This window comes from Netta rufina (genome assembly GCF_964035555.1).
Source record: "Netta rufina genome assembly, chromosome: 3".
NCBI classification, from domain to species: domain Eukaryota; kingdom Metazoa; phylum Chordata; class Aves; order Anseriformes; family Anatidae; genus Netta; species Netta rufina.
This window is the reverse complement of record NC_140125.1, coordinates 106,718,099-106,778,973: the sequence shown is the minus strand read 5'-3', so window position 1 is coordinate 106,778,973 and position 60,875 is coordinate 106,718,099. Positions and strand designations below refer to the sequence as shown.

Sequence of the window (60,875 nt, the reverse complement as noted above, 5' to 3'; positions counted from 1 at the left end):
TGTGAAGGAACCTAAATTTGCTCTTTGGCACAATCATACTCATGTCTCCATTTCAAGACCAGTACTATCATGGCTTCAGCCACCTAATGGCATTTCATCAGTATAAAAATCAATGACCATCTGACTGGCATATCTAGCAAGAAAGATTGCCCAAATATTACACACCTTCTGGCAATGTCTACACTCATCCTTCCTGCACTCAGACTGAGCAAAGTAAACACTGATTCCGTAAAGACAAAAATGATGTCCAAAACTCAGAGAACATTTCCAAAAATCTAAACAAGGACTGTGATCACTGACTTCACATTTAGAGTGTACAAAATACCATGATGCCTCATGCCTTTCTATAACATGTTTTTAGATTGCCACCTAAATTCCTCTGAATCACAGTCTCTATTTTCTCACTCTTTTGAAGCACCTTGGCGAGAAAATATCCCCAGAAAGTGTATTGGGATGGTTTCAGAACCATCTCTTCTCTGTTTTGACTGCACTGGGCCCAGCTTGAAGTCTGTAGTCAGTGCAACAGTTCAGTCAGAGGCCAAAAAACACCATCGTTTTAGGTGCAAAAAGTTACTTGCAGGTCAGTCTCACCGTTTGGTATTCTCAGTTGTGTCAGGTAATTTCATTTTCAGGTTTAATTGTTCAGATTTCACTGTTAAGTCTATTTTCTTGACTCTTCTTTAAGTTAATAAAATCAGACATATATTTATGATTTCAACCCACAATTCCTCTATGGTAAAACTATCCAGTACGGTACCTGTTCAAAAATTAAGGCTCCAATGGGTTTCCTATTTTTTAAGAGTTATACTTTACATAGACTTTACTTCATATAAAAAACCTACCTGGATCAATCAGTAGCAATATACTACAAGACTAACAATAACCTGTTGCTTTGTGCCAACTGTTAGATAAATAAGACTCATAAAACAAAATCTGCACCTAGTTTTTCATTTCCTATTTTGGAAATGTACAAAAAGTTTTCTAAAACTCTTGCTTATAAACTTGTTAGTGGTGATTTTTTGCCACAGAATAAATGCATTCATTGACCTTCTTTCTGATCCAAAATAATTTCTGCCACATGCAATGATAACTTTCTGCATCTTTCCCAGGAATCAAGAATTACTTCCATCAGACATTTGAATTAGAAGAGTCACTTATAGTACTTGGAAATAAGAGGATAAATTGATTGATTCTAATAAGCAATGTCATCAAACAGTCCTGTTTTTCCTAAGAAAGCAGAGCCTCTCAGAAGTCATCTTGTGAGATGGTGGCAATTAGTCTCTTGTCATTATTTTTTTCCTAGTTATATAGAAAACTTGTCTAATTCCTATTAAATATGTCGTCCGGTCAGGAAGAAAAGTGGTCTGTCCTCTTTTGCATTGGCAGTCTGGAATTCATCCCTCAGTCGGAACTGCCACTCATCTTCCAGCTCTAGCCGGACAACAGTCTGGCGAAGAGAATTGCGATCTTGACAAATAACACACAGGGTGGCACCTAGGCAAACAATTAAAAAGAATGTGAGTATCAACTTTGTTCTCAAATCACCCAGCTCCCACCACCCCTTAGCAGAAGGAATGTCCACCACTTTCAAAACAGGAGTTACAGATGTTCTTAAGAGAAAATTAGGACACACTGGATTTCAGAGAGCTACGTTTAGCTCCCTGTTAATCAGGGTCTTCTTGTGTAGCCTGAGATGCCTAGTACTCATCTGGTAAACAGGACAAGCAATACATTCCTTACACCTTGGGGTAAAAACGCATAAAAATGTCAAGTCTAAGCAGGTGGTGATAGATCCTGACAGAAAGCAAGGTAACGCCCTACATCCATTACTGTTCTAGCCCTGCTGATCATCATTACCTCGTTGAGTAAAACCTCAATCAACAAAACACTTAAACCCACAAGACAATCACCATAATGGCTGATTAAGCTTTGTGTGCTTTGCTGACCAGAGATGGTTTAATATCAACTGTTTTGACTGGCATTCTGATACCATTTCTTGCATGACTTCCTGTCTTATGAAAAGAAGTGCTCAATTAAGAGGAACCTCACCTGCACCCAATACTCTGAAAGAGAGGTAGTGAAGTAGGAAGAGATACCCAAGACAAAACCAGCTGAGAATACAGTAAAAAGAAACAAGACAGTCAGGTGGTGTTTAACACTCAGGTAGCTGGCTAGAAGGTCAATTGGACTGCCAGTGGAGACAGAGAAATCCTGGATCAAACACACTATGTGCTACACAGCACAAAAATTGGCTGGTTTTTGCAAATTGAAACTGATAGCTTCTTGTCACTCCCTTGAAGAAATGCAGTACAAAAGCACTTCTTTCATTATACGTTATTCTGACAGCCTTGTCAGAGAAACTAAAGGCTTATTAAAATGTGGGCATTGGTCCAGAATGAGAATAGACACTGGAACTTACGTGGCTTCAGTAACATGTGCAGGTGTAAGCACTGTATGCACCAATTTGCATTTTATTACACATATCTATACAAAATTGTATTAACTACAACAAAGAACATAGCAGTCCATAATTCTGCCTGTTTCAGCAAGGCATTTGCAATAGTGTTCCTACTCCAGTAGCAGTTATAGCCAAGTAAAATAAATCCCCAGAGCATTAGATGTCTACAATAGTAGCAGAACAATCCAAAAGAAGTTAGCAATGTGACCTGCAGTGCAGATAATTTGTCTCCAGTACTGTCCATCATCACAAGCACCACATGGAGAAATTGATTATTGGGAATAAATTGGAAATAGACACTGTAATTTGAAAGGACAGCAAATAAACTTTGATGGAGTCACATCCATCATCTATTTTCTCTTGAAAATTAGAAAATATCACTTGCAAGACACAACAGGAAAATTCTTCATACATAAATCTTAAATACTCAGTTTTCAAGCAAAAGGTAATGAGTTATGAATATACACTAGGCATAATGATAGAGATCCAACATTGCCTCTCCACTTCGAAATCTGCAGAACACAGTTATAGACTGGTACAGGGCCAGCATGACCAAACAGCAAAGATGCTAGAACATATAAAGAGAAATATAAATATATACATAAATATATATGCAAAATTTTATATAAAATGCAAAAACAATAGTACTTTTCACATTTTTACCCAGATTCCTAGAGACCAGGATATAAAATTGTCTGTAATAAAATTACTGCAGCTCACCTTTAAGAAAATGAAACTTCTTCAAAAAGCTAGCTACAACAAAGGAATCACAGAGGTACAGCAAGAGACCACTGAATGTCAAACCAGAGGAACTGATATTCAGAGAGTGAGGCCGAGAACTCACATAGCAAACTGCAATCTAATTGGGAGAGAAGAAAAAAAAAACACACACACATACGTAAATTAGCTTTCTTCAGGCTTCTATATAACACCACTAGCTAAGGTTTCATACCTTGTAGTATTCACACCTGATTCGCATTCAGACTTGCTTTCCAACTCCAAATATTGTGATTGTTACAGTTTTTTTCTAAAAATCCTCCTAGTTATTAAAAAGCTATATAAAAACAGTATTCAGAACTATTCATTAGTCCTAATTATTCATTATTATTATTACCATGAAGTTTAGATATGATAGGGTTTGAAAGCTGTGGTAATGACAGCTCCCCACAACCATAACTCTGTGATCTACCCAGCACAGTTTATCTACATAAGAGCAAATACAGTAATTGTGCAGTCTGACACAAGAAGAAGCCTTTGAAAATGTCTAATTTCATTTACATCACAATGGGATTACTCAAGTCAGTAGAGCTGTGCATATACATATGTGCATATGAGGTTTCTTGTTGTCTAGTTACTTTGTTTCTATAGCTATTCCCCCAATCCACAGGGCACCAGGAATATTTATAGCACCCTTTCAGGGTTTATAAGTTTAAAATTAAGGAATCTTTCACACATGAACTGACTTCCAAAGTGCTATTCTACTTACTTGGGGCAGACCCATATCTAGCATAAATCAGCATGATTCAGTGGAGGAAGGTTGACCCACAACAACTGAGACTCTGGCCCAAGATGTCTATATTTATGCATAAAATAGATGCATGAATTCCTTCAATCCTACTGTATCATATACCAACTCAGGTTAAAACTCCAGAACTTTACTAAACACCACCACCTCACTATTGCACTTCTATCTGACCTACATTTGTGTTTAAATATGACCTTGCTTTTAGATCCAAACCCACTAGGGAGAGTCAACAGCTCTTGAGATCTAATGTCAACTTCTCCCATTCTGGCTGCGTGTCTTGGTATTTGCTTCTTTGCCTCAGCAAATCAGTCATAAGTAATCTAACACATACATACTCTGAAGTGTTTTCTCAGGACTAGGTAGCATTTGTAAAACATTCATTTGGAAGAAATTTGTTATAGGAAGGGTCAAATTGTAACAACACATTTAAAAAACAACAACAACAAAAAGCGCTTTGTATTAATTGAGACTAACACCACTCACAGACTATATGAGTGTTTTGGACAGCTCTGGTATTGCTCTATCTGTATTTTATATGTAATTTCTCCCAGTATCTCTATAGGACAAAAAATTTTATTTTAACAACATGAGGATTCAATATCTGATTGTTTGAATGCTGTTATGAATGAATGCTTCAACATAGGCCATACATTTCTAGAGCTGACTGAAGATTACTTTGTTCCATACCTGTGGTCCTAAGTTAAGGTAACAGTCCACAGATAGCACTGGATGACTGTAATTCTTCAGTGAGAGGGGGAAGAAGCGATGGCTGTGATACTGGAGGTATTTTTCAAGAAGCAACTGAGCAGGTGCTGCCAAGAAGGTATGCTTGCTGTCAGGGGCACAAATGTACTGAGCAGGTGAGATTGAAACTGGAGTGTCAGACACCTATGAGGAAAAACATTTCTGGCACAGATGAATCATGATCAATCAAGTTGCACTTATCTGAATTTTGGTTTGTACAAAACACATCTCTATTCTATATATCTATATATCCTACATAGACCTATATAGATCTCTATATATAGGTCTCTCTATATATAGATAGGATATACAGATCTATATAGATCTATATGTCTATAGATACACTAGATCTAGATATAGATCTATATGTCTACAGATCTATATAGGTCTATATATATGGGTCTATATATATATATATAAATCTTTATAGATCTAGATAGATATGGATCTATATATATATAGACCTATATATATCTATATATCCTATATAGATATATATCCTATAGATATATATCCTATATATCTAAGATTTATATAAGAAACAAAGTCATTCAGGCAAAAATATCTGCTACCAAAAATGTTTCAATGGTTCAAAGAATTATATTTGTATTTATAGAGTCTTTGGGGTTTCTTCTTTGAACCCAAGGTACTCCTAAATATGAAATCATGTGAAGATGAGTAATCAAATAGCTATAGAAAAAAAAGGTATAGTGAATGGTTATCTGAATTGTAGAGATACTTTAGGTAGTTTTGAAAGTTTTAGAGAAAATGATTACAAACTGGTGCATTTATACCAAGAATATTGTGGATTTCAGGAAGAAAGACAAAAAAGACATGTCAGACATACCCCATTACTGGTAACTGGTGATGCACCATAATACCTCAGCTCTCCTGGTTATAGGGTACAAAAGAGAAAACAGAAATTTAACAACAGTGAAGCAGAGGTGCTGGTTCTCACCTTAGATTTAATGTGGAAGGATCTCTGTCCTCCTACTGCAATTTGCTTCTTCATGACACTGAAGTGATTGAACCGACAGATGAGAAGGCCCGCACTGTGGACACGCAAGTTGAAGTCAACATCATCACACGTAAACCTGGGAAGAAGAAAATCATAGCAATTCAGAGCAATGTTTCTCATCATAGACTAACAAACTCATGGTCTTTGATCAGTACGATAGAAAGGACAGCTGTCAAACATACAAACCCTCCACTCAGTAGCTAAGACTCAGGGAAAGAGGCTTCATTTTCCTGATAATAAATGACGCCATTAACAATGGCTGAGCTGAGATTAAGAAAATCTGAATGAGGGAAGAACCACTTACAGAGTAAAAGGACTGGAAAAACAGCAGAAAGTGAAAGGAGAAAGGCAGCAAAATGCCAGGGAAAAGACCTAGGAGTTATTTTATTTGCCTCATCGTACAGTAATGCAGTCATAGAAAAAAGATACACAAATTACTATCCCAAATAAGGTCAAGAAAATTAACTCCTTTGACTTACAAGGACATGGATGATGTACATTTGATCTATTAAATTCAAAGAGGTCTGATTACTTATTTTTTCCTTTAGAATACAAATATGTGTTGGTGGTGGTGGTGGTTTATATAGTCCTCTACAGAAATAATGTCATTCTACATTAGAGACAAATTTATTTTAAGACGATTTCTCTTTTCATAGTCCAACAGAACTGCTGAGACATAGGAATAAAGCACACAGAGGCCAAACATCCTTGAGCTAAATTTGGCCCACTTCAGAAATAAAATGGAACAGAAGGTAAACTTCTAGAGCTGACTACATGCAAATCCTCTGGCCTTTGGGAAATTCAAACTCATTTCTCCATTTCGAATGTAGATATTACACAGGAAACAGGATGATATGCAGAACTGTGGGATTAATATCCAGGGCTTGGATTTATGAGAGCTAAGCCATTACTGCAACAGTGAGCATTAGTGAGAAAAATGATATTTAATTATATGTTTTGAAAACCTTCTCTTTGATCTATGTGGATACTTGTTATCCCTGACTGTCAGTGCCTCTGTGTTTTAAAATATACCTTTTTCCTTGCCAGCTCAGCTCAGCATGTCATGTAATGCTTTGGCCTTAACAGCACCCCCATACAGCATTATGGTGAGCCACTCATGGATTAGAGACACAGACAGGAAATGAGTGGCGTGGTCTCGCATTCCTGACATTTTAGCATTGCTGCCTGTACTCGTGTCATTGTGTTTTATTGCACTGTCGTTCTCTCCATTAGCCCTTCATATTGCTTCATAAGATAATACAGCTAGACAGTGTGGGAGAACAACTCTGTGCCAGAATATGGATGGGAGCAAATTTAAAATGTTCTTTTAAAGTGTCAGACTGGTCATGATAAAAATTTAGGTCATCTGTTTAGCCAGACTAAAGGAAGCAGAAGCGCTTCCCCACAGTTACAAATAAATTTGGACTTCAGAAGACAACTTCCTGAGTCAGTTTTACTGAGAAAAACAGCGGGGTTTGGTTATCCAAGTGTAGGTACTCAGTGCCATTTTAGATGACTTGGGCTATCCCAAATAGCTCACAGAAAAATAAGTGTCTTAGATTTCATGTCATACCTGCCAGCCCCATGTGGACACATCCAGAGATGCCAAAGTCTCACTTTAGACAAGTGACTCCCACCTTTACCAATAGCTACTTCATTCTGTTGTGATAAATGCTTGTCCCTCAGAAACAGGAACAAAAAATATTTCTTTCAGATAAATCAGTGAATTTCTGTGAGATTATATATTTAGTGAATACAATTCTGGCAACTGTGGTGATACTGTGTATTTTAATCTGAAATACTCTATGTGAAATAATAAATGGGAAAAAAAATGGGAAATCAGAGACAGAAGAATATAAGAAAAAACACTAATGTTAATGACGTTCATTTACTCCTTCTGAATTTGTTGATGAGCATGCATGTAGTATGCTCCAGTGTTTAGAACAGAACAGAACAGAATGGAGCAGAACAGAACGGAACAGAATCAAATGGAACAGAATGGAATGGAATGGAATGGAATGGAATGGAACAATTAAGTTGGAATGGGCCTTCAAGGATCATACAGTACAACTGCCTGATCACTTCAGGGCTGACCAAAAGTTAAAGAAAATTATTGAGGGCATTATCCAAATGTCTCTTGAACACTGACAGCCATGGGGCATCAACCATCCTGCAATGAATCTTCTTCCAGTGTTTGACCACCTTCACAGTAAGGAAATTTGTCCTTTTTTGTGCTCTGTGTTGTGCTGCTCAGTATAAAAAGCCCAGCTATACCTCAGTTCCATGTCAGAACAAGACTTGGTTTTGTACCATCCAGACATATGGTGTTTGCCAGAAGGCCATTTGAACTAGACACCTGGGGGACTTGCACTACAGGGCACACTACTGAATGCATTTACTCTGTAACTCAAATATGACTGCTTATTTCATGGAATCACAGAATTTCTAGGTTGGAAGAGACCTCAAGATCATTGAGTCCAACCTCTGACCTAACACTAACAGTCCTCCACTAAACCATATCCCTAAGCTCTACATCTAAACGTCTTTTAAAGACCTCCAGGGATGGTGACTCCACCACTTCCCTGGGCAGCCCGTTCCAATGTCTAACAACCCTTTCAGTAAAGTTCTTCCTAACATCCAACCTAAAACCTATATTTGAAACTATAGAGATTAATGTCTTTTACGAACTGATGGTAATTTGGAAAGAATTTGAACCTTCAATAAGAAAATCTCCTTGCTTCCCATTAACAACTTCCCCCAAAAGCCAACAAGATTATTTGTAAAACTTCTTTTATTTGGTTCGTTATGTCTTTTGAAAGATGCTATTTATTCACTTACCTGTTCTGATTGTACTGTACATTCTGTGTCAGATCAACATTTAGCATAATGAAATCATGCACATGGCAACAGGAGAATGGCTCCTTGAACTCAGTACTGTTTGCTTTACTAGACCATTTTCTCATCCCAATTAAGGCATAGTGAGTGACATTGGGAGTTGCTTCAATACGTTGCAGAATTTGCTTCAAGGAAACATTCCTTTCAGTCCATGTATAGTCACTATAATAATTAGGAAAATGTGTTAAAGTATATAGAGAATGATCAGAATCTTAGTTATGTGAACAACAGTTCTCAACAGTCAAAAGTAGTTATGAGCATCAAGTAGATAACTTCAGTGTTGTCTTACTTTATTGCAATGTTTCACCTCTCACTCCAGGATAGAGTGAAAACTTAAGTTTTCACTTATTTAACTAATTAACTAATACTTATGCACTGGGGACTGATATACTAGGTCTGAAATTTATCTTAAATCTTGCAAAATATTTACTCAGGTTTGTAAACTTTTCAAGTTACCTGGATAAGGTTCCAAATGACCACTCAAGGGTTGCTGACTTTGTGCTATAACTCGAGAGCAAAGCATAAGATCCTCCTAGCCTACCACTCAAGTCCATAAATACCAAAGCTTTCACTGACTTTAGTTCGCTTTCAAGGTTTGCTATAAAACCTGAATAACACTGTTATGGGAGTAGACAGAAATACCTAGTACAAATAATGTTCTAAAGCAATGAAAATAAAAACATTTGTTCGGAAATTTGGGGAAATAATGACAGAGACACACAGACTAGGAAATTAGATGCCCAATTTTCACAGAAATATCTTTTAGCTTCCTTGGAAAAAATCTGACAAAAATGTAAATTTGAATGCATTTGTTTTCCCAGTGTATCAGGGATTGTTTAAAGAACTTGAAATTTGCAGTCCCAGTTATTCTAGTTTGAAACAGTGATACACTATACAGCAAAGGCTGCAAGGCACTTAAATCCTCAGGGGACAGGAATGAAAAGCAGGCACTAAACATTGTGCTATGCAAAGCCAGATATCTAAGGAAAACACTTGTTCCATTAGGCAAATATTATTCTGTACTTGTACAGGGTAAAAGTATATCAAACATGCAATTTCAAAACTGATATGCAGTGAAAGCTTAAAAGAGATCAGCTGAAAAAGCCTGTGTTCCTCTATTTACCTTTTCCTGTCTCCTGAACAATCAACTTCTACTGCATTCCACATAACACAGGAGTCATCTGAAATGACAATGAAAGGCCAAATATCCTGGGGTTTTATCCCCAGCTCCTCCTGCCGATTTCGTTCTAGCTCCAAGTTATGATAAGACAACTCTTTTATCAGGAAGTGTGCAGCACCTGAAACCAAGGGCATAAACCATATGATCAAAAATAGGGACAGAAATTGTTTGCTTTTAGCTTGGAAAACTCTTGAAGAGAACATTTCTGCAGCCCAGGGTATGACTCACTGTGAAGATTTTAACACCCTCACACTCCCTGGAGCCAATCTCCCATGTCACTTGCTGTAAGTGACTTACAGGACCTCACTGGGAAGCACACAAAATGAAGCCTTTACTTCTGTGGTAAAGATTTGTTAATGTCTCAAGGGTTTAGTCACCGATTCTTTTAACACCTTACAGATTTATATATATATAAATATATATATAAATAACAGATATTTGCCTCCACTATCATATCTGAGTAGGAACATCTAGAAATGATTAACTAGCTGAACAACATAGGAACAATTTCCCTTGACTGTCAATTCTGAATGCTTGTCACTACTGCTGTCTATAAATTGTTCAAGCAGTAAATCGAAGTGCTGAATATTTCACAGGTGTTATATTAACAGAATCTACCTAAGAGATGCACATGATCAGCATGCTTACTAATCTTCCCCCATCTCTGTTCTCTCCTACACACATCTGAGACTGTAGTAGAGGGCTTCCAGCCTTATAAATTGACATGATCCACTTCTGTGAGATCCTGTAGTTCCCTCCTCTACCAATAAGCCTGAGCATGACTCAGTTGAATAAACAGAAGCATCTAGCGATATTTGAGGCTCCCCGTGCTACCTGAGATATCCACACAGAACTAGCAGTGACACAGGCTTCTGGAGATAGCACACAATTTACTTCCAAAAATAAAAATAACAAAAATAAAAAAAAAAAAAAAAAGAGGAGGTAACTCCATCTGAATTAACCATCTCTGTTTCCATTTAAAATCAGTAGTGAAAAGTAAATATTTCTATATATGAGTCATCTAGCTTTTCCTAGGTGACTAGGATTAAGTGAATGGCACCCGAGACTGTGACACATTGTCTTCAAAGAAAAACCAGGTCACGAGAGCAGATATGGTAGCTCTGCATATAATATGATCTATATAATGTATATCTCCATTTCACTGGTGAATAACACCACCTCAAGGGCCCAGATCATGTGTTCTCATTTGTTAGAACCTTTGGCTATACTTACCTACTCCTGCACTGTTGAAAATGCTTGGAAGAACAAGCATGATGTGGTTGGGCCAGTACTTCTTATATATGGCCATTTCATATTCCTTGACAACTAAAACGTGCAAATGACTGGCTCCATCCATTGCATGGTATAAATTGAAAAGTCCATGTTCATGACGCCCAGTGGTGGGAGTAAAAGTGGGGCTTTTTATGTAATCTTCATTCTGTAAATAAATAGAAATGTGAATTTCTATATTAAGCCAGATGATGTTTAAACAAGGAGAACCAAATCTGTCAGCAGAGTAAGTCAGATTCAGTGACACTGCATTTTTACATTTTAAACTAGCTTAATAGGGAAATAAGCACAAGTTAGAAAAAAGAAGAAAACTCTTCCTATTAAATTATTTGACCATTGAGAGTGTGGTGAACTGGACGGTATTGTTAAAAACTTGACTTGACAAATGTACATGGACCTTGAGGTTAGATCTGGAGAAGGATTCAGGTCCATATGACTTAAGAAGGTCCGAAACATCTTAGTCCAAAACTGCAATACAAGTCTTATGACTGGCTATCATCCAAACTTGAATGCATTTAAACTCACTAGATACCTTCAAGTTTGATAGTACAGCTCCTTAGAGGCCTGTTTCTACAGACTTACAGGACTATTACAGTCAGGGCAACTGATTTCAGCCTGGTCCCTACTAAGACCATTAAGGATGCAGAATGAATGTGTGCTTCTTCACAGAGACTCTCCAAAGTCCTCACAATTAAGCAGACCAGATTTAAAACTGCCAAAGTACAACATGGTGTGTTTGATGCCCATGGAGTTCTACAACAGAGAAGTTAAAACACATTGAGAAAAATATATATATATTGTAAAGGTTTCATAATCTAGGTTGCAATCTAGATCATAGCACTTTTCAAGCTTGCAGAAAGATTGAAGGCACCATTTTGGAGCAGATGAATAAAGAAGCAAAGAAAGAATAAACAGTTTTGGCAAACTCTTAGAGCAAGCCACTAGCAGAAGCAAGAAAAAATCCACAAGGACCCAATGCACAGTTCAAATTACCTAGCCAAGCACAGGCTTACTGAAGTTTCATTCTTACATCGTACAGTTGTGACTCAGTTGCTGTTTGGGGTCTCCCATTTCAATCTTGAGCTGGGCATAAATGCCCAAACTGGGGGGTCATATTGATTGATTATCATTTATTGGAAGCAGCTTATTTTCTCAAATATAGAAGTGCTACTATTGTTCCACAAATTGTTTCAATAATACAGACAGTGTGGCCTGAACAATTCAGAGCTTCATCATAAGCATAGATATTAGGAGTCTCTGTAAAGGCCAGCATTCAAGATTGCATAGCCTGTCAGATGGATGATCATATAAAGTGTTTTCTGCAAGAGCACCCTGCAATTCTTTGTACAGTTTTAAAGCCATGACAAAGATTCTTTGAAAGCCTTGCTTTTTTATGAAAGCATTTAAGCATTTATGCAGAATAGAATAGATAATCTACTGTCATCTTCTACAACAACAAAAAATGCTTCTTTACAGTAAACTGTTTAATAATTAAAACCATGTCTGAGGCTCATTGCTGAAACCATTCTCACTTTAACATCTTAAACTCATAACCAAAGAACTTTTGCCCCAGATTAAGAAAGTATGTACTGAAGGATCAGCCTTGGCAATGAGCAAAAGAAATAATTTATTAGCTGTTTGACAGCTTTGCTTCATGTCTCCCTTTCTGGCAGAAAATACAAGCTTAGTGTCAGGACATCCTTATTATCTCTTGATAGCAGGACCAGAAGTACAAAGAATCCTATTTTAACAAATTTAAAAATCGGTCATGTTGCTCTCCCATACATGGACATAAAAATAAAAATCCATCTACCTTATCTGTGACTAGTGGTAGCCGCATGCTTTCCAATTGTCTTCCTGGTTGGCTAAAGACAAAATGATGTTCCTTTGACTTTGGAATGATAAAATGCAACTGGATCTCTTCTCCCAGCATGGAATAGGAAAAGGCAAATGCATGTAGAGTGGATTCATAAAGCTGAGAATGGAAAAAAAAATAAGATAATTCAGGTGGTTAGAATCAAACATTTCCTACAAGGTCTTGCTATGTTTAATACACATTCATAATATTACCAAATACATAACAATCACTTAATGTATTGCACTATATTTTACCTAATGATTCACTATATGTTAAACAATTCCCCCTATGATATATTACACTGAGAAAAAAAAAAAAAAAAAAAAAGTTATGTCTCCCTCTTTTGAAACCATTGTTTCAGCTTTGTACGTAGATAGTACCAATGCTACAGGCCACTTTCTGCTTACAGAAATGCTATCTGACCCATAAAAAACAGTATTGACATCACTAATACATTCTTCCTCACAAGCTAATAGGCAGGAAATTGGAGGGTCACACTGAGTAATAACAACGTGCATGCCATTTATAAAACACATACTGCAATACTGCAGTTTCAGAAGTAACATCTTTTGTGGTAACTAAGACCAAAATGTAAGCAAATCCCAGTGAAAAAGTTTACTGGGAGAGCAGTTTTCACTGATATTATACATGTAGACTGCTCATAACAGCACTGAAACAAGTTAGTGTAAATGAGATGAGGAACAGTCCTGTGAAGTACCCATATCTGCAGTCTGGTCAAGGCAAGCAAACCCCAAGAAATAACAAAATCTGTCAATCAGCTCTTTCTTTGTTTTTAATACATAGATACAGTTTGTAAGCTAATTCAAATACAGTGAATGAACACAAAACTGAGTTCAGTCTCTGTATCAGCTTTTGTTCTGAAGAGTAGCATCTGGAAATCTTTACCTGGTACCTGGGATTGAAACCCATATACTGATGGCACTGTTCACAGTGATGATAGGTGTTATACGCTGCATACTTGGATAATCTCATTCTAGTTGTTTGACGGCGTGTATACATATCCTCCTGTCTCCTAATCATTGATCTATCTATTAAAAAAAAGAAACAACATATATGTAACATATATTCAAGTCCAGAATGTATTCCCTTGTGACAGACTGTTTCTGTCACCGTATCTTCTAGGAAAAATGGCATGAGTAAATACACGCAAAACAAAATAGGAAATTATTCTGATGTGTTTTACAAATTAATGCGTACACCAAAGAGCACTACAAAGATGTATCTGCAAGTTCATGATTATGGTAATTCTGTACAAATGTACATAAAGCTGAGGCATAAGCAAATCTAGATTATTAAAATTAATATTGCTGCTGCTGTTATTACTGGTTGAACACTTTGAAAATTAAAAAATAGTAAAAAAGGGTCTTAAGACAGACATCTGCAGTCCTGTGATGGACATCACAGTAATTAAGTGAAATGAACTCAATAAACTTACTGATGTTGCTTTTTAATGTATAACCACGTTAAATAAAAAGTTTTCTCTTGTGGGAGACAGAAGAACGATGAGATTTAATGATAACCTATGATGAGAACACCTACCTATGCAGAGTTGAGACCATGACTACATGAGCTTCATGCAGCCTTTAAATGGGAACCATTTCTGTTGAAAAGGGCTTATGTTATGTCTGTCATCTGGCCAAATACTTCATTCAAATTTTCAGCATCAAATCAGGCTGCTCTTGTCCTATCAATTTTAAAAATCACTAAGTATAGATTTTCCACAGTCTGCTTGGGCAACTTGCTCCAGAGCTTGATCACTCTTATTTTGGAAGTATTTTTCATACTATCTGCTTGTATTTTCACATGTTGCACCTTGTTTCTATTGTCGCTTGTCCTTACACTGTGTATCTATATTAGTTTGTGAATACAAGCTCCCATTATGAAGCAGTAATCAAATAGTCCTGTGAGACTTTTCCAGACTTAACAAACCCCATTCTCTCTGCTTTTCTATGTACATCATGTGCTTCAGGCTTCTATCCATCTTGGTTGCTACCCACTAGACGCACTTCTGTATGGCAAAGCCTTTCTTGTACTGGGAAGCTCAAAGCTTGACACAATACTCCAGATGTGGTCTTACAAATGGAAGGCATAGAGGAATAATCACTTTCTTTGAGTTGCTTGCTAGTTGGTTGGTTTAGTAAACCAATAACTCAATGGAGAACTGGTGACTCATGTTCAAATTGCTGTCTAGAGGATCAGAAGGTTACTTTCCTCAAAGCTGCTTTCTATACAGATAGTCCCATGCCTGTACAGGTACAGAGGGTTATTCCACCCCAAGTGCAGGATTTTGTATTTGCCTTTGTTGAACTGTGTGAGGTTCCTGTGAGCCAATTTCTTCAGCCTGTCATGCTCTCTGAAAGGCTGTGCTGCCTTCCAGCATATTGACTGCTCCCCCAGCTTGGCATCATCCATGAACTTGCTAAGATTGCATTCTGTCCCTTTGACCAGGTTATAAATCGCAATCTCAAACAGCATTTGCCCTACTGAGTCCCTGATTATTACCATGCATAAGTATTTGGCCACAAGGGTGATCACAGGGTGGGAGTCTGGACATGACTTGCAGGAGGGTTTGTTCCATAATTGTTTGGGGGACTGAGGATAGGTTGACTAGGGTGTATTTTCTTCAATCTTCCTTCTAGTTCTGTAGAGGAAAGGCATGGTATTTACCTCTTCCCAGTCATCAGAAAACCCCAACAATTGTCATTACCTTTAAAGATGATAGACAACAGGAGCTGGATGTTAGCCAGCTCCATTGTTGTGCTTGGATGCATGCTACCCAGTCTCATGGGCCTGTGTATGTCCAGCTGGCTTATGTACAGGACCATAGTAAGAGATTTATTTCACCTGACCATAGACATTTTCATTTATTAATTTGCCTGTAAGAGTATTATGGCCCACAGAAAGCAACAGACACATCTAGCCTCTAACTGACCTGACCTACCTTACATGTATACTTTGTCATGAGATAATTTATACTTTAGAAGAGCTTATTTCTCATGAAATATTTTTAAGGGTGTCCAGAGGACTAATTCACACCTCAGTACTCCAGGAATCTAGATGCATTTCACCATTTCCAAAACCTAAACTAAATAAACCTATAAACACTTTTAAGAACACAAATTTAAGTACATAACTAATACATGTCACTGCATTGCTACAAAACAAGACAATGTTACTACATAAAAACATTCCAGTATGCAATTATTTTTGTGGGATCAGAAAGTTTTCAATGAGACGCTACCCATTTAATATTCCATAAACTATTGATAAGTCTCATACTCTGGTGTTTCATCTAACAAACTACAAATCTCTTTCCATTATTACCTAGTCAAGTGCAATTCTGATTTCATTCTGTTCAAAATCAACAGAATTCTCACATTAAAACCAAATTAATACATATGTGTGTGCCATTCTAAATTTTTCAGATTCTAACCTTCACTGTTTATTGTCTGAAGCTTGGAACAAATCAGACTTGCATCTTCATATTTCGGGTCATGGATAGTGTAGTTAAAAGGGATCTTCTTAAATGTCTCCAAATCTGGCCATGTATCTCCAGGTTGATGGTAGCATTGATCAGATTCTTCTTTTAAGTCTATGGTATTAATGAAAAATAAAAATTCATGGAATTACAATTTTAAACATTCTTTATACTGTTATAGAAGATTTTGTTATGCCTACAATTCTTAAATCTTTTTTTTTTTTTTTTAATTTCATCATTCTGATGAAGCAATATTATTATGCATAAAGATGTGTACCTTTGAACAAAAGAACCTCATACCTCAAGAAAATTCTGGCTTTTAAACATTTCTTTTCACTTTAATACCTTGATAATCTTTTTAGAACAGTTGGTGGAATGATAATGAAAACAATGTCAAGGTCCTAGTAAGTCTGATCTACCTGGATCCAGGCATTTGCAGTATTTCCACACCACATTTGTGAACTCAGTTGAGGAAAGATACTTTATTCCCATTAAAGAAAATAAACCTTATTTCAGAAATCACAGTATTAAGTCCAGTGCATAGTTAAAGCTTGCTACACCTTCTAGTGATAAGCCTAGAGCAGTCAAAGAGAATGTGCACTGAAATCAGGCCTTTTTTTGAAACAGGTAAAAAAAGAGCACTAGTCCAATTAAATGCTTTTCTACCCTTTTCAAGAGGATGAAGGATCTGACAAGTAAAATGGACAGTATAACATATTTCAATAAAGTAAATCAATTACAAAGGTGAACAGCATCAAATATGCATGCAAATTACTTCTTGAATTAACATAACAAATGTCTACACTTTCCAGAAGCAAATATTTTTATAACAAGAACTTACTAATGTTGATTTCTTCCTCATCATAAACATCCACTTCTGTCAGTCTGATCAGCATTCTGGACAAAATACTAAGGAACTGCAGATAGGCACCCGTTTTCCCTATCTGTAAATATATAAATCAGAAAATACAAAAGAAAACTTTCATTTTCATCTGGAAATTGCACCTGCAGTGAAACATTTGGTGTTTGCATATCCCTATACTTGTATATTCATAAGCCAAAATGACATGCTTAAATGTCCAACATTTCTGTGCTCTCTCTGCAGGAAATTAGTTTGGAAAATGCATTTTATATCACAGGTCTAATCTAACAAGCTAGAATTTTCTCTCTTTCTTCTATAGTTGCTACATTGGCAGTGAACTTCTAAAAATCCATATAAGCTCAAAAAATCTTTCAAAAATTACTCCTTTATATACAAGATAGCTAAAGAGTTACTTCAACCCTGTCGTACTTGTACAATTCATCAGCACACTGACTGCTGTTGAAGTACATTGATTATTCTGAATAACAGTGTCATACCTCTGTTGGAGAACTTGTGCAGGCCACATCCACTCCTGGAGGACCTGGCATATGTAATAATGTGTTTTTTCACCTCTTGAGCTGAAAAGATATTATTTTCCTTCCCTTGTTTTCAAATTATCATTTAAAAACCTGTTTTAAAGTTACTTTAAGACTGTAGCTTTAACCTTTCTTTTTTACCAACACAAAATATGTATTTTATCTTACACCCAACTGTATCACTGTCCCTTTATAGCTTTTTTTAGCTAAAAGGTGCAAGCCACAGCCAGATATTTACTCAATTAATTGCTGTCTTCTATACAAAGTTTTTGACGATAACATCAAGAAAATAATGCCATGTCTAAGCAGACAGCTTTGCAAACCATTACATTTTAACAGAGAGCAGAACATACAGGGTTTCAATGAGCAAAAAGAGACCAGCAAACTCCTGCCATTCTCACAGGAGAATACAGAGTGAGGTTAACATGTAGACCACTATGGCACATTCTCCTGCTGGAACTGTCTGATTTTGGACTACATCTACATTACTACTGAATTGAAAGTCCAGCTTTCACTGCCATTACTTCTAGGACACGTCAGAAGCATATGGCGTTGAATTATTAAAAATAGTATTGTATTTAATATTTTCCATGATTTTTTTTTATTTTTTAATTTTTAATTTAAGGCTTTGCAGATGAAGCAAGAGCAAGTAAGCATTTATTTTGTCAAAGTTCACTGTCTATTGCCCTTAATAAATCAGATTGCACATGAAACATTTTTTTGCCAACGGTGGAAAAGGGTCCCCTGTTCCCTGCTGAGGGTTAAATAAGTCTTTCAGGTGCACTTGGTAGACCTTGCAAGAGCACACAACCCCATGTTATCCAGGGGTAACACATTAAAAAACACGACTGAATAGCGGAAATTAGGGCGTGGGCTATACTCGGCCCACAGACCAGATGTTTCTAACTCCCAGTCTAGGTTTTCATGCAAAATCCCTTAAGACTGATGAGATTCTTTCTACTGACCTTGGAATAAGGCTCTAGGGTTCACTGGGATGGATATTTATTGATAAAGCAGACAAAGAACATTTTATCTTCCCACATCTGAGGAAAACTTGATCATAATTTGTTCTGTTAGAAAACGATTTCTACGTTTTTTCTCACATCAGAGTTTACCTTTATGTGCCATTATGAACATACTCTTTTTAAGTGCCTCCCACCATCCTTTCATTAAACACTGGGTGGCCTGACAGATTAAGAGCTCCTTAATTTTGAACAAATGAGAGACGAATTGTCAAAAGTACACAGCCGTAATTCCTAATTTTTTTGAAGTATATATTTAGAATTGTCAACAGATCAACAGGCTGAAAACCTTACTTCTCCCCTTCAGTAACTGTTTAAAACTTACTCTGTACATGTATTTTTCCTTTCCCTCATGAAACAGGTTTTCACCAATGGTTTTCAACAATGTATCTGGGGTCAGCAGGCTACCTCTAAGTGGTATTTGGATGAAAGGTGTCAATTGACTCAAATTTACAAAGCTGTAGGGTCACAAATTGGAAATGTTGAAAACCACAGAACTAAAATAGTACTCCCAAACCAGGAAACTAAAACGTGTGCACTTTTGATATTCTGTGCATCACATCTCATTATCTGTCACATAAAAACTGACTAAGACAATACTGTGAGCTTTATGGACTGTTAGATATTTGCAGCACTGTATGAAAAATACTGGTGGGAACAAGCAAATATCTCTCATTTTCAGGATCTTTTTTTGTTAGCAGAAAGCTTAGGCTGAACACATGACAACATTCATATTTTGACTCCACTCAGTTGCACATTTACCTGCATTTTTCTGCTGAAGAAATGAATTGCTGTAATACAGAACACTTTTCCCAGTTCATTTAGAGAACAAGAAAAAATAAAAATGAATTTTTACTGACAATCAATGTTTACTCCAGAAGGGAAGAGCCGTGAACATTTGAATTCATAGCATACCCAGATGGGTAAATGTAACTTTAAATTTAATAATATTGTTTTCTTTATGCACCATCTCTAGACAAAACAGAAATGCAAAAAGTGTCTTTGCTTGTTTGAAAATACAGAGTAGCTGTCAACAAACAGAGCTTCCAGATCTCTCTGAAGAGTTCTCATCTCATCTGTCACTCTTTTGGGGATGGGGCATCTGCAAAGAGATCCTGCAGGCAGGATAAGGCACTTGGGGGCCAGACATACTCAAGCAATGGAACTATTACTCTTTTGTTTCTGGCTATGTGAATTTGGAAGACAAAAGTATGATGAAGTAGACTCCAAAGAAGAAAATCACAGAAGATTAATAAACAAAAATCTCAAATCTTGAGAAAACTTATGATAGGATTGTGGGTCCTGCAAAGATTTTGTATCTTGGTTTCTATTTGTATCCTAAACAGAAGGTGTGATTTGGCCTATGAGAAACTAAGAGCATGTTTACTCTGCAGTTCTTCATTCACAAAGAGTTTTGTGAATGAAGAGCAAGAGGAAAGAATATGAATTCAAATTCTTCCTGCAGAAAATTCTAGAGATATGAAGGTCCTTTTTTTGTGTGTGTGTCAAAGACACATAGTGCCTATTTTTTTAACTTGTTCCAGGACCACTGGTAGTATTTTATTACTCTTACATGTTGATAGAAAGTACCAAATGATTTCAGTCTTCACATTTGGAGAAATGTGGCAAAGGGGAAATAATTCCATGAGGCTTTTCTGTTTTAATTTCCAGGCAAGATAGTTCTTCACATACCACAGCAGTGGTTTTCAGACTGTGGTCTGCAAACCAGTAGTGATTCATAGAAAATATGCTGATGGTCCACAGACAGCTGGTCAAATGGTGCTGGCTCTTCTCCTTGTTTCCACTTGCTATGTTCTGCTAGAAGACAGCTAACAAAAGATATATTAAATATTTCCCTAATACTTTTATTACATTAGAAGAATGGCATATAAGCCCATTGTAATAAGGTTTTAATAAGAGTAGAGGAAATTCTAAACGTATCTAAGTTTTTAGCGAGATCAAAACTTGAAGATCCTCTTTTTCAGGATTTATCTACAGCTTATAATGCAGAAACTCCAAGCACTCAGTAAGGATTCAATATAACAAACTTGCTTTCAATTTGAAGCTACGAAAAACAAAATATTGGAATGATACAGCAGAAAGCCTACAACATCATTTCATTCCAAAGGATCCACTCAGACCATAATTTAACTTCTAAGCCCACTGTTTTATTAGTATTTTAAATGATGTCAGGAGGCACCTTTCAGGATAAGAATCACTTGTGTTTGAGAATTTAATCATCTGTGTGGATAGATGAAAAGTAGCCTTATGATAGAACATTTTGACCAGTCCAGAGGGTAAAATGTCTCTGTGAAGGGTAAGCGTACTTTACTACCAATTGCCCTGACAGTGAGAAATGTAATTTTGTTTCACTAATATATCTAATTTTCTTCATGTGTTTATTTCATATTTTTTTCATTCTAACCAACAAATTGCTTCCTGATTTGAATTTTAATAAAGTAATTGCTGTCTAATAAAAAAAATAGCTACTTCCTAATTTTTTAAAAAGAACTTTAATGCTTTGGTTGAGATGTTATCAATCCTCCAATAGGTACTATCTAATAATTGTCTTTTATTAAGATGCCACAGTTTTCTGCCTATATCTCTTCATGCATTAATCATGAGTCCATGTAACATGATAGTACTATCGATCACACATGAGCAAAACTTATATCAGTAAGGAAAATTCCCCAAAAGAGAAGGGAAATTCTTATTTTTGTAAATTTTACTGTAACTACACACTAGAAGAGATCCTCTGTTGTTATACCTTAAATCAATAAACAGTCAACATACATTTACAGCTCTTTTGGGGGCTTACAGGTGTTTTTAGTACTTTGGGAGGTTAAAATACCAAAATAAGCAAAGCTGCTTTTTCCCACCTAATTAAATTAAGATATACCCCTAAACTGTGAATTGTGACATCAGTGTGTGAATTTGTTCTGTGTCAAACATGTATATTCTTCAGAAAGTACTGGAAAATATAAATTGGATATAAATGCAAAGAGTGTTTTTCAGGAACTGATCCAACTGTATGATCTAATTAACAGACTAGGAAATAACCCGTATTGTGCAAACAGCTGGAGAAGGGATGAAATTTCATGTAAAGGAAGGGATATCAAGGGTGAAATTCACTGCTGTACAAAAGGTCTATAGGAGACATATTCCGTATTTGGGGAAAAAAAAAAAAAAAAAAAGGTTTCACCTGGTTGCAAAAAGTGTTGATTGCCATACCCTGGTAGGGAGCCAGTGAATAAGCAAGTTGCCTGTCTCGTTATAATTAGTTAAACGGCACATATCATACGTGTTAAGCAATAAATCCTTCTCATGGATGTGTAGTATGCTTTCAGAAATTTCTGAATGACTCTTCTGAGAACCTCAGGTTTGCAATTGTGACCCCAAACCAAATGCTTTATGATCAAATGAATACTAAAGTGGTATTTACTTACCAGCAAATCTGGATATTTAAGGTGTCTCTGGAAATAGTATCTTTGTGGGTTTTGATGTGTATACATATAAAATTCTATCAAAAATTGTCACAGCCTGTGTTTTTCTTAGAGATGCAAATTGGCAATCTGTTCCAGAATGTATTCATTTTTGTGCTGCAGCTTTGTATGACATTTATTTTCTTGATCATGTAATTCCTCAGTCTTTGGCAGGCAAACACAGATAATTTAGATCAAAGGAATGGAGAGTAGTGTAAAACTTCTCATCAGAGTACTTTCTGGAATCCTTTATGCATTACAGTAACATTTGCAGGAAGTTCCAACATGGAAAGTCCATTTATGCTCTTCCTACTCTACTGAACCCTCATTTCAGATGTACAATGAAATTAAATCATTTATTAAATAGTAATATATATTTTCTTTTTGAAATGGATTGGCATGGAAGAGTGTTAACTCATTAACTATCTTTAGATGAATTATCTCGTTTGATGTTAGAATAACAGGAAACATGGGTCTTTGCCTTGTTTTGATTTATCCTTTTTGACTTCTGATGTTCACAGGATGTCTATATGTTCTCTGTAGGCATGGGGTCTCTTTCTAGCTTGGTACTCCTAGCTTAATTTCTTGGTACTCCAGCAGAACAAGAGGCACAATATTAACTTTAGCGTGTAACATGAGTTGAACTGAGAGCCACCTTGCTCAGAGATTAGAAAATTTAAAAGACAAGGAACTTCTTAGATCATTGCATGATTTCCATGCATCCTTTGAAATAAAATTTTAAAATTCTGAGTCTGCCACTCATCTTGTAAATACAGCTTTGCTAGTGAACAGACTTTCTTGCATGTGTTATTTACAACAGCTTCTATTTCTGTCTGCCACGTGGAGGAGACAGAGAAATACCTTAATTGCAGATTCTCAACTATCTTTAGATTGATCATAAGAAAGTGGTTTTGTTCAGATCTTTGATCTTTATTCAAAATGTAAATGATTATTCATCTTTAGCAAACTGAAATAATACATGCAATATATCTTCTGAGAAAATTATATTTTAAAGCATTTTAAGTGAGAGAGCCTGACAGAAAATGAACATTGCTGCAGCTTCATTGTCTTTGAACTTAGACTAACAAACAGTAAAGAGAGATTATTTTATTAGAAGGGAGTTAGGAAATAACGAAATAAAATAAAACATAAGCAACTTAATTCTTCACCAAAAATGTTTCAAGTATGAATACTAACTAGTATATTTTTTCAGAGAGAGAATAAAATTAAACAAAATCAATGAATGATAATACCTTGCTCTTATTACACACCTGTGGTGGCCCACTCAGCAGCAGCCTCCTTGGGTGAAAGGTGTCCATTCTGCCCTCATTCCTATTATTGTAGTCCATATGGGTTGGCTTGGGCACCGTCCATTGGCGGTAGTATAGAGATTGCTCCGTGCAAGTCATCATCTTACTCATAAGAGGACGAAAAGAACTTGCCCACATAACAGAATGATAAGGTAAAAGGGAAGATGACTTGGGAAGTCCACTGCTGTCCGTAGAGGTAATAATATCATAAACCAATTTGGGCAAGAAAACTATAGGAGGCTGTTTTGATGCTTTGGTCATGGAGCATTGAGAGGTCTGTAGGATGAAGGAGTTGTGAGTAGGCGCAGAGAAGGAAGAGGAGGAGGAAAAAGGTGAAGAGGATGAGGAGGTGATGGAAACTTGGGCACTTTTTATGTTTTGTTTTGTATCCAGTTGTTCTGTTACTGGTGATAAGTGTTTGCTGACTGTTGTTTGTGCCCCCTTGTCTACCTTCTGCTTCTGCCTTTCATGGTTGTTTGTAGTTTCTTCAGTGCTGTTGCTTAGGTGGGGGGATTTTGCTGTATCTCCTGCTGTTACGAAAGGAGGTGATGACTCACTGCAGAATGCTGTAACTAAAAGAAAAATTCTATTTCAATACAGGGCAACAATGTCATCTAGTCAATGTCATAGTTAAACACTGAAAAATCACTGTGATATGGTGCCTGTCAAGTAATGCAACCTCACCCCTGTTCCTGCTTTCAAATTAATCATACAGGAAGTATTAATGGGACTAGTTTGGAATATCTGTCTCAATGCAGCAACCACCTTTACAAAAACTGAATTTGCATAGGAAAGCTGTCAGTGATTGTTTTGTCCTCTCCTTCCCTCATCCATTCCCTGCTTGACTCAGGAGTTCATCAGATACCATCATCTCTCAAGACCACTATAAAATTATGTAAACTGTTGTTTAAAGGAATGCAAGAAAATAAGTACTAACAGGAGAGGAAGATTTCCTTAATCACAGGCAAATTTTGGCCACACGGACACTGTGAATTGAACAACAGCACAATTTTAAAAAAGAAAAACAAGTGGTGAGAAAGTTTATAAAAATTTCTTCAAGTTGTTTTGGTGATGGTGGGTTTGTGTGTGGGTTTTTTTTTTGTTGTTTTGTTTTGTTTTTATTTTTCTTTTGTAACAACCATTGTGTCTACAGAAAAGAAATCAGGCCAAATATGCATGTCAGCATGGTGAAAACTACAATTAGATCAAAAAGATTTTATTGTCACTGGCAAAAAACAACATGTCTTTAAAAAGCTGCATGACATCTCAACTCCTATATAGTTATGGTACAATTTATATTCTGCACTTCACTCAACTCTCCTAATATTATCGGCATAAAAAGCATGCAAATAAATTTATCTGACAAAAAGCCCTAGTAGTTCTCAACATTGGCTCATGCTTTCTATGTCAATTTGCAGATTACAAAGGAAACAAAGATTTTAAAATGATCCACCTCTAAAGAAGATTCCAAACAGTGCAAAATTAATGAGTGAACATTCTGGAGTGGGCGGGGGGGGGGAACCCACAAACAAGAGTGAGCATGGTTTTTCTCCCACAGATTCTCAAAAGATTTTTTTTTTTTTAATGTAAGGCATGTTTTCTTGTTCATAAATTGTCATAGCTTCAGTGAATACAGTCAGCCATTGCAGTACTAACTCAGGACTGATACCTCGGTTTCCCACATTAAAAAAAAGTGCCTGTTTTAGATACCCCAGCCTATGATTACTTTTCAAGCAACAAAACATTTTATTTCTTATAGTTCAGAAGTCTGATTCTTAAGGGTGAGTTTTTTAAGTTGTCTTTAGCGACACTATTAAAATAGGCGTTGCCAAAAGCTTGGTGATTTATGAATTTAATTCTTTCCCTAACAAGCTGAATAAAAGGTCTCTTTCATATCCTAACAATAACTTAACAGAGATAATCTTAACGTCTTACTGGAAGCCTTTGAAGAGAGAGATGAAGATGCAGAGTCATGGGAATGAGATCTTTCTCTTTTCATAGGACTTCTCTTTTCTGAAGTAGAACCTGTTTCAGGAAAGGTAGCAGGGGAAAGCAAAAACAAAACATGATTTAAATAAGCCTGTAAGAAGTTATGGCTAATAGCTAATTAAGAAGTTAATGGCTAATAGCCATAACTTCTATGGCTATTGAAGCAGCAAAAAGAACCCAAGTTTGTCTGGATTTTGTCCTCATCCTGACACCATTTACAATGTGAAGAGTATCTGCTTCTGCTGTGCAGTTTTGGATTAGCCTGCGGTCTGATCTAACTACGCTTAGCTGCAATAGCCTCACAAAATAAATTCTGCTGCCATTAGTTGGCAATTTCTAGGCATGTCTCAACCACATTTTATCTTTCAAACCCATGCCTTACTTTCCTCACAAATCAAGTGTCAGGGAAGCCAACTGACAATGAGCTCCACTTTGTCAGTACGTTAAGAAATTACCTCCTACCCCTTACGTTACAACTCTATGGACAAATTACATCTCAGCTTTTGGTAATGACAGTCTATATTTAGACAGCCACCAAGGATATTTGCTTGAGGTTCATAGCTTAGGCTTCTATGTCAAAATGCTTGTTTCTGTACAATTTTACCACAATAAACAGATACATAAGCACTGCTATAAGTCTATCTTCTTTGCTGCTCAGAATTGAGCCCTTGAGGAGCATACCATAGTTAATGGACTAGGAAAATAGCCTTACAACTTAGGTACCTAATGTCAGTGCACCTTTGGCTCAGATCACATATAATCTTGGCTTTCTTCAACTAAATGGGCAGAGGTATTCATCCCACTTAAAGCAGGCTTCTATTGTAAACCGTCAGAGCATGACCATAGGTGTTTCATTTGTACATCAAAAGAATTTGTTTGATTAAAGTAAGTATTTCTGTTCTGCTTGTTCTGCTCTCTTTGCTATCAATGAGTAAGAGCTCAATAAATGAACAGTAACAAGGTTTCCTCTTCATTAGTTTAAAAAAAAAAAAAAAAAAAAAAAAGGAAATGAAAGCAAGTAGTTTGAGATTTAACTAATTTACAGTAACTAAAATTCCTAGTTTTCCCCAGTTGCAAGGTACAACAAACAGTAAAGAAAAAATGTTAAGAAATTAATGGTATCTCATAATATCCATCAATTCCCACACAAATTAAAAAAATACGCTTTCTGGGTAAGTCACTGTATGTTTATATATGATATGTTTTAATTGCTCTTAAAAACTGATAAACTTGCAACTCTACCATTTCAATTTGAATTCATGGACAGCACTCAGGAGTACTCAAGAAGCACTTTAAAGTTGCTACATTCAGATATTTCTTCTAGCCATGATGTTTAATTCTTTACAAACTAGAGACTATTCAGCTTGACTTTGAACAGTTCCCTTGGGAGGAATCTTCAACACTGTCAGTATGTAAGGATAGGTTAGGCGGGATCAGTGAGGAAGTTTTGGTGGAGATGTCCCTGCTGTGAAGTCACTGCTTCCCAGATGGCAAAGCACAGAGAGGGAAAAAAAAAAAAAAAAAAAAAAAAAAAAAAAGAGGGAGAGAGGACAGAACCAATTAGCAGAGAAATAATACATGCAGAAGCATGACTGTGACAGATTAAAATGCCTCAGCAGCAGCACTCTGGGCAGGTAAGGGTGAGAGAACAGTGGTTCACTAAGATAAAGCAAAAGTGAGGAGCAGAGGTAACTCAGTAAAGCTAACACTGGCTAACCTTTACTGACTAGATATCACACATAATTTCATATTTTCTAATACAACTCAATCATTTTACAGCTTCTTTTATTATTACTACTAGCAATACCTTCTGTTGCTATTTCTTCATCTTCGTTATCAGTGCTGCTTAGTTTCTCTGGGTCACTTTCTAACACATCGTTCATAACTGCTTTCTCTGTGTGAACTTCTGAGCTCACAAAGTATGCTGCCAAACCAAGTTCTTGCTCCAAGGTTGTCCTTACCAAAGAAGATGAATTTATTAAACGTAGGTCACAGTATCTCAGTGATCTGGAGAGAAACAGATATGGTAATATGAAAACTCACTGTAATCTACTTTATTTCTTTTCCAGATGCAGCCAAAGTGAAATTTTTTTAATGATATACTTAAACTATGGATGAGATAGAGCACAGTATATCTTTGGTGCTTAATAGGTTTACCACTATGGTGTGCACAGTTTTATTTTCTTAATCCAGTTAAGCAGCTTAACTTAATGTTCAGTGCACTGAACATTAACATCAGCACAAGAAAAAGAGTATCATTTGGGTTTTAAGCCTAATACACAGAATGGGATTCAATTGAACATAAAAAACCATGTAGTGCTATTTTGGTGGCCCCAGGACATCCTGTCTGCCTCCCAGCTTCAACTCCAGAAGGTGTGGATCTCTTCACATGTCCTGTAGCACATATGCCAGCATCCTGCAGATGTCTCATCTACCTTTTGGTGTCTGAAGTAGCTATAGATTTTTATTTTTTTTTAATATATCCTTACTCTCTCTTGTATAGTGGGACAACTCTCCTACCACTTTTAAGTTATTTGTATCTTTCTATAAGCAGGGGATTATTATTAATAATAAGCTTCTTGTATTTGTGATATAAAAATGGAAAAGCAATATCTTGACACTGAAATCTGCTTTCATCTCCCACGAGCATTTAAACAGTTAATTTTTAAACATTTGGAAAGCAATGGATAAAAAACTTCCACTGAGAAAATACCAGATCTTCTTACCGTGGCAAAGACTCCCCCTGTGGATCCATACCACTAAATATTAATATACAAGGCAAACCCTCCAACTCCAAATATGTCTGTGGCCTCCAATCTACATCTTCAATTTTCTGCCAGACCTGCATAAAATATGCTGTTGGACATACTGATATGGCACAGATAAAAATACATTTTATCATTCATTATATGAATCATTTTGTACATTGATAGAAATTCCACCAAGGTAAGCCACATAGCAGAGCCAATTACAGGTAGATTTCACCGTTCCTAAAGACTTTCAGGTAGCAGTCTGACTGTTATAAACCTGAGGAAATTGGGACAGTATGTTCTGGTCTGAAAAGTCTCGACTCCATCTGCACACTGCTGAGGCTAGAGCATACACAGATAGAGTGGATATAGTGCATGAGATGATGAGGATGAGCTTTGGGAGACAGAAGAAAACAGAGACTTGCTTCTTATGGCAGATAAAGTATGGGTGTCTGAGCCCAAGGAGGGAAATGAGTTAGGAATGAAATCTTTTGACCTTAGAGCAATAGCAGGAGGCTGAAAGTGTTGAACACGCATACACCACAGCCCTCACTTAATACCCTCTGAAAACTCCTGCTCTTCACCAAAGTTGTCAGTTCTGGTAACTTCATGAGAAGTTCGATAATTAGATATATGATTTGAATCTTTAGCATCAGGCTATAAAACTTTACTCACATCAGTCAGTACATTTTGCTGTGAGACTGACTTACTACAGATAAGGAATACACAGCAGGAGCAACAGTAAGACAATTCAGCTTCTGACATTTGTACATTTACCACTGTTGTGCATGACTGTGAAGACAAACAGGATGTGATTCAGAATTAATACTAGTTGTTTGTCTTTTTTTTCAGAAAAAAAAAAAAAATTACAAATAGCAGTACAAGATTAGAATTAGGCCCTGGATTTCTAATGATTTTGTCTAACATATCACATTAGGCACAGTACAGAGTGTAATATACATTTTTGCTTTGATGATCAGATGTTGGTAATTTTATGAAGAACAAGGAAATATCAGAGGCTTTTGTTACATAGATGACCCAAGACTCTAGACCTAAAGCACATAAATGAATCCATGAAACAACACATGGTCCAGAAAACATAAAGCAAGTCCTGAGCTGTGAATACCAGGGTGTTCTAGGACTCGTAGCTGGCATCACTGATTTGGTGCCTTCATGCCATCTGCTGGTGAGAAGAATAATATAAACCTCAATGGGTCACTGATTAAAATCTTTTAGAACTACAATAACTTTGTGAGAAAAGTGATAATTTTATTTGGCTGTTTTCCCTATTGTTATAAATAAAAGCAGTTCAGCTGCTTGGGAGGGTTACTGCTGGCAGCCAAGTTCTAGCTACATGAGTTAATATTCAGCTGAGTAACCAGAACACAACCAGAGTGAGGAGAGTAAAGGAATCACAGATTGTATGTCTAAAAGATAAAACTCATGCTCCTTACAGTAGTTTTGAGTTTTACAAGTAAGAATCACACTTCAGCTTACAACCATAACTCTCACCGATAAAGTCTCCCCACCTACCCATCTAATGAAGCTTCCCAGTATATTTCATTCTGTAAGTTACCTTTAGTTGCTCCACAAAGTGCTTCCCTATTGTGATTCCAGAATTAGGATTTCCCAAGATTATTTCAAAGTTATCTTCAAGGGCTAGTCTTTCCCTTACATTATACAGACGTTCATATGCCACTGCAGCCAGCGGGGTACATGGAATTCTCAACACTACCATGAGGCCATGACCACTAGGACATTGTCTTGAAGAGTTTATTAGGTTTTGGGTGATTTCCAGAGTTTCAACTGAGGTGTAATTCTTCATCTGAGAAAGACCACACACTGCCATCATAGCTGCAGAGTAGTGTTGTATGAGGACAAAAGTCCTTATCACTGCACTGTGTAATCTGGGAAACCTGAAATAAATGGCGAATTAAATAGTGAAGTATTAAAGACTAGAGTGAAAAAGCTAATGTTCTCCAAAATATAGTAAACTTAAGATTTCCTCCTGTAAAGAATCCTTCATATTTACTGTACAACAGACTCTCACCAAAGTGCAGTTTGATAGTTCTTGCAATGCATCATTACACAATCAGAACTGATGTTGTCTCTCTATTTCTCAGTACAGATTTAATAAGCAAAGAGTTCAGTAATGTTACATCACTTCAAGTAACCAATACTTTACTGCTGTTACAAAATTTATTACAGAATATTTGCTAATGCACTCAGTAATACCATCAATCAAAATCAAGGCATTTGTCAACAAGAACAGTATTCTTCATGATATGTTATCTTTAGGTGTTTTTTTCTCTTGTTTTCTTACTAAAGCCCCAAACTTGTTTCCAATAGATTCAATATATAGGCAACGTTCAATGAGCACTCCATGTTTCCCAGCCCAGGTACACCCTGTCTCAATCCCCATTCTACAGTAGGGAGAAACATGGATATGTAAGAGCTTCCTGTGCTCTGGTTTTTACAGAAAGGAAACCTGAGTGTGCAGTACAAAGAGAAACTATGGCTTGCTCAGAAATGCACCTCATGTGTGTGATCAGAGCTCCACAGCACCTGGTAGCAAGCCCCATATGTTGTGTGGACATGCTCAATCTGTCAGTTACCAATATGAATTCACAAGATTCTACTTGTCCTGACTTATTTTTGTTATAGATCCCAAAGAGTTTATCCACAGTTGCATGCATTCATGTGCAGTGATTCTAGACTTGTCTTGCAAGGACCAAGGAAACTTAACTGTTGGTGTATTTTCAAACTGTGATGATGCTCAGAAGATTTTTACCACTGACTTAAGTGTATCAAACATAGTGATATACGTCCTTCTCTTTTTGGTCCTTTTATGCAGCATACACAAATAATACAACAAAATTAGCCAGGGTCAGCAAGTGATAATACTGGACAAAAGTGAGAATGTGTTTGAATTTATTATAATAATCTGATAATGTAATTTCAGATTACTGTAATATAGAAGTAGCTACTGGTCCCATCCAAGTACACACATTAAAACAGGCTGAACAATGTGCATGTTCATGGTAGGGGGCAGCCTAGACTAGTTAGATTACACACCAAATGTGCAAAAAAGATTAAAGAAAATATGAACAAGTGAAATGCCCTTGTATACAGAGTTGATTTGTGGAACAGTGAGAAAAAAAGAAAAAAAAAAAGGTTTCTAGCTAGTAACTCAAGACACTAGAAAAATACGCTTCCTAAATTTCCTGCATTAGACCAGGAAGTGTACTGTACCTCTTTCCCAAAGCCATGACCATTGCTTCAAAAGAGCTGTCATACCGAAGCAGTGGAATGCTATGGCCAGATAGAGTGGATTCAATGAATTCTGACAGTCCAAAGTATTTCTTGTTCTCATGGTATAAATCTACACCCTAAAACAAAGGAAGCAATACCAATTTAAAGCTAGCAAATATTAATGTACAATTGAATCACTGTTATCTGATATATTTGCAGTCACATTCTCCAACAAGCATACATACACTCAGATGCATACTAAACCAAAGAGAGAAAGAATCAACTAATTTTTTTTGAAAGGAAAGAAGTTTGACTTCATTTTTCCCTGTTTCTTTTTCTCTCTACTCTCTCCCCATATATACATAAGCACAGACAGAAGATCTATGCAGGTTAAATATGCACACATATCCAGAAAATTCATGTACCTACATTTCAGATGTTGATGATTTTCAGGTGCTTTCCATTTATGTAGCTCAAAGACTTTTAGCAAAGCTACTACAGTTTATAGGAGATATTAAAGGAATAATAATAATAATAATATAAAAAAAAAGGCAAGAAATGACAGAATAAGCAATGGTTAAAAAAAAAAAAAAGTCACAGACTAAATAAATAAAAAAAAAAAAAGAAAAAAGAAAAAAGATGCCATGCAAACTTCATTCTTGTCCACAAAAATCATAGGGCCTCCAAAGTTCTACCAAGTATATAAATGTAAAATAACTTATGAAAAGCTTGCAAAAGCATCTCAAAGCATCCATCTTACATTGCTGTATGAAGAAGGCCAGTGGATCTCATTGTAAGGGCTGATATGAGTATGCTGTGTCTGGAGCGCATAGGGGAAGGAAGTCACATGGAGTGTCACAATATTTGGTGCCTCTTTCACCTCTCTGCAGTTCAACAGTCTATCGACAAGTCCTGTAGACAGTTCTGTTTGAGGATAAAGGCTATGCATAGCACTGCAAAAAAGAAATCCAAAATCCAAAATTCTCCAAAGTGATTGGCACAAGGGAACATTTGGGTCCATGGGATAGCTTTAACCTGGATGTGAAATTGAAGTTAAACATATACAAGGAACTTAGGACTCTATTCTTTACCCTGCTTTTGTTGTATAGAAGGATGGGAAAAGAAATGCAAATTTTCAGTGCACCTGAAAATTTCCATAGGTCTGGTTAACTCCCTAGCTAGCAAATTACCAGTTTCTTACAACCACCAGAATATGAGAGAGAAAGGATGAAAGAAAACTGACGTTATGGCAGTTACAAATAATCACATAGTCCTCTACTAAATTTGGCCAGATTGTTAGAATTGCCCTTGAGACAATATAATTCTTGCCTACAAAATCAAGATAGAAAATGACAGACTGTAAGTCAGTACAACAGAAAGACAGAGGGAAGCTACCTGTGACAGATCTATTACAAAAATTGTTATTGTTAGGGCAAATGCTGGTATCATAGAACACCTACAGTCAATTCATTGCTCCAGAGTAAGACTTCAGTCCAAATTCATGCTATTTAATTTTTGGCATTTACTTGCAGTGACCAAGTTACAATCCTAGTCAGTGCAAGCTCCTGTTATCAACACATAGAGATAAGTAATTCCAGGAATTTGTTGTTTCCACCCAAGACCTATGCCAGCTTTCAGAAATGCCCATGTCTCTGTTGGGTCTATGTGGGCAATCCCAAGCAGTTAAACTCCTCTTTTAGGCACCTTATTTAACTAACTGACTTCAGTTAGGGGGCATGAATCCTGCTGTACAGAATAATCGCTTCAATATTTGCCACTTACATGTCTTTTTTAGATAAAAATAAAAAAATATATATATCAGAGGTTAGTAGCAATACGGGTACATCTCTATCCCTCAGGGATGTTATATGCCTTAAGGGCCATTGTTTAAGTTCCTAAGATATAGAGGAGTTGAACATTAAACCCTCACATATGCAAAAATACAGGTTTGATGAAAACACTGGTTCTTAACCAGTGTGAAAGTCAAGGTCTTGTCATCTCATTCACAAGCAAAATTCAAAGGCTTTTTGTTTCAGAAACACTATGATGTTTGCAATGTTGGAACATGCTGGTGTTTCTGGAATTCAGCACATTCTCCAACTTCCCCAGTGCCTCAGGAGATACAAAGCAAAAGCAGCCCATCTTCTCAACAGGCAGACTGCTAAGAAGGCGAAGAAACAATGAGCTATACAAGTGAACTGACAGGGAATTTGGTAAACATTGAACAGAAATCTCCCTGCTCCCTTGAGACATTTACCTAAAATCATGTACATGCAGAAACATTCAATTCCTACAAAGTTAAAAAAAAAAAAAATAAGCCGCTGTGTTGGCTCACTAGCTGCCTAGTCACTGTGGAGGGTGTTTGCATGTTCTACAGTCCGGAGGACTCTGACAGAGGATAATGAATTCTGTGTACTTTCACAGGAAGCTTTCCTTTGAACAAACGAAAACCAGCCAGAAAAACGATAGCTGTGGCTGAAAGAAGGTAAAAATGGTGAGCAAAGAAAGCTGAAATGTTCCACTGGAGCATAATATTACAAGCAGAACAAAAATAAGTCATGAAGAACCTTAAAAGAAAATACAGTTATTCAACGCATGGGAAGAGAAAGTTAGCAGAAAGTTGCAAAGAGAGATGAAGGAAGACATAAATCATAAATCTGATCTTGAGAGCTAATGCAAACAATAATTTTTCTGAAGTTGCAGTTTTCTTACCTCATTAGATCCCAGTGTGCGTGATCATGGATTAAGACAAACAGCGTGTGTGGATTCTGCATAGAGTTTTGTAAAAAGACTTTGAACTTAATCTGGGCGTCTGCATCTAGTTTCATAACATACTGTTCTACCCTCTGCTTTGTAAGATGCTCCTTTTCTAATCCAAGTTCTAATAAAATACCTAAAGAAATGGAACAAACATCAGTATTTCCAGATACAAATATTTTTAATGGTTTTACTGTAAATCCAAATAAAATAAGCACCTGAGTGCCAGAGATGAAACAAAGTCTGCTGATAAGTCACTTCAGAGGGTGGAACACAAATCAAGAAATCAATTTTCTCGAAGGAACCCAAATCAAGATTTTGAGTGCTGGAGTCAGCAATTGAGCAAATATGAGACAGCAGTTTCTGAGCCACTGCTAGCTGGAATGGACGAATCTGATGCCGTTCAATCTCATAACCTGGAAAATGACAAAATTCTGTTTAGATATACATGCAAAGTCTAATTGAATGCAAAATCTTAGAGACTGGTGAATAATAATTGAGCTATACTTTAAGATACTTTGCTTATGAGTCTGAGTTCCAATTTATGAAAATCTATATGGAAAATTAAAAGAAATCTTGCTGCACTGGGGCATTTTGGCCCTGTAAATCCCTTAAATATTGAAGAGCTGAAACTGAACTTGTGCAACAGCATTCTGCTACCACAGAAGTAAGACTTAGAGCTTCAGGGAGTACAGTATCTGATGAAATGAAGCAGAGCATCCATCAAGTGTAAACCTGCATATCCCAAGATGTAAGTTCCTGATCACCACAGAACAGAATTTTTCAAGAGTCTAGGACTCTGCCCAGAAGGATCTACCTGCACACCTAAAGACCTGTTTTCAAGTACCCGACTGTTAACTGTTTAGAAGGTATTTCTTACTTGTACACACAGCTGCTCCAGTTCCATTCAGTGCTGTTGATTTATTCACTGAAGCAGACAGCGATGAAGAGATGTGCCCTTGGTTTTCCTGATAAAACTTCTCCAGCAAAAGATCAATGTCACCCTCTATCAAATTGAAAGTATAGTGGTATAAACATCCAGGTTAATAACAGCTGCATTTCATACTGACTTTTTTTGTAGGTCTTAAAGAGCTTTATATATGCTAGGTAGTTGTCATGCTCTTAGCTTATTGGCTACTTTTTACAGGAAGCCTCATCTTTTTTCTATTGTATAAATATTAATAAAATGTATATCAGGCCAGGGAATGACAGATCAGCTATGCAGACCTCTGCCTAGGACATTTATAGAAGATATCAGAAAACTAGCTCCAAGGCTCTGATCTAAATCAGCAACAACAAAGACTTCAAAGACTTTAAAGTGACTTAGTTTATGTCCTGACCATTGTGCTGCAGTGTTTGCTAATAAGGATTATGAGAAGCATTTGAAAATCTGGTGCAGAGCATAAATATTACTACATCTTTAACATTTTTGAGAGAGAAGAAAAATCCCTATAAAGCTGAAAGATAAATGAGAGTTTTACTGAACTAAGCATATCTGCAAACACATCCTATTCTATCCAGCAGGGACGCTGCTTACAGATGATAGCTGTGCAGAAAATACAGTGTGCCTGTTCGGAGAATTTAGTATTTTCTCAGCAGCTGAAAAGATTTTTGAACATGTCTGAAGCAGGGCTTAGAATGGCAGGGTCTGCCCTGTGAAGTGCAACCCAATGGATGTGGATGTTCATTTACTTGTTCTGCCCAAACAAGTAAAAATCTCTGCAAAAGAGATTCTGAGAACCGTACCTTGAAGATACTGGGAACAGAGGCATGATGGTTCTAGAAAAACAGATTTCTCTTTAGTGACTAGTCAAAATACCATGACTTATCCATAAGTGTTCTTGCCTTCTGCGTACAGATTTACTGGTGTGATATGCATGGAGAAGGGGACTGTGACATGCCTTTTACACAGACAAGCATGCTGCATTTGCTCTAGTTGTGTGATGTAATTACACTTTCCATGTGGCTCAATCTATTCCTAGATAATCCTGTTTGTAGTAATCCTCAGTATGCTCAGTTAAAAAATGATCCAGTAACCCTGGCTCTCCAAAATTTTCTTTTCTTTACCATGCATTAAAATCAAGCTCACAGTATGGTAAGTTCAAGGAACAAAATTTTCCTTCAATGAAATAATTCTTTCTACCATGGTCTAAACGAATTATGTGCTTTTGGCAGAAGAATCTATATCCGTTCACATGGATATAGACTTGCATGTTTTGTGAATGGATGTGCATACTTAAGTGTAATATGTTCAGTTACTTACTGACGTATTTTCATGAAACTAAGGGATTTTAGAAACTGACACTTTTAGGAGGAACTTCAATTCAAATATACTTTCACAACTTTGTCCTGTATATTTTATTCATTTCTAATAGTATCTTGCCAGTGGAAAAGTAGTATAGCTATTTTCACTTACTCAAAATATTCAGGGACTTGGAAACATGCCTGTTTGTAGCATATTATGTACCTGGGCAGAGGGTGCTAAAGAAGGACCCCAGAGTTTCTACTTTCCCTGTGACCAGCTGATAGTTAACTTCTTTTTGGTAGTCTGAAGGAGTAAGCATGCCCTCAGACAGGATTCTTGCCTGATACTTTCCTAAAAGAAAAAAAAAAAAAAAAAAAAAAAAGAAAAAAGTCATTTTGAAAGCACTTCAAACTAAAGTAAAAATGTTCTAAGTCATAATAAACCCCAGCTAAATGAATCTTCCCCCCATAAAAGTGGCAGAGATCAATCTTTTTTTTTTTTCCTACACACTTATGCACCATCCGTCTGTCAGATAGATTCATACTTTATAATTCTATGTTTGTTTTCCATTTTAGGGGGTACTTGTTGACACAGTATACAAAAAGAGCATGCAAATAGTCAAAGATATTAATGAATCTTTGTATGGCTATTCAAGTAATTTATCAGCATAGCCCTCAACAGGTTGTTGAAGGCAATAAAGTTGAAAGACTGTATTTTAGAAGCTAAGAAAGTGTTCAGGCCTCCACTCACAGTAGTATCCCAGTCACACAGAGCAGGAGAGCTTGACACAGTGTGTGTGCTGGTAACTTGCCATAATTTGTAGTAATGCCGTCTCAGATGCCTTGGTAAGAACACAGATAATTCATAGAGAATGTGATCACTGTGGAAGAAACCCAATTGTGCTTCTTGATCTTGGGTTCAAACCCATTACTCTGGGTTCAATGCTCTGGTTTGCTGGGGCAGCTTACAGAAACTCCTCACCGCATTGAATGATTCAGTTTTGCCTGGAGATACACCCTTGGGATCTCACCTGTTATCACAATGCAGGAATCAATGGCTCGATTTCTACTAGCACATATGATCACCACGTAGTTTGTCTTTATTAATTTTCCTTCAATGAGCAGCTTAAACATTTCTGAAAGCCCTTCAGCCAGAGAGTAGCTGCACTCAATGATGTGGACGCTGTCATTACAGGAGCTAGCTGCCAGACCTGCCAGCCAGGGAAGCTGGGCTGAGGTCACTGGTGCAATCTGGCTGGGCACTTGAGGAAAGGTCTGTGGAATTGCCTGTTGGTACTGCCGGATTTCAGATAGGTGAGATTCCCGCCACGAACGCATGAATATTTGTTCCAAATCTTCAATCAGAGGGACCTGGTCTGAGGCTAAAAAAAATTAAGAGGAAAGTGTTCATATTACAAAACAAATGAACAAAGCTGTAGAGTTAAAAACATTTGTTTTTCAAAATAAGTATTTTTTTTAGAGATGGTCATGTTTCAGGTTTATGCAAGCATGCCTACTGACATTGGAAGATGCAAACCATTTCTTTCATTTTGGAGTGTTGTTGTGAGGCTCAAGTAAAACTGCCTTAATTGGAACCTGACTATTAGAAATATTTAAGTGGTTAAGTACTGCCTGAGTCAGCATAATACTACTTCTAAACCATGGACTGTATGCAAGAACAATTAATTACAGTTGGTTTACTTTTTATTTTTAATTGCTGAAGTCCCAAATTATAGGAAAAGATTAACTTTTTGTGGTTATATTTCAATCTGTGTCTGGTCTTCAAGAACAACAAATTATTTAGCTTTAGAAAAGAATCTTACCTAGCTGAACAAGGTAGTAGACAGTCAGCAAGAGCTGCATTTCCTCTGAAATAGGCTGTATTGTGGATGCACCATATTGTTCATATGCTCTAGATAGAGACTGTGAATTTCTGTAACAGGTGTACAGCAAAGGACTCACTATCACATCATTAATGTTCCCGCAAAGATATGGGAAGTTTCCATGACCTGTGAAATGAACAATATTTGTACATATCACATTAATTTCATATTTTTGTGTGTGAATTAAACAATTCCAATAGTAGATATTTAACAAGTGAGAGATTAAGCAGTATTTGGCAGTAGGATTTATCTTTGCATCTCTTAAAAAAAAAAAGAATACATAAGGTCTTGTTGAGTGCTTGTTTTTTGCTTGTTTTTTTTTGTTTGTTTGTTTGTTTTGTTTGTTTTTGTATTTTGTTTGTTTGTTTTTACCTTTAAAAATAACTGGCTTTGCTTTACAGATTTTCAGCAAGTTGTCAGGAACTGAGACCGGTTCTCCTGAGCCCACCATCGGAGATGAGGCTGACCCCACCAAAGCAGAATGTGGTAGAGATGATAGGTTTCCTCCATCTAAGATTGTACACATAATATTACTGGAGAAAAGTTTAATAATGATTTCCTCAAATAAAAGTTATTCAGCATCATCTTAAATCCACATTTAGTATCAGTGTTACATAATTTTGTGGTTATATCACACATTTCATGAACTGTTACTACAACCTATGCTCACTTTCTTGGAAAATGTATTGTTGTGGCCTTAAACATTGTACATGCATCCAAAGATTTTTAAATAGAAGTTTATTTATAAACCTTTTCAGCTAACAAATGCATGATATACATGATACCAATACAACATAATGATTCATGGATTCATGATATATCTAGTTTTGTAGATTCTAAATATGATTTCTTGCTATACAGGGGAAAAAGAAAAAAAAAAATTCTGGGTTAAGCTGTTTTGTTTCACTGCATGTCATTTTAGTTTGTATTTAGGCTATAAAATCCAAGTAAGTGCCAAGAAGACTGTGACAGATAAGTGAAACAATGACTGATATACTGACCTAACTTATGACACTAACTTTAATTTCCCAAAGGCGTTTAGGTGTCTAAAGATAGATACAGGCATTTGTTGCAATTTATTAATAATGGCTCAATGATTGGATCCTAATGAGTTAAGCCTAGACACCTCAAATACATACAAATGAAGCACATAAATAATTCTGGCAATGTAGGTATTAAACAGGTTTCAAAACTGTACTGAGAATCTGTATGTATCTTTAAAATACTGCTTCTTTTCCCCCATTATTTTCTGAATAATGAAATTAACATCATCATTACCTTGGATATAGCTTACCATTTTTAATTCTGTTTGGAACTTGTGGGTTGAGCTGCAAGTTCCAAGTTTCAGTAGATGATGGAGATTCTGGTGACCAACCTTTATGGCGCTTTTTTGGAGGCCCTGAATTTGTTAACGTGCCTGAATAACAGGAACATTTCAGAAAGTATTAGAACTGAATATTCATTTGTGTGCATGATAATTCAATACGTGTCAATGGACTGTATTAAGTACTGTGGTAAACAGGGTCAACTCCATGAACATCATCATTTTTTATGGCTTTTGTTTTCCTTTTCTATCTTCTGCTTAAAGACATGGAAAATTTTTGGTTCAGAGATCTCTTAATCATCTTGGAGACTTAATCTATTTTATATCAACATTTACTCTGTACTAAGAGTAATGTACTAATGAGTAATGAGGTGTACTAAGAATACTTATTTGTATTAATACTTTGAAGTCAACTCTATGGGCATTTTGCTCCTTTTACTTCTAAGTACATGATACTGCATTTCATGTAACATTTAATAACATTTTCAATGGTTTCACCATTGTATTAACAAAGATCAGAGTTCTTTTTAACAATTTTTCTGTTGTCAGGATTTTTATACTTGCTAGTGGTTATTGTTTTTGATTTTGACATCCTATACTAACTCCAAGTAAAAGACTTCTGTACTTTCTTCCTATCCAATTCTAGCTCCAACACCTCTGTCTGTAAAACCATAACCAACTTTCTCACAGTTTTCCTGGGAGCCCATGACCACTACATTTTTGAAACTTTTTTCATTACTTTATTCAGTCTTCTTGGGCACTCCTCCAAACTCCTAGAATGATGAGTTTCCACTAATATCAAGTATTTCTAATTATTGAGGGTTGATAGTCCTTCAGGAATTGCTTGAAGGACTGAGTTATTTCTATTTATACATGTGAATATGTAAAACCCTTAACTACTTCATACTTGCAGGTCAATATCTGCTGGCCAAATGATTAGTCCCATATAAAAATCAAAATGGAGTGAGAACCTGGTATTACATATACATGTATATATATAAATATATATATTTATACTTATATATATATATATATAAAATGTTGTTGGTGGGGTTTTTTTGTTTGTTTGTTAACAATCCTTTTGCAAAAGATATTAAAGTCAAAAGTAAAGCAGAAGTCTTCAGATTTAGAATAAGGTTGTTCATTTGCAGAACAGCGTATGTGCATGTTAAGGATCACTTTCTCCTTTGAACTACTACCATGTGAGGGCAGTATTTAGCCATTTGTTCTGATCATTCATTCATTTAGCTTCCTGGCATGAGGTTGTGCCAAAAGCGTAACTTCAAGATATTTAGTGTAATACAAAGTACTTTTGAAAATGCCTTACTCCTTACTACAGGACTCTCTAATATGTTGACATGTGAAGATAATCCACCTGAAATTAATTGGCAAGATCAGTTTACTGAGAACATGTTTCTGCATGCAAGAAAGAGATCAAGAACCTGAATGGGCAGAGAGAAAGAATTTGGCTGAGATACTAGCAGGGCAACTTGGGAAGATTTATTCTAAAACAGAGATATAACATGTTTCTAAGAACAGTCAAGACTAAAAAGAACTTTCTTGCTCAAACAAGTCAGTGACGTAACATACCGTTTGTGACAGAAAACAACACAAATCATGATAATAGTGATTCAATGAGGAAAAATTATTTAATTTGGAGCCAGTTGTCAAAGTAGCAAGTACATCCCAAGGTGGACTGGAACACAGAAATTACTTATGTGTGGTTACTTATAAATCTTTCTTAATTCCATGCACAAAACCTGTTAGGTGAGATTCGTGTAAACAAATGCATTATTTAAGAATCTAGAGTAATAGTCCAGTCTATACTTCTCTAAAATGATACCCATTTGTAAGTGCAATGAAAAACTTCCAATTAAGAATCTGAACTTTAATAAAGCTACAGCTAAAATCATATCATTTTTTTTTCCTGAAAATTAACATATTAAAAAAAATGGAATTGTCACAAAAGACTTGGAAGGGAAGAGTAATTTCTATTCATAGAGAAAATTGTAATCATGGTATCTATTACACACATGGAATATAGACGTTGGGGTTATTAAAAAACAAATCATACAAATACCTAGCACCGATGGTCTTGTCAAAGCAGATAGGTTATTTTTCACCAACTGTTGTTTAGGAGATTCCTTGCCATTATACACTGCGGAGCTGAATGCTGCTGTTGAAGGAATATGATCTATGCCTGCAGCTGGCAATAAAATAAATGTTATATACAATAAATATTTCTAGGTCATGATCCCCAGTTAATATAATTAAATGACCATTGACTTTAACAGAGCCATCAGGATCTGCTCAGTGAATACAATGCTGAATAATGTAAAGCCACTTCTGATCTCTTACCAGATTATTGCTGTCTGACTCCTAAGTGCCTGGGTAAAATCCCAGTCTGCAATTAAATACATAATTTCCCATCCTTTAGATTCTTTGCAGGTTCACCCTAGCTCTTCCATGAAGTTTACTTAAGAATCAGCAAAGAGAGTAAAAGAGTCCAAGCTTTGTTGTTTAAAATTTACTAAAAATGCCCTCAGCTTCAACTCAAAGTTGACATCCTTCTTCCAAACATCATTTTAATTGTGCTGCCTTAAAAAAAGAGATTTTTGCAAGCCAAATATGCTTGTCATTAATGTAGTTTTTAAATATGTAACTTCTGGCAAACAAATGCCAATACTGCTATTATAAAGAGATTAATGATTTGTTCTGGAGGGGTACTGGCATTCCAGATCACAACTATTTAACTGGCTTCTGTCTCTCAGACAGAATATAACCACCAACAGCTGTGTCTCCGTTCTCATATGTGGATCTCTGTAACTGTCACAAGAGACTATTCATTATGAAGAAGCTCGGAGAGATCACTTAAGCCTCTACCATCCATCACCTTTTATTTATGTAAGGCTATTGGAAAAGTAAATGTTTCAGAAAGCATTGTTAATACAAAGAAGTTACAGATATTAATCATTACTTTATCTTTTAATATTAAAGCTGCTTTTCTTCACAGAAGAAAAGGCTCAGAAGCTTTTAAGCCAATATCCATACAATCTCAGCAATAAAGGGAATTCTAATTATAACATAAAATAGACTGGAGCAAGAAAACACCTATTGCAAGAAATACCTAATCTTTGCCATTTAAAAAAAAAAAAAAAAAAGGCTCTTAAAAATGTGGTTTGCTTTAGTTATGAACAAGCTTCAGAACACCTGGCTATTTTGTTATTTGCTAAACATTTATACTTAAACGTAAGGGGAAAATATGGACAGCAAGAAGCCTTGACAGCATGATTCTTTTTTAAAAAAAAATGTGAATGATACCTTTATACATATTCAATTTTCTTTATTTTATGTGGTAGTGTGCTTATTTCTTTGTCCCTCTGTTCATATAAATAAAGACAGATATGCACACACAGAATAGTAAAACTACGTAGCCCAGTAAAATAATAAAAATTAGTAAAACTACAGTTACCCAGAGAGTTTTCCTTCTAAGCGTTACCTGTTTGTTGCATCCCAGCTGGAGTATTTGGATTTGCTGCTGGGAGAGGCTCACTTGACATACTTCCAGAGAGGCCCGAACTTTCTGGCAGCTGGAACAATGTGCTCGAACAGGTGCTGGAAGAAGACTGTCGGCCTCTGAACTCTGAAGAAAAAAGGAACTTGTTATCCACTGACAACAGTGACAGTCGCTTTTCTCTGTCTATCTGATTTGATAATTTCACACATGAATTACTCAAAGGCTACAGCACTTAAACGGGAGGAACTGATGGCATCACACATGCCATCCTTGTACTAGGGTACTCAATTGCTTTTTACAGCTGCACTTTAAGGAGCCTTTCTTTCAACTGATCCATCTTAGGTTTTACACAGACGCCAGCCCCTGTGATATCTAAGCTTGGATGATGAAAACCAGAGCCCGAGTAAGACAGCTTCATTATCTTACCTGCTCCTTTCCAGCAGATTACAGATCCTTTGGTCAGAGCTCCCTGTGCATTCCTGACCAGATAATACTTTAAGTGTTTCTGTTTCTTGGGCTGAGTGGTCAGTTTAAGATTAATATGATTTGAGAATTCTGTAAAGTAGCAGAAACCTTTCTTGCCACAGCCAACACAATTGCCAGAGAAGCCTGATAAAATAAATAATACATACAATCCAATGAGACAGGTTTGTCACTATTAGTAACATCAAAACATGACTATTCTCTGGAGAAAAAGAGTATTCTTTTTAATAGATTGAGCTTTTTATTAATATTATCCTCCAGAAAAAAAAAAAAAAAGAAAAAAAAAAAAAGAAAAAGAAAAAAAAAGCTATACCAAGGTCTCTGTGTTGCATTTCAGCTTCCAAATTGGAAATTGCAAAAACAGGGCTCCATAAATAAAATAAATAAATAAATAAATAGATAGATAGATAGATAAATAAATAAATAAATAAAAGAGAGAGAGAGGGAAAAAATAAAATAAACTATATCTCCATTTCCTCCCACCTGAAAAGAAAATCACAATTCCTACATGTAAAGCACTGCATTTCACTTATATTTTAACTTTCTTTGATAGCAAGCATGCAATTAAGTCTCAAGAAATTTATTTATAATACATATTATAAATATGTATTTTTTATTATTAAATATGTATTTAATAATATGTATTTTTATTATTAAATATGTATTTTTTATTAAATACACATATTTAATCTATTATATTTGATTAGGTATAAGTATATTTAAGTACCAAGTTTCTACTACAGATGCTTGTTTAGAGAGGAAAAATACTAATGCCTTCTAGAGCTATTGATTTAAAGTAGCTATCTCAAATTATATGGCTGGACTGTGTCAGCACTTCATAACAGTTTAAGCTACCTGTGATTATGAACAACAACAAAAAAAAGTCTGTAACTTTACAGAACATGACAGAGACACAGTCCTTGCACGTAAAGGAGCTTATTGTACTCAGGCTTAATGGGGCACTTCCAGGGATACTGCCATTTCCTCTCATTCTGAGGTACAAAGTTTGAGCCTCAAAGAGGAATTCATGATGGTGACGGCATTATCACCATAAATAAAGAACATTCCTTGAACAGATGATTAAGACCATCTCCCTTTTCTTCTTACCGAACTTTAGTTTTCCATTTTCTAAAGTATTGCCATAAGAAATATAGTACTGCATAAAACCAATGAAACTATCTGAAAATATTTACAACTTCCAAAGAAATCCTGTAGTGTGCAATTAGAAGATAATGCTCCCCATGAACATTTATCTCTATTCTCCACATACGCCCTGAAGCATGAAGGTTTCTTTTATTTTAATCACATCTAATGGACATCTTGATATGTTATCAAAGGAAATTGAAATTGAAAGGGTGAGTTCAGTGAATCAAAAGATAGAAAAAATAAAATAAAGGAAATCAATTTAACATAAAGGATGGAGAATACCATTGGAAGTAAACAATGTAACTGCAGTACAGGCTAAATAATATGGTAGATAAAATTAAGAGCCATTTATGAGAATGATAATTTCCACTACATTTCAGGCAAATTATGTTTTCAAATTAATGGTCAGTATTTATTTTTCTTCTTAAGAAAAGTGAACTAAAATGCAAGCATAGTGCTTTGTAAACACCTGTTGCTTGCTCTATAACCAGAGTACTTTCATTAGTTTTCAAAGGGCTCAGAAGAATTCATTAAAAATCTAAGTTAATGTGGCAATTGGTCTGGTATCTATGGGAACAAGTGGATAATAACTACTGAAAGCTGCCTATTATATCACTGATGCTACTAGGTAGGATCATAAAATCAGGACAAGTCATGACTGCAGAATCCTCTGTGTTGCATCAGTCAACACAAAAGCATCTGTCTAACATCACAGAACCTTCAGTTGCTTCAATAAAAGCAACAACAAAAGGAAACAAAACTAGAATGGATGTGGTAAAAGCTGTAGAGTTTGTATGTATTTTATGCAGATTAAGAAACTACTGAAAATGCTTCTGCTGGCAAATGAAAGCTTCCTGTAGATCTTCGAGGCATACTGAGCATGACCAGCAACGTTGCAATTTTGGTTAGGTTGCCACTTACAAGCCTTTATTTGTTTTCAAATAGAAGCATGAGGGGACCATTTCCAAAAGTAAAATAGAAATGCCTGTTTCATTGTTTTGCTGAGTGTCCAGCAACTTGCCAAAGCCAAAAGTGGAAATATTTGCCAAATAGAAAGTTGGGCAGTGGACATAAAATCTTTATGAGATCAGCCAGTATTGATAACTCTTGTAAATTATCATCAGCTAAGACATATTTAACAAACTATAACTTCTGCCTGTAGCAACCTTTTGTCATCTATCTTAAACTCTACTGGGCAGAGTCTACTGTACCAGGTCTACTGGAAAATTAGTTTTCACCGAGTATAGCATAGAGGTGATGCCTAGTAAGAATTCAACTGACCTTATGTCTTGTTTTGAAAAGTCTTTGGAGAATATTTTAGAAGAGTTTTTGTTTATTTGTTTGTTTGTTTTCCATTTAAACCAAACTAACATCTTTCTCATCAAACCTCCCCAGCTCCTCTGAGATGAACTAAGTCCTTTCTGGTAAGCTCCTGCCAACACTGTTTTTCATCCCATTCATTCTGACTGATACTTTCTCTGATGACAGTCATTGCCTTACTAACACAGCTCAGCCTTGGCATCACAGATATAGCATGACTTTATAATTTCAATGCAATACAATAATGTCCAGTCATTACTCTTTTCAGGACTAACTTTCTGACTAAAGCATCTACTGCCAACCTTGCTTACAGCACTTACATAGCAGATTGAGTAACACAGCATTTGTCATGAGAGACTCCCCCATTCTGTGCGCGCCCTGTTCACATGCCATAACCAGAGGTAGCAGCTGATGGAGAGGACAGCTTGTTTCATAAACAGGCTGCATTAAATATTCTTCCATACATTATAGAAAGGACAAAGGTCAGGGGAGTCAGGGCAGCCATAAGGTAACTCAATATATCTATGTCATGCAATTGATTTCACAAGAGAATTAGAAATCGATGCCTGGAGTTTAGGGGCTAAGCCTTTCACCTTTAGGTCACCAGTTCAAATTCAGCTCAGTTCAGTAGTGACTTAAGTCCGTTACCCTCTGAAGATTGTTTAATCAGAAGGTATTTGCTTGTGTCTGATATTTTATCATATGTATTTGCTTGAATGTGCCCACATCACATTGATCAATTAGTCGTAATTTAAAAACCACTTCCACAGCAGGGACACCATGATCAGTAGAGGCCTTGGACTAGAAGGGTATGAAGCCTGCCCTACCTCATCACTTGGCAATGGTTCCTTTGGATTAACAGTGAGCTTGTGCTAAGGGTAAACAGATGAATTCAAGGTGGAAGGATATCCATCTAATTTTTCATAATCTAATCTTTCACATCCTGGTCCAACTGAAAATTTTCTTCCTGTTTCTCTTCTAAATGAATCATGGGGTTGTAATTAATGTTAACATTTCTGTAATGTTAATGTTTTTGTGAAAAGTTGGCAACTTGCTTAACACAAAAAATTGTTTTTTCAACTGTTCAACAAAAATATTTCTTCACCTCTAAACACAAGCAAAAAGCACAAAAACATTGACAATGCTCCACATTTTTCCCTCCCATTGAGTACCACTAAATTTGAAGACTGAAGTACTACGTTTTAGAAATAAATGAAATGAACATGGTCAAGCTAGAAAGCTCCATGGTACAGAAACTCATTACTATTACAAAAGCTGAATAGAACATTGTATATTTTAATAGAAGTGCCACAGTATTTCATACTGAAATGTTTTCATCTTACACACAGCTTCAAATGCAAGCAAACTAATCTTTTCCTCTGTCATTCTGACCTCAGGGACCCACTCTAAAAAAAAAGATTTCTTATTCCCTGCTAGGAAAGTGGGCAGCTGTTTGGTCTTTTCGGAAGGAAAATGGTGGGTGAATAGCTGCTTTGTTCATCATGAGAGACTCTCCTTATGAGTGAGAACTGGAAGGGGGTGGGGGGTAACAAAAGAGAGAAACCTTTGGGAGTGGTGCATATTTGCTGCACTGGCTTCTTTTATTAGAAAACAATAAATATTGCACTATCACAGAAGTTCTTCCTCCATCTACACATTCCTTCAGGCTACAAAAGAACAAGAAACAGCTTCCTAAAGGCAAAACTTTAATTTGCTTTGCAGAGTAGTGAAACTTGGTGTGTAATTTGATTAATAGAAACATGCACAGTACGTTCTCAGTCTTCTCAAATGTAGACAACTTTTTATTTAAGAAGAATATAGCCCTTTCCAGAAAACTTTTTTTATTATTATTTTTTCCCCTGTGGAATAGTATATCAACTGTAAAACCAAAGAAACAAAACAACCTCAGTCTCCAACAAAAACGACTTTCAAATCATAAGCACAAATGCCTTGATTGGTGGGACAACTTACTAGCATAATCAATAAATTGGCTCATGCCCCACAGTCATATTAACAGCCCCTAATGGGAACAAGACCATAAGTCAAAAGCTGGTCAGGAAACTACTGATACATTTTGTTTTCTTTCGGAATTTTTGTACGTTCCACAGGCATCTTCACAAATGTATGCAGGTGGACCATGAGAAATCAGGAAAATATCGGTTATTTCATTTGTGCCTTTCCCTACAAATACATTCTTTTGGGGAAGAAAAAAATGAACTACAACAACATACAACAACAAAGCCTACAATACTGAGTAATAACTGCCTTACAGAAACACAGTATATTAAGAGAAAAAATTACGAAAGAATGTGGTTCAAGGGTTACAAGCGATATGCCAGAATCACCAATAAGCCTTAGCAAAAGAACAGGACATAGTTGGACATACTCTGACTCACAATGACATCTCATTTCAATTCTAAACAAATTAATTTAAATTTCCCTATAAATTCAGACATGCTTCAGGGATCACTTTCTGGAAGGCCAAGATATTTGAAGGCAGAATGGCCTAAAGTCAGAATACAAAAGTAAGCCTTCTATCCTATCTTTTCAAACAAAGATAATAAAAGATAATAAAAAGAGTTTCCACTCTTCATAGTAGGAGTCTATGAAAAGTTTTCATCTTAAAACTAGCACAATAAAGAGGTGTTATCCTAATAGGCAGAGAGTTTAAAACAGTTGTCTTTTAGCTTACTACATGTCTGTAACTGAGACTCTTGATGTCTGCTTCTAATTTTACTTCCCCTGATTTGACATTTGAGTATGAAAATCAGAATCAAACAATAATTTCTACCAGATCTACTGGAGCAATGTGGTAGTACAATCGATTGTAGCAACAGTATGCTATACTCATGTCAATGAGATACATCATGTTTTTTCATCGTATTATAGAGACTGAAAACACTTTTTTTTCCAACTTACAGGTCTTTGGATCTTAAAGCTTACAGGTTCTTACAGATTTAAGCTTGTTATAGTATACAGAAAAGTTATTACTAAAATGCTTTGCAAAAGATCATGATTCACTGGTGTCTAAATGTAAATCAGCCAAAAATAATCATATAAATGGTTTCAGAAAACTAAAACTAAATAAGCAAGCTGAGGATGCAAGTAATATAAAAACCTCTCAGTTATGTTCCTGTTGCCTTTTTCTGTTCTTGTTTAGCATGCAATTAACAGATACACTACTTCCTCCCTGCTAACAGCCTAAGGAGCTTAAGCTGTTAATAGTGCTAACACTGAATGACTTGAGTGGTACAACATTCCTGTCTTTATCTTTAAAATGACAACACATGGGTGATTTATAATCCTCTTAATTCTTTTACGATCACTGTTCAAATGTACTGTGACCAACACAACTCTGCAAGATCACATGAGGAAAGAAATCACTGTACATAGAATTACATTATCCACCTTCACACTGTGCTGTCATCCCAAATGCCTTGAAGAGTGGCTCAAACTGAGAAAACAATTGAGTTCACATCATATCCCTCAGTGTTTGTGAGAGAAAATGGTTAAAGGAAACAAGGACAAATGGTTCCTTTTTGCTATTTAAAGCTCAGACTGGTACACAGATAAATGATGAGGCATTTTTGGTTAACTAAGAAAAATAATACTTAAAAAAACAAGAATGCCTGATGAAGAAAAGAGTTCTCCCTCAGGTTATATACTATTTGTCCCAATGTAAAAACTATTCCATTTTAATTACATCAGTATTTAGTTCACTTATTCACATGACTGTGGATCATCCCAATTGTGTTGATTTGCATGAGGTTAATAGCAATCAGAAGGGCTATAGCAAAAATAGGTAGAAGGACCTAGTTTATGTTAGAAGTTAGACAAATGGATGAAAGGCAAGAAACTAGTAAGTATCCTACTTTTTTTTTTTTTTCTTTTCTCAAAATACTGTGTATTGTAACATCGAATTCAAAACCGCAGTATTACTTGATTATACATAAAGGAAATTTTTCAACTTGTAACCATTCATTTTTATGTTTATTGTGATAATAACTAAAAGTCATGGGTTAGGACCCAGAAGAAATTCTATTATTTATATGCAATGGAGAATATGACCCCTACCCTAAAATGATGAATGGAAATCATCTTAATTTTTTATAGTACAAACTATTGTCAAACTGTTCACATGTATACAGTAGCCAAAAAGGTTTACTTTGACAGACCTACAGCCTGCCCAAGTATGTTAGTATTTGGAAAGCTAAAATCAACTAGTCCAGTGACCAGATGTGTAGTTTCAGCAACTAGGACATAAACTGCCTAGACTATGACTTAATTCTTGGACTAACAGATAGAAGGCGATGAAGCATTTCTAATGAACTGGCTTCCTCTGTATCTTTCTAAATAGAGCAAGCATAGCCAGCTCTGAGTTGTTATCTTGTTGAGCATCACCACCGAGAATTACTATACAAATGGAACAGAAATAAGACCTGCTGAACTCACTCTACAAAAAAAGACTACCAATTAATTGTAGACCACAGAAACATCCACTTACTCCAACCACAGACACTTACCCAACAGGGCATTGCGCCCATTGTCATCTGGCAGGAATCTTTTATCCACAGCACACACTAAAAGGTGATCAGGTAAATTTGGTGACTTTGCACCAACAAGTAAAAACCCTGATGGTACCTCGATATGTTCATTGGAAATTGAAACCAGTCTCAAATCTTTACCGGCCTGGCAGAAACCTAGAAAAAAAAAATAAAAAACAATTCAGTGTATTTTAAATTGACAAGATTATTATTTTTTATTTAATACACACAATTTTCTTTGTTAAAGAGCTTCTGACATCATTTTAATTTTTTAATGAAAAGCAGAGTTCTATCCTCTGAGGTGAAGGGCAAACTAAAAGACAGTTTTCTTCTCTGCCTTTTTGGTCAGCCATAAACAAATCCTATGAGTACAATTAAAAAAAAAAAAAAAAAAGACAAATCTGAAAATCAACATTTTCATTATGATGTTGCACATCATATTTATGGGACTACTTACTAATATCATCATAACTTTGGTCATCCATTCAAAAATGCAGATAATAGTTCTTTATATCTAGAGAAATTCAATAGCTTTCAGGAAAAAAAAAATTACAGCAACATTGCACAAGGTACATTTTAAGTAGTAAAAAGTGATGATAAAGCTTAAAAATTGCCACACTTATTTTAGCAAATGTCATGCCAGCAAACCGAACCTTGCCTAACAGAGCAGAAATTCTATCCTTGTGCCAAGTATTTTAACACAAATGCTTATCTGACACACTTACGAAAGTGTAAAAGCAATCAAGAATAATATAGATTTGTCTAGCAGATAATGAATACTAACATTTTTTTGATTTCTACACCATATAAATTATCTCATTATAATGAGTTACAGGGGAAAGAGTCCCAGTCCTATCCTTTTCAATACGGCAAAAATGCCCAGATAGTGTGTGTTTAGTGTATTTCTTACCATCAGTAGTGCAACATCCTTCTGGAGGAGGCTTCATCTGGTAAGAAACAGGACTACTTGATTCTGAGCCTTCTTCCTCCTCCTCTTCTTCCTCTTCCTCATTATCTACTCTGCTGCCTGCTACAAATTATAATAGCATATATGACTTAGAAAACAGAAAATGCTGGCAACAAACCAGTGAATGAACAAGGTGACCCAGTTACAGAAAAGTGTTAGAGAAAATTAGATTCTCTCCTTTTGACAATGACTTCACCGTTGCCAACTCTTAAGATATTTGTTGTTTTCTTAAAGCTCCAACTTGCAGTCTTATTCTTATGCTTACAATAGAAAAACTTTAATAAAAAATAATTTAAAAAAAAGATAGAAAGAAAAAAAGAAAAAAAAGAAAAAAGGCTTTTAGCCCTTGTAAAAAATAAATAAATAAATAACACAACACCAGTGCAGCTAAGTAAAAATAAAACTAGGGACAAAAATAAATAAATAAATAAATAAACAAGGGACAACATGAAGGTGGCTTTTATTTATTTATTTATTTATATTAACTTCTTCATTTTTAAGCTAACCTAATGATTCTTGGAGTTCTAATTCCTGGTGCTTGAACTCTTGTTGATCAAAACACTGTAACTGTATCCTTTGTTTATAACATTAACAGCCAATATAAACCCAAATTCATTACTTCTTAGCACTTTTGAACATCCTGGCAACAGTCCAAGTACAGATTTTATTAACGAGGTACTGACCATGTCCTTGATGACCGTGTCCTTGATGAAGAAACAGTTCCTGCCTAAAAGTAGGTTCACCACAGATGATATCAAGATAATACCTAATTCTCAGGCAGTCTGTCTCCTGCCAGAATCCAGAGCTCTGAGTAAAGCACTGTCGCCCCTTGTACAACGTCAAGGAAAGGCAGATGTCTAGGAAGACTATACACAGAGGTCTGTGCATGGACTGCACTATTCTAGGTGTTCCATACTGAATGCTAAAGAAAAGAATGAATCATTTGGGATTCTTTTTAAGGGGCATTTAGGTGTTTTCTATCCAGATTCTCTGCTGTGAACCACTTTTCTGGTGTCCTGGTTACATAAGTCAGCAATTTTACCTGATAGCTTTCTTGTTAAGAGAATTCACCTGCATAATCTTAATGTATTTTTCAGCCTTCCAGCTAGAGACTGCTTCTCTCCCTCTCTCTATCTGTGGGACAATCATTTTCCATGCATAATGCAACACCTCCAGCAAAACACACTGAACAATGACTCCATCCTCTCTTGTGACTAGGACACACTCATAGCAAATGGGGAAAAGGTGGCAAGCAGAGGAGTACAACTAAATCGTCAATGGGGAGAACGTTTCTGTGGACAGGACTTCGGAAAATGTCAGACTGGATCCAGCCTTACGTAAGACAAAGGTAGGAAAAAAGTACTAGATGAATCCATTGGGGCTTACGTCTTGTCGTACAGCTTCGTGGCTTATATAGAGACCTGCCTGCAATACAAAGAGATTTCACTGGCAAAATTTGGCGGTGAAGGGCTGCTGATATTTTATTTGAGGATCAGACAGAAGCTGGATATGCTAGCTGGACTTTAGCAGGTAGAATAGCAATTAGGGTCCTAAAATCTTCTGCTGATGCAGTTTTTAGTCTTTAAACAGACCAACACCAAAGCTCGCTGTCATCCTCCAGAGCTCAATGCCAACTGGACACATTCTCTGTGCTTCAACTGACTTTTTGGATCAGGCACTCAGAATCCCACAGAATATTCAAGGATTTTTTTTCCTATGACACTCCTCAGAATGTTTTTTTGTTGTTGTTGTTTTTGTTTTCTTCTATAGAGAAAGGATTGTAGAACTGGCTAAACAAATACTACAGAATAAATCAGAATTAGAAAGGATGCTTTTAGAAAGTAAATCCGGGTTTGAAAGTTTGTCTTTAAAGGTTACTAAGACTTAAATCCCAATCTAGAAGAGGATTTGAAAGGTATGTTTACTTTTAAATATCTAAACATCAAGCTTGAGTGCTGGTGTGCACAGATAAGGACAGAATGTTAAACACTACTGTTTAAGGGCGGAGTCCAAAGATAAAAATGCTGAAAGTGGACAAAGAGAAAAGCGAAGCTCTCCATCTTTGCTATTTAAAACAGGGATAAGTAATGTGTTATGACTTAACCTTGACTAACATCTAGATGCTATGAAAAAGGGGTGAATCTGGTTCTCCTCTCTTTTCCTGCACTCCTGGCCATGAAGATCCTTCTTTCCTCTTTGTATCAGCACTGACACTGGAGCCCATGAGGAGCCATCCCAGCTTGCTAGCCCAGAAAGCTAACCAGTCAAACAAAAATGAACTTTTCATTTTATTTTTATTTTTTTACCAGGTTAATGTATTACGTATTTATGTATCAGTGCAAGATCCAAGAAATGCCAAAGCTGTTGGAAAGGCAGAAAATTGCTAGGAAAAATGGAGGAAGCAGGATGTGGGACTTCCCCCTTTGGCCACTGATAAGCTGTTAGGTTTCCTCAGCCATAACAGGTAATTTCACTTAAAAAAAATAAAAAATAGAAGTGGAAACCGAGGAAGAGGAGAGCTGCAGCACTTTCAAAAGACAACAATGAAAAGAATACAAGAGTATGTATGTATTATTAATATACAAGAATGAAGTGCTGTCACCTGTATTGAGCATCATTAAGATTTCTGCTGCTTGTTTTAAAAAAAGATCTACAGCTTCTGCTTCCCTGTTAAAACAATATCCCTCCAAGGACCTCTCTATTTTTATTTCTGCTCCATGTCTTCTTTTTTTAAACAATTCTTAAAGAACACAATCAAGCACTCAAAACCAGAGATAATATGATAGCAGAAGTAGAGTCACAACCATTGTTCTTCTGTTGTATGTTACAGAATGAAGCAGTCAGCTGATCTAACTTGTTATAACTCCATTAACCAACATTTTTTTGGTGAAGATTATGTCCATATTTTATTGAATTTAGATTTATTAATAGATACCATAAACACAATTGTTTTCTTTATTCTTCTTAGTTTCTTTAAAGAATTCTTCTCAGTTCTCATGAAAATTGATTAGATCTTTATGCTTATACAGTTGATGTACCTTAATTTAAAAAATAAAATAAAATCATATGGAAAATTTCTTCTGCCCAGGTAGAGATCAGTAACAAGTGGCTTTTCTCAGGGGTCAGTATTGGGACAGGCACTGTTTAACATCTCTCTTGGTAACATGGAGACTGGGATGGAGTGCACTCTTAGTAAGTTTGCCAGTGACACCAAGCTATGTGGTGTGGTCAACATGCTGGAGCGATGACATCCAGAGGGACCTGGACAGGCATGAGAGGGCCTGTGCGAACTTCATGAAGTTCAACATGGCCAAGTGCAAGGTCCTGCATATGGGTTGCGGCAATCTCAAGCACAAGTACAGGCTGGGTGGAGAATAGATTGATGGCAGCCCTGAAGAGAAGAACCTGAGGGTGCTGGTTGATAAGAAGCTCAACATGAGCTAGCAGTGTGCACTTGCAGCCCAAAAAGCCAGCTGTATCCTGGGCTGCATCAAAAGAAGCATGGCCAGCAGGGCAAGGAGGTGATTCCCCCCCTCTCTCATGAGACCCCACCTGGAGCCCTGCATTCAGCTCTTGGGCTCCCAGCACAAGAAGGACATGGGCATATTAGAATGAGTCCAGAGGAGAGCCACAATCAGGGTGCTGGAGTACCTCTCCTATGAAGAGAGACTGAGGCAGCTGGGGTTGTTCAGCCTAGAGAAGAAAAGGTTCTGGGGAGACCTTACAGCAGCCTTCCAGTACCTAAAGGGTACCTGCAGGAAAGCTGGGGAGGGTCTCTATGTCAGGGGGGCATAGTGATCGGACAAGGGGTAATGGCTTTAAACTAAAAGAGGGTAGGTTTATGCTAGATACAAGGAAGAAATTTACTCTGAGGGTGGTGAGGCACTGGCTCTCGTGGTTCCGCTCAAGTGGGCAGCCGAGCTCCACCACAGCCGCTCTCTAACTCCCCCTCCTCAAAGAGGAATGGGGAGAAAATATGTGAAAAGGGGCTCAAGGGTTGAGATAAGGATGAGAAAATCACGCAATAATTATTGTAACGGGCAAAACAGACTCGGCATAAGGAGATAGTAAGATTTATTGCCTATTACTAACAAGCGAGAGAAGTGAGAAAAGAAAGGAAAAAGCAAACCAAAAGCACCTTCCCCCCCATCCACCCTCTTCCACCTCCTCCCCCCGAGCGGCGCAGGGGAACGGGGGAATGGGGGTTATGGTCAGTCTACAGCACTTCTTCTCTGCCACTCCTTCTCGGTCACTCTCGTCCCCTGTGCTGCGGGGTCCCACCCACGGGATGCAGTCCTTGATGAACTGATCCGGCGTGGGCTTCCAACAGGCAGCAGCTCTTCCAGAACTGCTCCAGATATGGGTCCGTACCACGGGGTCCATCCCTCAGGAGAAAACTGCTCCAACCTGGCTCCCCTACGGGCAGCAGCTCCTGCCAGGTCACCTGCTCCTGCATGGGCTCCTCTCCACGGGCTACAGGTCTGGCCCGGAATCTGCTCCGGCAGGGGTCTTCCACAGGCGGCAGCCTCCGTCGGTGCAGGGCCACCTGCTCCACTGTGGTCTCTTCCACGGGCTGCAGCGTGGAACCCTGCTCCACCGTGGTACTCCATGGGCTGCAGGGGGACATCCTGCTTCACCATGGTCCTCACCACTGGCTGCAGGGGACTTCTGCTCCGGCGCCTGGAGCACCTCTCCCCCTCCTTCTGCACTGACCTTGGTGCCGTTCCTCACTCCCTTCACTCTCCCAGCTGCTGTGTGGCGCAGCGTTTTTTTCCCTGTCTTAAATATGCTCTCACAGAGGCGCAAAACAACATCGCTTATTGGCTCAGCTCTGGAAAACAATGGGGCCCTTCCCAAACATGGGGCAGCTTCTCGATCTTTCTCACAGAAACCACCCCTATGGCTCCCTGCTACCAAAACCTTGCCACGTATACCCACTACACTGGCACAGGTTGCCCAGAGAAGATGTGGATGCCCCACCCCTGGAAGTGTTCAAGCCAGGTTGGATGGGGCTTTGGGCAACCTGGTTTGGTGGGAAGTGTCCCTGCCCACGGCAGGGGGTTGGAACTTGATGATCTTTGGTCCTTTCCAACCCAAACCATTCTATGATTCTATGTCAGAAGGCTGGAGTAAAGAAAAATAACAAGAGGGGAGAACAAGAGCTTATGCATAAGGATAGATCTCTGCTTTAGATGCTTCCTGTTCCTCTGAGTACAAGGATTCATAAATTGGAAGAACTGGAAATTTCTATTTATTGTGAGGCTAGAGTACAGGATGCCACATTGCAGACCTCTTCCACCTGAGGAACAACCTTGGATAAACTCTATTTCAGGTCCCTTCAGAGTCCCATTCACAGTTCCCTTTGTCTGAAACTTCTATGAAATAAATGTTCTCCATCAAGCTGTTGTGGGACTTTTAATTAATTACAGTTCAATTCTGTTGCCATTAACTGCAAAGAAAACAGAATCAGCCCCTCGTGATCTAAAAAGTTGTCTGAAAGAAAGGAGTTACAGAAGTGTGAAATTGCACTTTTGTTCCTGAACAATGCGTCTGCTCCTGTAGCAGCGTTCGCAACTGATGTCAAAATCCATTTTGTGACATCACAGTTGGTTGCCATGGAAAGGTTTATGAAATTTTCTTAGAAGGATTTGATAGAAGGATCACTTTGTGTAATGAAAAAGCATTATAAATATTTAAACAATGAATGTATATCAGGTGTATGTCCTACGCTAGGGGGAAAAACAAAAACAAAAAAATGTTTAATCATGTGTGAGTGGTGAGCAGAGTTATTTCTTTAAGGAATATTTTCTCAGCAGTTACAATGAGGTAACAGTAAAGGGTTTAATACGTGCGAAGTATTTTTTTTTCAATTACCATTTATTTTTGTTTGTTTTGTTTTCTGTTAGTGTGGATTGTTAATCATTATGGGTTCTGCATTACGTATGTTTCTAAGCTATCTTTTGTGAGTTATGACAGCATAAGTAGACCTGGTCAAAAGAAATGAAACACCACCCTGATGACAGAAAAGGATAAATAATACAATTATTAAACATAACCTTGCACAAGCATGCCAGAGTTTTGCACACACCAGTAAACTCACTGCACACCTCTAGACTACACATATTAGAGGACACCAAAGTACCAATGAGTTTGCTTGCCAGAGCTACACAGTTTGTCTAAATCATACTATGTCAAAGAAAAAAAGACTGAACAAAGCAAAATCAGAAAAAAGACATCTATAAAAACACACAAAAAGTCCCATATATAATAACTGGAGCTAACATATCCTAAAGGTTTGTACCTTTACAGCAACAGAATGACTAAAAAAAATCATGCCCAAAGTAATCATTAACCTTCTTTATAACCAACTAAAATAATTCTGTTATATTTACTTCTGCTGTATTTATTAATGAAAATTAATATACTTAATACTCTTACTATATCTCATTTATAAATCTGTCACATATTTACCATTATTTACTGTATAATTTTCAGTAGTGTATGATAAATTATAGGATAACAGATCTATGTTCCAAATTTCCAAAGATTTCTCCAAAGACTTAAAGGAAAAATTCACAGTAAATCTCAGGAAGCAGATGACGTAATTTTGTCAAAATAAAAGACAATGCATTTAATATCTTAATCAAATTCTAATACACACATTTATATACATTTTTAGATCATAAAATATCCAAACAAAAACTTTCAATGCTTTTGTTTTTCTGTATTCTAATTTAAAATGTTTGTGCTGACCGTTGGGAGAGCAAACAGCAGAATTGTCTTTGAGCAAAAACATAAATTCCTACCTTCCAGTGATGACAGTTGCTGTTCTGCTTCCAAATACAACTGAGAAAAGATTGGTCTGGGAACTAAGTTATTTGAGCGCAGAGAGGCCTCGATAGAATTATGCAACACTTCTTCAAACCTTGTTGTCTTGAGCTGACCAGCATAAGAATTTCCCATCTTCTCAAACAAAAAGACAAGGAAAAACACAACAAAAACACACAAACAAACAAACAAACAAAAAAAGATTTCAATTTTAGTACTCAAAACTCAATCACTGCACGTTGATGTCAGGCTACACCATTTCTCATGAAAGAGAGAAGCTTCACTGCCCACAAAGAAAGGCAAAGGAAAAGAACATTGACTGCCGCAGTCACTGTGCTGATCCTGGTGGTAAATTACAGGAAGTTATCTAAAAGTAACAGCTTTTTGTAATTCAGCAGAAAGGCAGCAAACTTTGACACTTAGAAGCCTGATTCTAGTAATCCCTTCGTTTATATAGCAATTGAGGAGATGCATTTTCAACAGTCAGCAATCTCACCTGTAAAACAACCCCTCTGTTTTGCATGATTTGAACAGAATAAATTGTAAAGGATTTGGGGAATAGTGCAGTTCTGTGTATATACCTTTGCATAGCCCACCACAGCTGAAAACTCACAGCTAAAGCAGTTCAACATATATGTTGTTAATCTTGGAAGTACAATAGCATTGCACTAACATATCCTAAAAGATAATGGCTTTTCCTTCTCACCTTAAACAATATTTTACCATATAAGCAAACTTTTTTTTCTTTTTTCTTTTTCTTTTCTTTCTTTTTTTTTTTTTTTTTTTTTTTTTTAAGAGAGAGACACATCTATTTGATTTTGCCTTTCATTATTAGGATTTTATTGCTAGTGAAACAAAATAATTTACTCGGACTGTCACTGAAGAGTCAGTGTATTCCAGCTGAATATCCCAGCGTTTACTTCCCACTTATTTAACTGCCGCCTGCTTTCCACAACGAATACAATGACCTGGTATAACCAAAAGCCATGCCAGCTTTCTTTTTCTGTCACAAAGTAGCTCTTGCCCTGGGCCCCATGTCCTCTCCCTCCTCAAGTAACTGTGAATAGAAAGCATGAAACGCTTCCTGTTTGTGGCAGTAATTCCTAAAACAGTGAACAGCCCCTCCTCAGCACTGGATACTGCTTGGGAAATGAGCCTGTTGAGAAGCATCCTGTAGGAATCAGTCAAGCAAAAGAAAAACTACTTTGAAATCACATGCTGCTTTTGTCAGGAGGAGAAGCAACATACAAATTTGAAAGAAATAACATACAAATTTGATAGTTTGGATATATTTTTATGACTTTACAAAGCCACTATACATATATAATCATATCTCTGTATACTTTTTTGTACCACTTTAATACTCTATATATAACTATACATTATGTATGGTGTTATTAGAAGCATAATGAGAATTATATAACTATTCAGGCAGCGCTTATGAACATGATCATGGAGCAGGCATTACTGAAAAAAACAGGTTTATCTACACAAAAGCCAACTGAAGAAATTTAGTGTGCAGCACTGATGTATCCCTGTTTGCTGAAGGGTACATGGGAAGCCACAACACATTAGCTAGGTTCAGTGGTAACATGCAAGTGATGCATCTCCTCTTCCAACACAAGCAGCCCTCTGGCTCCTCTAGTTTCAAATTTTCACTGCTGCTTCACCTACACCAAGCACAGCTGAAGACAATGAGGAAAGTCTGACTTCAGTATTGTCCCTGAAAAGCTTTATGAGAGATGAATGCAATAAAACATGTCTAAATGTTAATGTCTAAAGTGAATTATACCCAATAGTGTTTCTACACAAAGGCACTACATGATATTTAGTTCTAATTCTAATCCTTCTTTCAAGCTCTATGTAATAAAGACAAATAATCAAGATACCTGACAGATTCCTATTTCATTCTTCTTTAAAATCCCTCCCCTGATTATAAACTAATATTTTCTCTTATTAGGTTGGAGACATATGGTTTGTCAGGGACCTGTCTGCTCATTTTCAGGGTCAGGTACAGTATGGTGCTATGTGACTGTTCATCACAGTCTGGAAATTCTAGACTAAAGAGAAATAAAAATGCATGAATGGTTAACTCAGTATGGTTAACATTCAAAGCTACACTTTCAGGAATAGAAACAGCATTTAGATATCATGAATTCCACAGAGATTTTACATAGACTGCTTTATTTAAG

At 36.6% G+C, this 60,875-nt stretch overlaps 1 protein-coding gene across 1 annotated transcript; it reads right to left on the bottom strand.

The window, feature by feature from the left end:
• Window positions 1-1,330: 1,330 nt before the first annotated feature.
• Window positions 1,331-58,818, bottom strand: GREB1 (growth regulating estrogen receptor binding 1; the record flags this gene model as incomplete). The annotated part of the gene is made up of 32 exons (XM_084283983.1): window positions 1,331-1,494; window positions 3,179-3,317; window positions 4,671-4,871; window positions 5,686-5,821; window positions 8,584-8,802; window positions 9,764-9,938; window positions 11,054-11,258; window positions 12,924-13,085; window positions 13,875-14,017; window positions 16,423-16,581; window positions 17,309-17,411; window positions 23,641-24,251; window positions 25,615-25,704; window positions 27,476-27,675; window positions 28,395-28,510; window positions 29,995-30,334; window positions 31,671-31,807; window positions 32,431-32,623; window positions 34,383-34,563; window positions 34,646-34,843; window positions 35,308-35,433; window positions 36,895-37,023; window positions 37,703-38,053; window positions 38,495-38,680; window positions 38,927-39,064; window positions 39,849-39,971; window positions 41,959-42,084; window positions 43,378-43,521; window positions 43,822-44,004; window positions 50,868-51,044; window positions 51,799-51,918; window positions 58,662-58,818. 32 exons carry the CDS (start codon window positions 58,816-58,818, stop codon window positions 1,331-1,333), a joined length of 5,832 nt encoding a protein of 1,943 aa, XP_084140109.1.
• Between the last annotated feature and the right edge of the window lie 2,057 nt (window positions 58,819-60,875).